The 71,795-nt window shown below is 36.7% G+C and overlaps 5 protein-coding genes and 3 pseudogenes across 6 annotated transcripts; 5 read left to right on the forward strand and 3 right to left on the reverse strand.

The window, feature by feature from the left end:
• Positions 1-11,150: 11,150 nt before the first annotated feature.
• LOC130723691 (WD repeat-containing protein 26 homolog) lies at positions 11,151-15,341 on the forward strand. Its single transcript, XM_057574801.1, is given in 2 exon segments — positions 11,151-14,363; positions 14,985-15,341. A coding segment is annotated over 1 exon segment (795 nt). The 5' UTR covers positions 11,151-11,522; the 3' UTR covers positions 12,318-14,363; positions 14,985-15,341.
• Positions 15,342-17,624: 2,283 nt separating this feature from the next.
• On the forward strand, positions 17,625-20,562 carry LOC130726765 (isoleucine N-monooxygenase 2-like). The gene is made up of 2 exons (XM_057578072.1): positions 17,625-18,603; positions 19,703-20,562. Exons 1-2 carry the CDS (start codon positions 17,659-17,661, stop codon positions 20,333-20,335), a joined length of 1,578 nt encoding a protein of 525 aa, XP_057434055.1. The 5' UTR covers positions 17,625-17,658; the 3' UTR covers positions 20,336-20,562.
• A 6,594-nt stretch (positions 20,563-27,156) lies between these two features.
• On the forward strand, positions 27,157-32,456 carry LOC130722817 (pentatricopeptide repeat-containing protein At5g27110-like). The gene is made up of 5 exons (XM_057573665.1): positions 27,157-29,565; positions 30,319-30,411; positions 30,661-30,776; positions 31,607-31,804; positions 31,960-32,456. The coding sequence occupies exon 1, from the start codon at positions 27,383-27,385 to the stop codon at positions 29,516-29,518; it is 2,136 nt and encodes a 711-aa protein (XP_057429648.1). The 5' UTR covers positions 27,157-27,382; the 3' UTR covers positions 29,519-29,565; positions 30,319-30,411; positions 30,661-30,776; positions 31,607-31,804; positions 31,960-32,456.
• Positions 32,449-43,250, forward strand: LOC130722819 (DExH-box ATP-dependent RNA helicase DExH6-like; annotated as a pseudogene).
• A 904-nt stretch (positions 43,251-44,154) lies between these two features.
• On the reverse strand, positions 44,155-47,184 carry LOC130725954 (membrin-11-like; annotated as a pseudogene).
• Positions 47,185-56,238: 9,054 nt separating this feature from the next.
• On the forward strand, positions 56,239-59,839 carry LOC130724036 (putative Myb family transcription factor At1g14600). The gene is made up of 4 exons (XM_057575196.1): positions 56,239-56,426; positions 56,819-56,898; positions 59,221-59,370; positions 59,497-59,839. The coding sequence occupies exons 1-4, from the start codon at positions 56,294-56,296 to the stop codon at positions 59,692-59,694; spliced, it is 561 nt and encodes a 186-aa protein (XP_057431179.1). The 5' UTR covers positions 56,239-56,293; the 3' UTR covers positions 59,695-59,839.
• A 2,580-nt stretch (positions 59,840-62,419) lies between these two features.
• Positions 62,420-67,246, reverse strand: LOC130726217 (uncharacterized). Its single transcript, XM_057577453.1, has 9 exons — positions 67,037-67,246; positions 65,753-65,972; positions 65,382-65,470; positions 65,157-65,295; positions 64,847-64,921; positions 64,575-64,696; positions 64,413-64,488; positions 64,233-64,292; positions 62,420-62,967 (listed from the first exon to the last, which is right to left on the reverse strand). The coding sequence occupies exons 2-9, from the start codon at positions 65,894-65,896 to the stop codon at positions 62,839-62,841; spliced, it is 834 nt and encodes a 277-aa protein (XP_057433436.1). The 5' UTR covers positions 65,897-65,972; positions 67,037-67,246; the 3' UTR covers positions 62,420-62,838.
• Positions 67,247-69,534: 2,288 nt separating this feature from the next.
• On the reverse strand, positions 69,535-71,130 carry LOC130726556 (uncharacterized; annotated as a pseudogene). The gene has a single exon (XR_009014893.1). The product of XR_009014893.1 is annotated as an uncharacterized LOC130726556 (transcript).
• Positions 71,131-71,795: the final 665 nt, after the last annotated feature.

Here is a 71,795-nt window from a genome sequence, read left to right on the forward strand (position 1 = left end):
CTCCCGATGTTCTTCAGCGGATCATGGACGATCTCAATGAACTTCGTCAACATAATCAACAGTTACAGAATCAACTTACTGATATCAATCAGACTCAGGGTTTACGAGAGGGCGATCGAAGAATGGCTGAGACGGTGGTGGACTTTCAACCTTTTACAGAGGAAATAGCGAACACTGCCGTCCCAGACAATTTAAAGACATTGAAACTTGACTCTTACTATGGCGATTCAGATCCAAAGGACCATTTAGTGTATTTCAACACGAAAATGGTCATTGTAGGCGCATCAGACGCGTTGAAGTGCAAAATGTTGCCATCAACTTTTAAGAAATCGGCGATGGTTTGGTTTACAACTCTACCGTCAAGGTCAATTGTCAATTTCACTGAATTATCTACAAAGTTCTTGTCTCAGTTTTCTACCAGTCGTGCACAAAAAGTAACTCCGGCGACACTATTTAATGTTCGTCAAGGACCAAATGAGACTTTGCAGTCTTACATGGGGCGTTTCAATCAATTATCTGTTCATTTGGAGGATAAAATGCCAGAAATTTGCATTGCAGCTTTTGAATTGGGCTTGAAGCCGGGTGGTTTGAACAGTAATTTGAGTAGAAAACCTGTGGAGACAATGGGGCATTTGCGCGAAAGGGTACAAGGATACATCAGGGAGGAGCAGAGTGATCGGATCAAGAACAATCGCCCGAATGCAGCAGTTCCAGGGCAGAAACAGCAGTTTGAGACGAAGAAGGGAGCGGTTGCGGATCAATATTCGAAGGGATGGACCGAACGTGGCAACGCAGGGTATAACAATCATAACCGTTATGACGGACGATTTGAGAATCGTTCTAATTTTAAAAATCGTGTTCAACCGTATGGAGTGCGTGGGCCAGGACATTCGATGACGTGGACTCGGAACCAAAATGACCGTGCAGTTCCATTGGCGGTTAATTTGACTGAAGCTTTGCACACGTGTCTGGAGGCGAATGTTATTCGTTTTCCGCGACAGCCAAAGCCGTCAACGGGTTATGTGGATAAGAAGAAGTGGTGTGAGTATCACAGGATTTCAGGACACAATACTGATGACTGTTTTACTTTGAAGAAGGAGATTGATAAATTGATAAAGGCTGGGTATATGAAGCAGCTTGAAGGGCGAAGCAATTCAGATGAAGCAGGAACTTCAATAAGACGAACCGAAGATGGAAAAGAGATTGAGGAAGATGGTCAAGATAGGCAGTCGGAGGGAAAAGCAAAGGGGCGAATTCATTCTATTTTTGGTGGATTTCGTGGCGGAGGAATGACTAACTCAGCTCGTAAGAGGTACGTTCATTCTATTAATGCTGTTTACTCTAATGATTGGGGAAGTTGGGCAACCAATCAACCCGATATTACGTTTACTGTGCGAGATTTTGAGGGAGTACAACCTCACGAAGATGATCCAATTGTTGTAATGCTGAGGATTGCGGATTATGAAATTGAGAGGGTACTTTTGGATCAAGGAAGCTCAGCGGATTTGATTTATGGTGACGCTTTTGAAAAGTTGGGGCTCAGTGAAGCTGATTCACCGCCTTCAACATGGAAAAAGTATTTGTTCGAGGATATGTGGAATTGAAGACTGTTTTTGGAGAAGGGAAGAGTGCGGAGGCATTTGCTATTAAGTTTTTGGTAGTAAAGTGTACTTCACCGTACAATGTACTTATTGGGAGGCCATCGCTAAACAGACTGGGGGCGATCATTTCTACAAGACATTTAACGGCGAAGTATCCATTGAGCAAAGGAGGAGTTGGAATTTTAAAGGCTGATCAAATGGTTGCTCGAAAGTGTTATTCAGAAAGCTTCAAGCAGTATGGGCACATGGGTAAGAAGGCAGTGAAAGAGGGGCATCGGGTCTATGAGGTGGATTTAGAACAGTCCGAAATTATTTTGGATCCTCGAGAGGGATTTAGTAAGCACAAGATGAAATCAGAAGAGGAAACTAAGGCGATCCAGATTGGGGAGAGAAACTTGAAAGTTGGTGTCAATTTGACTACAAGTCAGGAAAACAGGTTAGTGAAGTTATTGTCTGAGAATATGGATTTGTTTGCATGGAGTGCAAGGGATTTACCAGGAATCGATCCGGAATTTATATGTCACAAATTGGCTTTAAATCCCGGGGCGAAACCTATTGTTCAGTTTAAAAGAAAGATGGGCGAAGAAAAGGCAGAGGCTGTGAAGGTGGAAACAAATAAGTTACTGGAAGCTGGATTTATTAGGGAGGTAGAGTATCCAACTTGGTTGGCGAATGTTGTTATGGTGAAGAAGGCTAATGGAAAGTGGCGAATGTGCACGGATTATACAGATTTGAACAAACACTGTCCTAAGGATTCTTATCCTTTACCAAATATTGATAAGCTTGTTGATAGGGCATCAGGGTTCGGAATGCTTAGCCTCATGGATGCATATTCAGGGTATCACCAGATAAGAATGTACCAGCCCGATGAGGAGAAGACAGCTTTTATGACAAATCAGGCGAACTATTGTTATCAGACTATGCCGTTTGGGTTGAACAATGCGGGAGCAACATATCAAAGGTTGATGGATAAGGTGTTTGACAAGCAGGTGGGGCGGAACATGGAGATTTATGTAGACGACATGGTGGTCAAGTCAGAGGAAATGATGGCACATTGTTCTGATCTAGAAGAAGCTTTTGGCGAATTAAGAAAGCATAACATGAGACTTAATCCAGAAAAGTGTTCGTTTGGAATTCAAAGTGGAAAGTTTTTGGGTTTCATGATCACTAGGAGAGGAATTGAGGCGAATCCTGATAAGTGCAAGGCGATACTTGATATGCAGAGTCCAGCTTCAGTTAAAGATGTACAGAAATTAACAGGAAGAATAGCGGCTTTGTCCAGGTTTCTTCCGTGTTCTGGGGAAAAATCAGCACCATTTTTTCAATGCTTAAGGAAGAACAAAACTTTTCATTGGACTGAAGAATGTGAGAAGGCGTTCCAAAGTTTGAAGGATCATTTATCCAAGCCACCAATTTTAGCCAAACCAGTTCCAGGTATTTCATTATCAATGTTTATTTCCATTTCTGATAATGCAGTTAGTTCAGTTTTGTTGCAAGAAAGTAAAGATGATGTGAGGATCATATATTTTGTGAGTCATGCTCTTCAAGGAGCTGAAGTTAGATATCAAAAAATTGAAAAAGCTGCGTTAGCTTTAATCATCTCCGCCAGGAAATTAAGACCTTATTTTCAAGGCTTTCCAATTGTGGTAAAAACAGATTTGCCACTTCGTCAAGTTTTGCAAAAGCCTGATCTGGCTGGAAGAATGGTTTCCTGGGCTGTTGAGTTGTCGGAATTTGAAATCACGTTTGATAAGAAAGGTCTGGTTAAAGCACAAGTATTGGTGGATTTTGTCAATGAAATGTCTTCCTATGAGAAAAATATGGAAGTTGGTGAATGGAGTTTGTCTGTAGATGGTTCGTCTAACGTCAAGGGCAGTGGAGCTGGAATCATTTTAGAAGGGCCAGGTGGCGTGACAGTTGAGCAGTCACTCAAGTTTGACTTTAAAGCAAGCAATAATCAGGTAGAGTATGAAGCTATAATTGCAGGACTGAAGTTGGCGATCGAGATGGGAGTCAAGAGCATAATAATTAAAACAGATTCTCAGATAGTTTCCAGACAAATTCAGGGTGAATATCAGGCGAGGGACGCACAGCTGGCTAAGTATTTATTAAAAGCTCAAGGATTGATAAAGCAGATAGGCATAGTGCAGGTCAATTATGTTCCGCGCGAGGAGAATACAAGGGCAGATATTCTGTCAAAGTTAGCAAGCACCAAGAAGCCGGGAAACAATAAATCAGTCATCCAGGAAGTTTTAAACAGCCCAAGTATCGAAGAAGATGAGACAATGATGGTGTTAACTTTAGCGGATTCAGATTGGATAGGGCGTATCAAGAAGTGTTTGGAGGCAGAAGGTTCTGATGTGCTGACATTTTCTAAGGATCAAATTCGCGAGGCAAGTCATTACACATTGTTAGGCGGTCAATTGTACAGAAGAGGGATTGGAATACCTTTATTGAGATGTGTTTCCAAGGATGAGGCGGAAAGAATCATGTTTGAGGTTCACGAAGGTGTGTGCGCAAGTCATGTTGGGGGAAGATCTTTGGCGGCGAAAGTGCTCAGAGCAGGGTTCTATTGGCCAACTTTACGAGGGGATTGTATGGAGTATGTGAAGAAGTGTGGTAAGTGTCAAATTTATGCAGATTTACATAAGGCGCCGCCTGAGACTCTTAGCTCAATAAGTTCATCGTGGCCATTTGCAATGTGGGGAGTAGATATTCTGGGACCGTTCACTCCGGCAGGTTCTCAGATCAGGTTTATTTTGGTTGCGGTAGACTATTTTACTAAGTGGATTGAGGCGGAATCAATGGCGAAAATAACGGCAGAAAAAGTCAAAAAGTTTTATTGGAGAAAGTTGGTTTGCAGATTTGGCGTTCCAGCAACTATCGTCTCAGACAATGGGACACAGTTTACAAGCAGGAGTGTAAAGGATTTTTGTGCAGGAATGGGAATTGAGATGCGTTTCGCCTCAGTTGAGCACCCTCAGACAAATGGACAAGTGGAGTCAGCGAATAAGGTCATTCTCAATGGAATTAGAAAGCGTCTAGGCGAAGCTAAAGGATTATGGGCTGAAGAGTTGATCACAGTCATTTGGGCGTACAATACAACTCCTCAATCGACTACTGGCGAATCACCTTTTAAGTTGACTTATGGGGTAGATGCAATGATACCAGCAGAATTGCAGGATGTAACTTTCAGGGTGGCGACTTATAGTGAAGAGCAGAACGACATGAATAGATTGGTTGATCTCAATTTAGCAGAGGAAACGCAAGCAGAAGTTCGTTTGAGGCAGGCAATGGTAAAACAGAGGTCGGAAAGGCGATACAATTCTAGAGTGGTTCCGAGGCAAATGAAAGTTGGTGATTTGGTTCTGCGCAGGAAGGCGAAGGGGCCTGATGATTCGAAGTTATCACCTAATTGGGAAGGACCTTACAGGATTCTGCGAGAGCTTGGTCAAGGGGCGTATCATTTGGAGGAGTTATCTGGGCGAAGGGTCCCAAGGGCTTGGAACGCACAGCATCTCCGTTACTATTACAGTTGAAGTGCAGGGTGGTTCGTTCAGTCTGTTTTGTGTTGTACAGTCTGTTTCAGTGTATGTTCGTCCAAGACTATGTTTCGTTGTTTCAGTTTGTGTGTGTTGAAGTCTATGTTTGCTGGTTGTATTGTTTAAGACTATGTTTGTTGTGTAAGACTAAATTCGATGCACTCTTTTCTCTACCCCAGGCGGGAGAGTTTTTAACGAGGCATCAATTATTAATGAATAACAGGTATGCACTCTTTTCTCTACCCCAGGCGGGAGAGTTTTTAACGAGGCATAACCTTTTTAAAATGATCAAGGGCTTATCATTTTACTTATTTCTTTTACCCATAGCGGAAACTTATCAACTAAGGTCTATCAATTGGGCGACGTCAGACAATTGAGAAAAAAGTAAGTCTCTTAAAACAAGAGCATTCGGCCACGAATTCATAAGCACAGTCTTAAATTGGATTTAAGCTTGTCCAAACTAAGCACAAGTCTCCACGCGAGCATACTAATGAAATCAAATATGTTGACTTTGATTTCCATGAGTAACTATGTCAAAAATGAAAAATTTGACTAAGTTATGTACACAAAGGCCTTATGATTCCAAAGTAGTTGATTAAGTTTAAACTTCACAACATTTGACGAGATTCATTTAAGCATATTTCAATATGTACTGCAAAATGTGGGAATAATGTACTCAACTAAACGACGAAGGCGGATCAAATTTGGTGAAAGGTTAGTAAAAGTTATTCATGTTAAGTTATACTTTGAACGTACTGATTGAAAGGTTAGTAAAGCGCAGTATTATTAATTATATTGATTTGTCTGATTGATCTAGTTGTTATTGGATGAATCCTGTTATTGAGATTGAAGGAATTACTTAATGGTTTCTATGTTAAGTTAAGATGTGATGTCCTCATAGAATAGGAATAGGAACAGAAATATATTAAGTGTAGAAATAATTTAGACAGGAGGCAAAACCATTAGAATTATACAATTTGAGAGTTGATATATAGAAAACACATCATATTAATAGTGCTTGATAAACATTACATAAATACTTAGGATAAACTGTGGAGCTAATGGCTCAACACTTACAGAAATAAAGATAAAACATAGGCAGATTTAACTAACTTAGAAAATAAAAAAAAGACTAAGGGATAATTCATGCAGAACATATGCTTGAACAGGGGTGGAACTAGTGATTTTCTCCTTCGCCTTCGTTGTTGTTGGCGTTTCCATCCTCTTCATTTTTATCTGCTTCTTCTTCCTTTTCTTCTTCTTCTTCATCACCAGTGTCAGGGCTGATCAATTTGCCATCAACAATCCTTGCATAAGGATCAGAACCGGCACAGTTGATGGAAACTTGAGGATTTAGGAAAAGAATTTATTCTTTGGCTTTTGCGAATCCAGCTTCAAATTGGTCAAGGACAGAATTCTTCAGTTCAGAAATTTCTGAATACAACTTAGAATTTTCATTTTTCAATTCAGCATTGGCGGAATTGAGTTGTGTGATTTCGGCCTGAGATTTCACGAGTTCTTCTTCCTTGGCTTTCTGAGCGGTGTTTAAATCTTCAGCATGTTTCTTCAGGCGTTCATTTTCTAGGGCCAAATCTGTGGCTTTTTTCTCATTCATTTTGTTGGCAGAATCCAACAATTTCATTGTGGCTTTCATCTTCAGGATTTCTCTTTCTTTCTCTTCAAGTTGTTTGGCGGCATTAATCCCGTCAAAACCAGCGGTCTCCAGGTCGACCATTTTTGAAATAGCCGCGATTTCCAGTCCTTTTGTCATGATGGCTTGACAAGCTTCCTTTAGTCCAATCCTTTTGATCTTCTCCTGATCCGCCTTGAACACCAAATTGGTTTCCACCAATGCATTGAAGTCAATCTTTGAATCCCATAGCGAAGTTACCTCTTCAGAGGTAAGTTCTTCGAATTCCTTCAGCACGCTTTTCCATGTCGGAGGCGAAGCGCTTGAAGACCCACCTTGATGCACCAAACGTTGAGGGTTATTCTTCACCATAAATTTTTCCATTGAAGGTTGCGATGCGTCCTTCCCTTTGTTTGATTCAGGAGTGTCATTCCTCTTCTTTTTCTTTTGAGGACGATTGGATTCCGTGCCTGAGTGACTAGCATCGGCATCAAGTAGAGTCTTCGCCGGGTTCCTTTTTTCTCTTGCAGCCTGTTGTTCACGGCGGAATCGTAGGATATCATCATCAGAAAGGCGAGTCATTTTCGCTGAAACAGGAAAGAAAAGTTAGACACAGCAAACATTTGAAATACGAAGATACTGAAATTCAAGAGTCTTACCCACATATTCACCCAATCTGTTTTCATAATGGGCATCTAGAAATTCGGTGAGATTCAAGTCAATGCTAGATAGAAAGGTGCAATCCACCATTTCTTCAGGGGTGAGGGAATCATCAGGAAGTTTGATGATAGCCTCATAACGGGCGGTCCAGTAGAAAGGGAACTTTGGGCTTCCATCATTGAAATAAAATACATCCTTGCACTTTTCTGTTTCGTTTAGCCTAAAGAATCTCCCTTTAAACTGTTTGTAGTGGCTTCTAAATAAGGTAAATAGGCCTTTTCCCCTAGCGGCGGCTAGAGAAAGATATTCGCCTTTTATGCTTCTACCACTAGTTTCAAAGAAGTAAAAAAACTTACTGCTAGTGGGTTCGATACCTAACACTTGACACAAAAGTTCGAACGCCCTCAGGTATGCCCAGCTATTACAATGGAGTTGTGTTGGGGCAACATTCAGTAGGGTTAAAACGGAGCAAGTGAAATCTGACAGAGGGAGTTTATATTTTAGGTCAGTAAAAATGTTTTCAAAGAAATAGGTGTGATTTTTGCCGTTAGGGTCAGGAGCCCCAAAACAACAAGGTTCGGTAGGTAAACAGAGGACTATGTCAAGGTACACATCTTGGCCATCAGAGCGAAAAGTGTTTTCAGTAATTAAGTCCATTACAGTTTTAACATTGCAGAATTTAGTGAACCTAGTTTTAACTTTACTAGTGACCCATGTATCGACTGCAATGGAAGAAGTTTTAGAGGCTTTAGAGACTTTACGGGTGCGTTTTGCATCCATTTTGAAAAGAATTCCTGAAATTGTAAAGGATTCAGGAGTTATGACATGTAGTGGGGTAAAATTGGAGTTGCAGTTGTGAAGGAGATTAGTTTTTAAGAATGATTTCAGTAAAACAAGAAGATGAAGAGGGAAAGATTTTACAGGAAAGGTTTAGTGTAGAATGATGAAAAAATTGTACAAGCAGGTTGAGTGAGAAGTGCTTACCAGGGAAAGGATCTGATGAACTTGGCTAATTTGGGGGAGTTCTGGCAATGTCGGAGAACACTCGCAGGTCAATGCAGGAAACTCTACGAGTACACGAGGTTTGAAAAACTTTTGAAAGAGAAGAGTGAAGTAATTTGTAGTAAAAAATGACTGCTATATATAGAGAAACGGCGGAAGATGAAGAGATGAGTTAGAAAGGTATGGTTAAAGGCACTTAAGGTAAATGGTGAGCAAACGCGTGGTTTGTGTGAATCCACGCGTTCATTCAAGCCACACATTCAAACTCATTAAGGCGGTGAATCAGCGCGCCATTAAGAGACGACGTTTGGCAAAAAGGTAGCGATTGAATGAAGAGTGACGTCAGTTGGCAGGTGAATGTGTCGTTTCGAGGGAGTCGAGTCTTTTCAGAGAAGGGCTACTCCATGAGTGGATTTTAAATGCATTTCTTAATTAATGTGAGTAGCATAGCTTAGGTAGGCCTTATGCATTACAAGTTTCAAGATTTCTGTGTTATATTTGTGATGATTGCAGCAGGTACAAAATCCGGAAAGAGATTTGATTTGTGCATAGTGATTGAAGTGATGGGTGAAGTGTCATTTAGACTTCATACGCCACACAGACCGATTTAACTTTGTAATGATTAGCTTAACATTGTTTACATTATGGTTAGCCTTATTTTGTTGGAAGCCTGTGCGCTCATGAATTTATTCACATTGTATATGGGCGAACCAGACGTTGTGGGCCTAATTAAGACACTATCGTTTTAGTTCTAAAACATCAGTGTCTTGTGGGCCTGTGGACTGATATAGGCGAACCGGTCATTTATTTTGGGCTTATCACTATCATGTAACAAATGGGCCGGGCAACCCATGGTCCAGCCGGACCAAAACCCAAGTTATAAATAGAAGAGGACCGCCCAAGCGGCAGGGATCCTATCATTTTTACGCATTTTTACTTATCTTGTTTACTTGGTATTCGCTCTCTATTTCGATTAGCCCGCTCAGTGGTTCCATACCGGAACAAGTGTACATTTCGTTTTTCGCATTATGTTGAGGTTAAGAGGGCGACACAACAATTTCAGTCAATAATGTTGAGGTTCAGACGATATTGTAGCTCCTTCGTAGGTCATTTAGATTCTCATGTTCGAAAGCGTAGGGTTCAGGAACGATATTGGAGAAGAAAACATGTTTTTAGTAAACCAAATATCCCAAAAATATCATTTCAATTTAGGAATTAGGACAAAATCTATTTTCTCCCTGACTTGCAAAGTCAAGGATATACTAGTGATTCTACCGATTCCATTTGAGTTTGGTCGAGTTATGGAGAAACTAAAAGTGCGTGCGATTCAAGTGGATTTTGCTACCTAGACTTGCAAACTTGTACAAATCTACGAGTCGACTCGCAAGTTTAACAACAGGGATCTTCATAATCCTCTACTTTATTACGTGCTTTACTCTTTAATATCTTATGCCCTTTAAAAATGTTTTATTATATTCTCAAACATTTATTTTACTTTCTTCATTTGTAGAGTGAAAATGTACACGAAAATATATTGAGCCTTTTTTTTTTTTTAACTTGAAAATATATTGAGTCAACAGTGAATAATTGATGCACTTAATTTATTTGATACTTACCTTATATAGCAAATCTTATAAACCTTTTGTCGTGCACTCGTAATAATTCATTGATTAATTAGCATGTGGAGGCGGATTCAAGTACTACTTGTAAGAGTATGGAGAGGCAAATTCTTTTTACTCACAAATTAATGGATAAGCACACGCAATACAATGACTGAATTAATGGATAAGCACACGCAATACAATATTAGTGCAAAATACACCCCCCGATCACATATATAAGCAAAAATAACTTTTTAGGTTCATTCATTTAATGAATGTATTATTGATGAGTAGATACATTCATTTAATGAATGTATTAAGATCGTACCTCCAAGAGAATACCCAAGAAAGGGAAAAGATTGTATAAAAGTTTAAACAATCAGGATAATTGTTAAACTCTTTGTCCCAATGTTTCAGGAAAAGATTGTATCCCTCCAGAACTTCAGGGGGAAAGATTTCAGTAGTTGGACCAAAGAAGCTCCACCAAGAATGGAACCAAATTGGAAAGGAATATTTGTTGGTCCATTTGAAGTAAATGGACGCCACCACGGAGGGGCTTCTTGCAGAAAATTAAATTGCAGAAATTAAAAACAGGAATTAAAACAGGAGGCTCAGCCTTCCATAAACAGAAAAATAAAACTTGAACAAGATATATATTACATAAACATAGATTACAAAACTGAAACTTAAAAACTGAAAAACTGAAACTTAAAAACAGAAAAGATTGAAAGAAAGGAAAACTGAAGGAGAACTTACAGAAGGAATTCTCTCAGTGTTTCTCTCTCTAAACTCTCTATCTAAGCTCTACCAAACTCTGACTGAAACTTAATACATTTAATGAATGTATTATTGATGAGTAGATACATTCATTAAATGAATAGACATAAAAAAAGTTATTTTTGCTTATATATGTCACTGGAGATCGTAAACTTATACTATCATCATTATCATTATATGAGAGAATAAACCAAGGAGAAATGCAGTGGAATATTTCATGAAAACAGTGTGAAGCGCAAGAACAAAGGACCACAACTGCAATCGGTGGTGCTTCACCGGCGATCGTTCATCAAACTCCGGCGAACTTCAGATCGCTGCTCTTGCTTTTCCGGTAAGTCGGTGGATCATCGCCACCTCTTTCCTCTTCTGCTTCTACATTTACAGTAGTTCTTGGATCTGCAATTTCCGATGCCGATTGTTGTCTCGCATCTTCTTTTGGCTTTAATGTTCCTGATTTCATCACTTTTGGTGTCTGATACTGCTTGTTATTCTGGATTGTGTTTGTTCAAATTAGGAAGTCGGTTCCATTTGAGGAATTTGCTTTTTCCATTTTGATTTTGTGGTTCTTGCAATGATGAGTTTTATGGTGTTTGATTGCTTGTTGTTGCTATTTCTGTGACTGCACAAATTTCGGTTCCATTTCATTGCGGTACTGGTTTTTTTGCTCACTGCTGGAAAATTGTTATATATGGGCTGAGGTAAACTTTTCATGGGAGGTGTGGAGGATGAAGAACCTGACTTGAAATTGTCCTCTAAAGGATTAGTTGGACTCTCGAATAGTTCATCTTCTGCGGACGTTGTTGGTGGCTCTTCAAGTGACTTGATGGCTCGACCCCTATCGTCAGAAGGGGGCGAGGGCATTATTGGTTCCAAAGGGGTTATAAAAAAAGATGAATTTGTTAGGATAATCGCAAAGGCGTTGTATTCTCTTGGTTACGAAACGAGTGGGGCATACCTAGAGGAGGAGTCTGGCATACAATTGCATTCATATGTGGTAAATTTGTTTATGCAGCAGGTACTCGAGGGCAATTGGGATGAAAGCGTAGTCACAGTGAATAAAATTGGTCTAACAGATGAAAGTGTTGTTAGGGAAGCCTCAACTTTAATATTGGAGCATAAGTTTTTTGAGCTGCTTGATGGGGATAAGGTCATAGATGCATTGAATACATTGAGAAATGAGATTGCGCCTCTTTGCATTGATAGTAGTAGAATTCGTGAACTTTCTTCCTGCATGCTTTCTCTGTGTGGCCAAGTTGGTTCTTCTAAGCAAGTTTTCGTTAGGGTGAAGTCTCGGTCGAAATTGCTAGAGGAATTGCAAAAACTTATTCCCCCAACAGTAATGATACCTGAGAAGAGATTGGAACATCTAGTTGAACAAGCCCTTATCTTGTAATGATAGGCGTGCATGTTTAACAATTCATTGGATAAGGAGATGTCATTATATTCAGATCATCACTGTGGAAAAACTCAAATGCCTTCTAGGACATTACAGGTTAGAAAATGAGTGTCTAATGGATGTTACGAGGTTTATATGGGAATGTTTATATTCGACCTTTATACTTTAACTTCACTGTAATTGTCTGCAAAATCTTTATTATAAATTTGTTAGTTGATTGTGACAAAGTCATCCTTTGACTTGTTAGATGAAGGATCATGAATTGTTTTTATATCTAAAATTTCCCTCACATAAGAGTCCTTTGTGCTTTGGAGCATGACAACTAACAAGCTGACCATATCATATGCTACCCTTATTTAGAAGAATGAGGCAAGCAGTAATTAAACTATTGACCATTTGGTCAGAGGTTCTAATACCATTCACGATACAACACTCCAAAATGTTTGAGCTGTTAGGTGAAGACTTAAATGACTTTCATTTGTACCCCATACAATCAAAGATCCCTTATAATATTCTTAATTCATTTCTCATCATATTTGCAAAGATATAATGTAAGTTGTATGCATGTATGTTCGTTTTTGTGCGCATGATATGTATTTGTGTGTATATGCTTCTGTTCGATTCCTAACATCATACCCTCAATGGGGGGACAAATTTTTGTTTTGTTCTTGACACTTACACTGCCCTTTATTCTTTCTTCATCTATTAGCATAATCCCTAGTCCAATAATCCAACAATGTCCAATCCTATCTTACCCTATTCTTAGGTCTTGTTTTATTGAAAAATAGTAATTGAAGATTACCCTGACTCAAGGATGGTTCATATCTGTGAATTTGGCTCCTCTGTGTACCTTGTGTTAAGGATTTTGGTTCTTCATCTGTTGGGTGTATCTTTATGATTGTAATATATTAATTTTATGTTTTATTATGTTATGCATCTTACCCATGTCATGTCCTTTATTTTCAGAAATATGTCCTTCTTGAAACTATATATTCTGAATGGTTGATTGATAATTGATTGATTCAGAAAATACAATATTTATAGACTAGGTTTCCTAGTAAACTACAAAGTATAAGTAATAAATATGATCTCATCCTAATCAATCATTGCATAGCAATATATTCAATCTTTTCTTATCCCAATCTATCAAAATATACGAATATATCTTGTTCTAATCTATCATAACAGAACATATCTGAATAATCTCAACAGTCATCGCTTCATGTCTATGTTGTGTTGTATCCATGCTTCCTGGTGTGTATTGAATTAGATGATGAGGTAAAAAACGATGTGTGCAACCACCTACATTTTGATATTTATACTAACTACATTATTTATCACAAGAGGAGGTAATTGAGACAACTGTAAATTATGTATTCTAACAAATTCCCTCAGTAGGAAATATTTAGCTTTGACACAGCTAAACCTAACCACACAAAGCCCAAGAACTTGGTAATAAAAGTATGAGTAAGAACAAATAAACTAAATACAAGTCAAATGGCAGCAAATCCAAATAAAGTCTAAATTGCAGTGGATGCATAGTTAAGCAGTCCCTTTGATTGTGTAACTGACACTCTATTGAAGTTTTTGCTGTAAAAGGTTGTAGCATAAGCAAATGGACCATAAAAATGCTCAGTCTAAATAAAGAAAAAATAAATAAAACTGCTGATGCAGAAGTCCTAAGTGGTTACCGCTGTGTATGAGAATGGGGACAGCAGCAACAAGTTTTCAATTTAAATTTTTGGATATGGCGATTTTTAATTCTGTAAAACTTTGCCCTCCTTACTCCAGCCAAATCCTCTTCAAAGTTGATTGTATTGTGCCTCTGTGTAGATCACAATTTAGTCTGAAAAACTGGGTGACCAACTCATAGGAATTTTTTGAGTGCTTCATGTATGTCTGATGTATCCTAGTCCTGTAAAATATTTGTCAATGTACACAACATAAAATGCCACTTAATGCTATGATATTAGGCTTAACATTTTTGTTTTTTGAATTTCTTTCAATAAGTTGATATGAATGGTGCACTGTCTATGAAGCATAGATTATGAGGTCACTAGAAACTTGTTTCTTCTGTTTCATGGAGTTCCAATGACCAAAAGATCCTCACGTGTGGAGTGGAGGAGACCGTTAGGCGTTGGGATGTCTCTACAGGTAATTGCTTGCAATTTTATGAAAAGACTGGTCCTGGCTTGGTCTTCTATGCATGGTTCCCGAGTGGGAAACATATTCTTTATGACCTCGGTGACAAGAGCATTTGCATGTGAGACTTAGATGGGAAAGAAGAGGTGTCTTGGAAAGGACAAAGAACCCTTAAGATTTCTGATTTGGAAGTAATGAGCGACGAAGAATATATGCTCAGTATTTGTAAAGATTATGCAATACTAATCATCAACAAAGAAATGGAAGATGAGAAATTTATTGTTGAAGATCAGACAATATCTTCCTTCTCTTTGTCAAAGGATAGCAGATTCGTGTTGGTTAATCTTTTGAATCAAGAAATACATCTCTGGAATATAGAAGATTATCCTAAGCTTGTTGCCAAGTTCAGAAGTCATAAACGCTCCCGGTTTGTTATTATACCTTGTTTCGGTGGGCTTAAGCAATCTTTTATTTCTAGTGGAAGTAAGGATTCACAAGTATTAATCTTAAATTTGTAGTCTAAAACTAAAAGTACACCATTTTCGTTTTTGGTTTTGGTCGTCTTTGTTGGAGTTGATTGATTTTCCTTTTTCATAGTCATTTCTAGTAAATTCTATTCCTTCGTCTTTGTAGGTTTACATATGGCAAAGATGCTCAGGGGATCTAGTAGAGGCATTGCCCGGTCATTATGGAGCTGTCAACTCTGTGAGCTGGAATCCAGCTAACCCCCATATGTTAGCCTCAACCAGCGATGACTGAACAATTTGGACATGGGGCTTAAAATGTCTAGATGTTAAGTACGAAAATGCTTCCAGCAATGGCAACCATCATGCAATGGAGGGAAGCTTAGATGAAAGCAAACTGTTTCAATTTCATTTCTTCATCATTGTAATTCTGTAAATACCTTTACTATCACTACAGGTTGACATTCATACTAAACATGCTCGTGACTTCATCAATCTCAAAATAAAACCATGTTTCATTCAAGCATTTGATCTGTGTTATGTCTTTTTGGAGATTGATTAATTGATTCTCATATATGTGGTTTATATCTGGCTCATTCTGTTACTAGGGTATTACCAATTGTTTTATTTTTAATAAATTCTCTTTACTTGACAGCAGATGATAAAGTTTCTTATAGATTTCTCAGGCCTTCGTGTAACTATTTTTTCATGGATATTAAACATTGAATAGTTAAAAACGAAAGAGAACAGAAGAATTCATATTTCAAAATAAAAATGGGACAATAGAATGTAACATTTTACATAATAAAGTCATTGATATATAGTTTTATACTCTATGTTCTAAACTGTATTATGTTTATTGACGAAAATTTTGATTTTTTTTTGGGTATACCCAATATGAGATTAAAGGGTTTACTCAAAACAACATGAATAGAAAATGAATTACAACTAAAACATCCAAAGTCTTGCAAAGAACTCAAAGCAAAAGGGGTTTAGCCAAGCATGATTATGAAATCCATACAATAAAATAAAGATAGAACCTGGTACATAGGACTTGGAGAAAGCTCCTCAAGCTCCAGAACCAAAACCCTACCTCTAAACTTATTAAAATATGAGAAAATGACAAGAGCTCCCAATGAAAATGACTAAAATCCTATTTATAGGCAAAAGAGGCAAGTTTTATGCTGTGTCGGGCGCACATGGGCGCCTGAGCGCCCCAGCTCGCCTGAAAAACCTTTAATCTTCAATTTAACTCCACTTTAATGCCTCCTTCAAGTCTTTAAGCCCCTAAACCTCCATCTTCAGCTGATTCAACCTGAAAAACTTAATGCACAAGCTAGGAAATATCTAGAAACTTGAAGGTCAGTTTTGCACAAAGGCCCTCAAAACAAGTGAAACTTTCAATAAACTCTTAAACTAACCTAAAATGCAAATTAAGCCCTTATAAAACTAGGAAATTACCAAAACAAAGCAAAAACACAAATAAAGTTAAAAATGCATGAGAATGCATGAAACACTACATGAGACAAAAGAAAAATACTCAAAACTAACAAAGAAATGACCCTAAAAACAAGACTAAACGAGGGTCATCAGGACCCTTAGAGCATCTCCAATGTTAAGTTCTTAGTTCTTAGCACTATTGATTTGGGCCCGTACTGCCACATGTGCTTAAGCAACTCTTTGCAGATTTTGCTCCAACCATGAGTTTTTAGTTCTTAACACCATTCATCTGGTCCCACAATACCATTATATTAGTAATATTTTTTTTCATATAATTTTGATTTAAATTTAAATGATAATTCAATACTTAAATTAAATTAGTTGAGAGAAAAAAATAATTTTTTAAGCTAAGAACTCAAAAAGTAAAACTCCTTATATAAGAATTAGTTCTTACTTTTAAGAACTAAGAACTTAATGTCAGCCCCTTCCAATGGTTACGAACTCAGTTCTTAGTTCTTAGCTCATAAATAAAAATTAAGAACCTTGCATTTGAGATGTTGTTGCGTCCAAATTGGTACCCTTATTCATGACCGGCTGAAAAGGTCAACCCCACCCTGCCAAACCAGACCGTTAACCTCCTTTGTTGCCACCACCTCCTCAGCATTACCACATTTGCCATCTCTTAAATCCAATGTCTTGTTCAACCACGCTTTCCATTTCAAAGTCAGTAGCCGATGCTAATGGTCTTTTCCTCATGCCCCCATCGTGCCTCACCAACAGGTAATCTTGTAAACTCTACCATTCTCAAATAGTGTGGGGTGGATATTGGTTGTGTTATGTTCAATAATTCACGGTTTATTTTGACTTATCTTTGTTGTAAGTTTTGTAATTTTATGTTTCGTACCAAAATTAGTTTTCAATTTTATTTTCCGTCATAACTTATAATCAGCAAAACAATTGCCCTCCCTTAAAGTGTGTGGCCCCTAAACACCCTACCATAGACATCAAAATATCAATGAGATTAAGTTCACCCTACTTTGCACTTCCCTTTCTGTCTCCTTTCTATTGATACTGTAATGGGTTTTTAGCACCTCTTGTGCAATGTGTCTTAATGTTATTTGGCTTATAAAAAATTGATAAATGCAAATATAGATGTAATATATATATTTATTATGATCAGAAGTAATATGTGGCTCTGGGCTTTAGCCCTCCAAATTATCAAAAAGAAAAAGAAAAAGTAATATGTGGCTCAAAACTCGCTCGAATGGTGCAGGAGACAATTCGACAGTAGAGGATCCACATCTGCAATGATGATAGAAAGAGATGTGATAAGTAGTATATTATAGCTCCTTCCTATTTATATCCATTCACCTTTTTGTGTTGAGACCATTAATTTCAAAGCCATGAAACCTTTTCTTAATGTCTATCAAGTACTTTGGAGCCTCATCATACTGATCATGCTAGCTAGCTTTACACCCCTATTCAAATCCCTGAAACATAGTCACAACAAAAAACCAAGACTCCCTCCTGGTCCCACACCTTGGCCTATAGTTGGCAATCTTCCACAAATGCTAGCAAACAAGTCTGCATTCAGATACATACAACAAGTCATGAATGATCTCAACACTGAAATTGCATGCATCCGTTTGGGTAACATCCATGTCATCCCAGTGTCAAGTCCTGAAATTGCACGTGAGTTCTTGATAAAACAGGATTCTGTTTTTGCCTCAAGACCCTTGAACTGGTCCAGTGCGCATGTTTCACATGGATATCTAACCACAGCTCTTGTCCCCTTTGGAGAACAGTGGAAGAAAATGAAGAAAGTGATCACCAATGACTTGCTTTCACCCCTCAGGCATCAATGGCTTCATGACAAGAGGGTCCAAGAAGCTGATAACCTTGTCAGTTTTGTGTACAACCAATGCAGAAATGGTGGTGGACTAGTGAATGTGAGAGTTGCTGCACAACATTATTCTGGGAATGTGATAAGGAAGTTGGTTTTCAATAGAAGGTTCTTTGGAGAGGGTAGGGAAGATGGAGGACCTGGTGTTGAGGAAGTAGAGCATGTAGAAGCACTTTTCACTATGCTGAAGTACCTCTTTGCCTTCTCTATTTCTGATTACATGGCATGCTTCAGGGGACTTGACTTGGATGGTCATAAAGGGAACATAAAGAAGGCTTGTGAGGTTGTGAGAAAATATCATGATCCAATTATTGAAGACAGAATTGAGAAATGGAAGAATGAGAAAAATACAGATCAAGAAGGCTTGCTAGATGTTCTCATTTCACTCAAAGGAGCTCACAACAATCCACTTTTGACTGTGGAGGAAATTCGGTCTCAAATTATGGTGCCACTCTTGCTTCTTAATTTTTAGCTCCTTTTAGTCTTGAGTTGTTGTGATTGTGTTTGTTTGTTTTTTTATAAAGCAAAAGATATATAGATATAATAAATAGGGACAGCAAAAGAGGAACCACCTCATGCATGAAAGAGATATAGCTACTCACTCAGTCACTCTCTTCAAAAACAACAAAGGGATAAGAGATTAAGAACAACAACTTTAGCAAAAAAAAATTACTATACAACACCCTCACCAAAGGCACAAACTCCCTATATAACAAAATAACCTGTTAGAACAAACAATCCAAAAATTCCAGAAACAACAGCTAGACCCACAAAACCTCAAGAGACAATTTGTTTCAGTTTTTTTCTTGGAAAAAATCTCTTTTGTAATCAGAAAATCATTTTGCCAACCTTTTAGGTTTGTTTAAGACCATGTTTCAGTTTTTTATTCTAGAAATCACATTTTTTAATTAAAAACTCTTTTGTTTAGAGGTTCATTTCAGCTTTTAAAAAAATAGTTATTATTTTAAAAAAGTTGAATATTATTTAAAAAATATACTTTGATTAGCTCGGGAAAAGCTGTCATGACAGATGAGAGAAAAAACGAAAATAATTGTATATAGTTATTATTTAAAAAAAAACTTGGTCAAATTATTTTAAAATTTTACTTTTAATTATTTAATTAAGAAAAATAGTTGTAATAAAAGAGTAAAAGTTGAAGTAAAAATGTTTTTATGTATTCGTATAAACAAACACAAACGAGTTTATATTTTTGGCAAAAATCACCAAAAACACTCTATCTTTTAATGCAGCTAAAAATCATTTTTTAAAATATTAAACAAATGGATTCGAATATCTCCACATATGATTTTCATGTCTAATTATTAAAATTGAATACTATTATTAATAGTCATATGTAAAAAAAAAAAGTGCTAAAAAGCAAACTTAAATCTATATATTTTGTTTCTAATCGAAATCCGTTAAAACAGATTTTTTTTTTGTTTTAATAAAAATTTAAAATGAATGTAATTGTTCCTCCTACGAGTAAAACTTTGATTAGTTGGAGTGTAAAATTATTTTTTAAACTCTTTTAGGATATATTACAGGAAATAATGATCGCAACAGTTGATAATCCAACAAATGCACTTGAATGGGGACTTGCAGAATTGATAAATCAGACTGAGCTACTACGAAAGGCCACTGAGGAATTGGACAATGTGGTAGGTAGAGGAAGGCTAGTGCAAGAATCAGATTTCCCAAAGCTCAACTATGTGAAGGCTTGTGCAAGAGAAGCTTTTCGTCTTCACCCCATTACAGATTTTAACATTCCCCATGTTTCAATGGCTGACACAGTTGTTGCTAATTACTTGATCCCAAAGGGTAGCCATGTGTTGATAAGGAGACAAGGAATTGGCCACAATCCAAGAGTTTGGGAGGAACCACTCAAGTTCAAACCAGAACGTCATCTTGAGAGTGATGGGTCTAATTTGGTTTTAACAGAGCCAAGCTTGAAGTTGATAACATTCAGCACTGGAAGACGTGGTTGTCCAGGACTCATGCTTGGAACTTCAATGACTCTTATGCTATTTGCAAGGTTGCTTCATGGCTTCACTTGGAGTGTGCCACCTAATCAGTCTAGAATTGATCTCTCTGAATCTGATGGAGATACCACCAAAGCTAAGCCTCTTGTGGCCTTTGCAGAGCCAAGGTTATTGGCAGAGGCTTATCATGTATATTAAGCAAACTGTAGAAGCCATATATTGAAAGGAGTGACAATGATCTTAAACTTGAGTCTAGAACAAAAAACTTAGTTGAGCTCAGCCACCACCGATTGGTATGTTTGTTGACAGAAATTACAAAATTCCTTGAATAAAAATTTAAAATGTAGTTGTTTTGTTTCAAACACACGTAAAAGAGTAAGTGCACTCTACCACAAAAGTAATATAAGATCATGCACTTACTTTTATTTACTCTTTCATTAAGTAACGTGACATTTTCACCCGCCGTGGCTTGGTTTGTAATGTCTTTGTCTTTTATGCATTTCTTTTAAGTATATTTGGTGTTGCCGTTGATAACCTTTTTATTGCATCACCAACAGGTAAGTTATGTTTTAACGATTTCGTGTGATTTCAACTGAGACTAGGCTTGAATTAATTCGATCAAGGTTTGTCCTCACTTACGTGAGACTTTGTACTTCACAAAGAGTTCGCCTCATTTAGGGCTATGTTGCTTGGGGTCCAATGGCCATTTGGAGTTTCCCAAGGTTGTGCTCAATAAGATGCTCGCCCTTATTCCGGGGAGACTTTTGCAGGTAATTTCTACCCCACACATCGTCAACGATTCCAGCTGTTACGTCGGCTTTCCCGGGGTCAATTCTTGACACTTTGTCCTTTATCAAATTGCCTGCTTCGGAGAGATTTTCCCGCCCCGTAACAAGCCGTAACTTAACCATTTTGCAAGAAAATTCAATTTTCTATGAATTTTTATTCATTACTTTAATAGTAACTTTTACTCACATAACTTGGCGCCTCATTAAAAAAAAATCTTTTCAGAAAGGAAAAAAAGTGTGCTGTTATTTACATTTTGAATTTCCAGTTGCATCAACTGTAATAGTAGCGGAGATTGGCGGCGTTCCAAATTTTGGTACTCGCTGTCCATCCAGCTCTTCAAGGTGATAAGCTCCTTGCCCTAGGGCCTTCAAAATTCTGTATGGCCCCTCCTAGTTCGGGCTAAGCTTGTTCCCCTGTGACCTTGTTCGCCTTTTCAGCACCACATCTCCTTCCTGCATCTTTCTTGGCCTTACTTTGCATTCATACTTTTTGACAGCCCTTTGCTTCATGGCAAGCTCTATAATTTTTGCTTCATCTCTAGTCTCAGACAACAAGTCTAACTCAACAACCGCCATATTATGGTCATTTTCCTCCTCATGCATTGCTTTTTCTCACCAAGAAAAGTTGATAATTTCAACCGGGAGCATGGCGTCTACCCCATAAGTCAAATGCAAAGGAGTTTCCTTCGTACTAGATTGCGGCGTTGTGTTGTATGACCACAAGACCACTGGAAGTGCACAAAACTTTGGAACGTCGCCAAGTATGAGGCAGTCGACAAATTTTTGGGTATATACTTGTTACTTTTCTATATTGTCAATCAAACTTTAACTCGCCACCTTCTGACTCTTTACTTTCTTTTAAAACGGTGGTGGTCGTGACTCACGGTTGTGGAGAATAGGCAAACTTTGGGCGCCAAGTGGTGGCTGGTTGTGGCCGCCAGCCTTTGTGCTTACCCGTTGTTGCTGTGCCTCCTATGCTGTTCTAAAATTCTGAAATGCTTCTAATATAGGTTAGGGACTTAGGGTTTTATGTTTTATACAAAGTAAAGTAAACATCAGTTTTTTTTCTTAAAAATATAGTATATTATTATATTATATTATATTATATTTATTTATAATATTAATAAAAATAATAGATAAACAAGACGGCCTATCAAGCCAAATAGACTTTTATGATAGCTTGGACTTGACCTTTTTAGTTAATTAAGCCTTTTAAAAAGCCTAAGCCCATTTTTTTAATAAACGACCCAAGCCAAGGCAAGCCTCTGCCGAGCCAAGCCACAAGCCCCTGGTGGACCGCCTGGCTTATTTCCACCCCTAACGAGGAAGACAACCGCCAAGTCGCCTCGATGAAAATTTTGATTCCCTCAACTTCATGCTCCAGAATTTTAAGTTGGAAAACGTCGACGCCTATGTTGAGGAGAAGGGCATGAAGCACATGGGAATAGAAGCCCTCGTCGCTCTCCTATGTGAGACCCAAGTTTTTAAGCTTAGAAGGAATTAATTAAATTCATATTCACGATTAGGTTTCGATGTATCGTGAAGGAAACCTGAACAAGTGGTTATCAAATGGAATAAATTTATGAAGGAGAAAGTTCAGGAAAAGACTAAAAATAGTATTAAAGTCGATATAAGTTATAGCTCGAGTCTTATACGCTTACGCCTAGGGCAAGAGTGTTAGTAAACGATTAATTTACCCTTAAAGCACTATAGGAACTAATTCCAAAAATATTCAGAGAAATATAAGAATTTCTCTTATTCATTTCCATGACAAGCGTTTCGATACGAAACCCTGAGATATACGAACGTCCGATTCCAATTCTCGGAGGTTTGCCGAAACCAATTCCCTGATAGCTCAAGAAACCTAAAATAAACGGTCGATGAAGACTTTTTCTATTCGGAGCTTCAAACGAAGATTCCACACGCGTACACCCATTTCTTTCGATGTTTCCAATCTTTCTTCAGAGAGAAGTTTTCTCATCCGACATCAACTGCAAAAAGTAGTTTTTCGGGTAAAATCGATTTACACCGACTTTGGATCGTTTGCTTTAATTCCAAGAAACCTGTTTCGAGTTCTGGAATTCTGCCGCCAGAACCTATCTTAGAATTCACATAGGAATGCACAGGAAAAATCGGAATCGCGAAATAATCATTTTCCCTTTCCTATAAATAGGTGGAAAAATGAAAAAAAAAAAAACAAAAACCCACCCAAAAACCCCATGGGAGGCCGCGAGGAGAAGAGATTTTCGCCGTTTCTTACCTGATCGTCTCACTGAAAGTTGCTACGCGTAGACATCGAGGTATAGTTGCTATTCCATACTTCTGATCGTCAATTCCGTCGTTTTTCTCTATGTCTTTCTGTGCTCAAAATTTTGAGTTTTTTGTAAAACTGTCCAAATAACTCGATTTCTCTGTCTAAACTTATTCCCTGCATGCCCAAGAGCATGTTTAGCGGTTTACATTTTGCCGAATGTCGCCGAAATGCCGCCGAGTTTCAATTCTGCTTGAAAAACCCATTTTTGGCCAAAGTTTCATACTTTAGACTGAAAACTCTCGACTTAGCTTAGCGCTAGTAGGATTAGTTGTCATAAACGTCATTGGTGACGTCCCCATCCAATTTGTTTTTCGAAATTCCAATTTTAAAATTCCGAGCTAAAAATATTGACCAAAATAGCCCTGCGACAGTTTTCGATCCGATAATTTTTCCGAGCTTTGATTCGCCTTAGTTACGACTAATGATAGCCTAGGAACCAAGTTTGATCGAAGAAAAATCGGCGCACACAATTAGTGTGTGTGGCCGAGAGCACCTCCAAGGGGGGAGGAAAAATCTTTTTTTGAAAACTCGTCCTATCGCGTTAGATTATCGTACTTCGGAGTTTATGATGCTTCGTGTAACTTAAGTAATTGTTGTCTGCTGAGTTTCTGACTGATTGAGATTGAATTCCGTGGTTTTCGCTCAAAGGTTCAATTGTGGAAACTTTGGGGTTGACTGAACAAGCTTGTGAGGGAGACCTACACCGCGAGACTGGAACAGCTCGAGGTTAGGGCAACTTACTTACTAGCTATTTGTATTGTAGGCGTCGATAACTTCGACTTGAATATTGCTTGATATTGAGGATTGCATTGAATGTTGATTATCGCTTTGAACTGGAAAATGTTTTCTGGAGGCTTCGGCCGAGTGAACTTATATGAGACGTGTGTCTCCGTTTTCTGAGAGGCTTCGGCCGTTTACTGGGTTCTGTCTTATGATTCCCGCACCGTATTATTATTGCATCGCTCTTTAGAGCTGAATATCGTTGAATTGATATCGAATTGTGCGTGTTGACGCGATTGCGGAGCGTAGGACATTTGAGTTGATTTTGTTGATCTTTCGGGTTGAAAGAATAACCCTAGGCAGGTCCTGACCTGAGGTCTGAGATCTAACCCTCTTTGAACACTTAGACTTTTCCCGGGAATTATATTGGGGGATTTGGGAAACTTTGAATAGTTAGAATTTGGAACTCATGGAATTCGGATTTCGATAATAAACCTCATAACTTGATTAACTCAACTTGAAATGCTTTGATTAATTAACGAGACCTTTAAGAAAATTTAAGAGTTGGAAATGATTGTGAAAAACGGGAAATAGTCGAAAAGCCTAGAACCTGAGATAAATTGATGGTTGTCACGGGGGTGAACCATAGTGACTAGGGAAATGTCACTGAGTGCAATACGTACTCCGGCTTTTCACAGCCTAGTCGCAAAGACGACTTTGACCTTCAGGTACTTTTAAATTGAGATTTGTGGTTAAACACGTACGTGTGAGGACGATTCGATGTTTGGTTAACCATATTGCATTATGAATACATTTGGGGTTTGGGACGGTCAAAAGACCGGCCTTTATCGAAGAACACCTAGAGTGTATCTCCGACATTGCGGCGCGAATCCGTATGTCCAAACCAACCGGGTTGGACCGATTCGGCAATAATTGTTTGACACGCGCGAGTCCGTATATTCAATCCGATGGATTGGATCGATTCGGCGGTAGTCACTCAGGCACGCGTGAGTCCGTATGTTCAATCCGATGGATTGGATCGATTCAGCGATTGCCATCTTAACTCGCGTGAATCCGTATGTTCAATCCGAGGGATTGGATCGATTCAGCGATAACCTTCTAACTCGCGTGAATCCGTATGTTCAATCCGATGGATTGGATCGATTCAGCGATAACTTTTCGACATGCGCGAATCCGTATGTTCAATCCGATGGATTGGATCGATTCGGCGATAGTCATTGGACACGCGCAACGTCCGTATGTTCGACTCTTTTGAGTGAACCGACTTGGCGTTGTCATTTGTTGCATGTGCGAGTCCGTATGTTCAACCCAATGGGTTGGATCGACTTGACATGCCTATTGTTGGGATAATCTTCTGAATCGACATTGCATACATGCACCCTTATTGAATTGTTGAGCCATTGTTTATTGAACTGTTGAGATAGCAGATATCGAATTGTTTATTAGATCCTTGATAACATGTTATGTATTTACCTTAGGGTAGGCAATACATAAGTTAGAAGTATATATACAACATATATATATACCCCCTTTATTCTTCACATGTTGTTTGTATTATCTATTATATTCTGTGAGTTGACCCTAGCACCTTGGCTTTGTTTGTATGTCTGTGTTTGGGCGGTCGGCCTGCTGCCAGACGTTCGACAGCGGTTTCGTGATGATTCATCACTCGAGGAGGACCAGGAGCGTAATGATTATTACTGAAGCTTTCGACGAGGACCCGGACTGAATGCATGACCAGATGAGGGTCTATGATGGAAGTATAGGGTATGGGGGTTTAGAGTCTACTAAGGTTGGGTGTTAGTGTCATAGCTCTGATTTTCATTTCTTAATTTGGGGCAGGGTAGGTTCCCGACTATTAGCTTTTTGTGTGGTTCCCTTCCATGAGGATCACAGGGAGTTTGTCGGACGTAGGAGGTCTTTTGGAGGACAGTAATTATAAAACTTATGACTCTATCTATGGGTCGCACTTGTTTGCCGTTGGGCAACACTTTTAGTTACTTGATGTTACTTTCCGTCACTTGAGGACACTCGTGACGATGATTTTGGGTGCAGCGAGGGCTTTACTTATATTGTATGTTAGTCGCTGTTAATCGCGAATGGATTGAGTCTTTATTTCGACAAGTCATTTTATTTAAAAAGAAAACGAAAAAAAATACCTGATTTTCCGCTTTATTTTATCTTTGGTTACTAAAGTGACGCCACCGAAATCGGGGTGTTATATCATACATGCTACGAGCCTCTTTTCGTACTCCTTCGGTCGCCATGAGATCGTAGTGCACAAAGAGCAAGAGGCCATTGTGTTTGCCAATCGCGGTGACAAAGAATCTGAGCGATATCGCGAGATTGTTACCAAGATTGGCGCCAAGCTAACGGCCCTTGAAACCAAACTGAAGGATCAGAAGGAAAGTTATGATTAACAGGTGGCGCAACTGATTAAAGAAATAAGCGAGCTGAAGGTTGAGTTGAGCAACAAAGATGAGCAGCTCGCCTAACAAGAACAACTGATCTCCTCTAAAGATCAACACATTACTGCAAAAGTTAAGGCAATTGCTGAGTTTGAACAAGACGTCATTGAAGTGGAGGCTTAAACGGTCGCTCACCCTGGTGGGTGCTAAGCAGCGAAATGTTGGGTTCCGAAACGCCCAACAAGGTACCCTCCGCCATTGTAACGGGCTTTATCTCCCTTTATGGTTGTTCTCAAGTGGGTTGAGGTTGTTCTAACTTCAATTCCCTTTAAAAATAATCGTTTTAAACATTTAGTACGAGGAGTTTTTCGCCTTTAATGGTACTATTCAGCTAGAGTATAATTGCCTCCATACAAGACAAATGTGGTTTAAATAATTAAGAATTAGAGTTGTTAAGGTTTTGGCCTTTAAATAATTAAAAATTTGAGTTTCCGGACAGGACAGTCACTACGTTAGCGCGTTCGTTCGTTCAAAGGGGGATTTGGGTTTGGCACCCCACCTATTGGGTTTGGCACCCCATGTATTCAATACGGAAATTTAATTTCCGTTTTCAAAACGGAATTTAAAATTCCGATTTGTTTTTTATATGCAATGAACGGTTGAAAATGTGCCACATATGCTAAAATACATAACGGTTTTTTAATTTCCGTTTTTTTCGTATTAAAATCGGAATTTAAATTCCCGTTTTTAATAAAGTGGGGTGCCAAACCCAATAGGTGGGGTGCCAAACCAAATTCCCGTTCAAAGGTGCCAGGAATCTCCTTCATTGACGAACCCGCCACGATTCGCTTCGAAAATTTTCATGGCCTCCACCGATCAATGTCAACCGCAGTTTCATCATCTTCTCTGATTGTTCACAAGTTAGTTGTAACCCTTCCACCATTGATTCTACCTTCATAGCTATCTGCACTACACTGGTTTGGTTTCTATCTCAATGGACACAAGAAAACTGCTACCCCTTTTGAGAACCTGTGTGAATTCCAATTCACTGAAGCAAGGCAAGCAAATCCATCAAAGGGTTGTAACATTGGGCTTACAAAATGATATTTTCTTATGCAAGAACCTCATTGGTTTATACATTTCATGCCACTTGTTTGATTCTGCAAAGCATGTTTTTGATGCCATTGAAAACCCATCTGAGATTTCTCTGTGGAATGGCCTAATGGCTGGTTACACTAAGAATTACATGTATGTAGAAGCCCTTGAGCTTTTTCAGAAGCTGGTACATTACCCTTACTTAGAGCCTGGTAGTTATACTTACCCTAGTGTTCTTAAGGCCTGCGGCGGGCTGTGTAGGGCCGTCTTGGGAAGAATGATTCATACATGTTTGATAAAAACTGGGCTTGTGGCGGATGTTGTAGTTGCGAGCTCTCTTGCGGGTATGTATGCTAAATGCAGTGCACTTCAGCATGCTATACAGGTGTTTGATGAAATGCCTGAGAAGGATGTGGCGAGCTGGAATAATGTGATTTCTTGTTATTACCAAAGCGGGAGATTTGAAGAGGCTTTGCGGTATTTTGGCTTGATGAGAAGATCTGGATTTGAGCCTGATTCAACTACAATCACCGCCGCTATTTCCTCGTGTGCTAAACTTTTGGATTTGGACAGGGGAAGGGAAATTCATAAGGAGTTAGTTGATACTGGGTTTCCGATGGATAGTTTCGTTAGCTCTGCACTTGTTGGCATGTATGGTAGCTGCGGTGACCTAGAAATGGCCATAGAGGTTTTTGAGAAGATTCCTAAAAAGACTGTTGTTTCTTGGAATTCCATGATTACAGGATATCGGGTGAAAGGTGACAGCATTTCGTGCATTCAACTTTTTAAGAGGATGTACAATGAGGGGATCAAGCCAACTTTGACTACTTTAAGCACTATAATAATGGCTTGTTCACGATCAGCCCAATTATTAGAGGGGAAGTTTGTACACGGATATATAATACGAAACAGGATACAACCTGACGTATATATAAATAGCTCACTCATGGATCTATACTTCAAATGTGGAAAGGTAGGGTCAGCTGAAAACATATTTAAATTAATACCGAACACAACCGCTAATTTCTGGAATGTTATGATTTCCGGATATAAGGCTGAAGGCAATTTTTTTAAAGCCCTTGACCTCTTTAGTAAAATGAGAGAATCATATGTTGAACCAGATGCGATTACATTTACCAGTATTTTAGGAGCTTGTTCACAACTAGCAGCACTGGATAATGGTAAAGAGATTCACAAGCTTATTACTGAGAGAAATTTGGAAAACAATGAAGTGGTTATGACGGCTCTCTTTGATATGTATGCAAAGTGTGGCTCTATAGATGAAGCATTTTGTGTTTTTAAATGTTTGCCAGAAAGAGATCTGGTGTGCTGGACTTCCATGATTACTGCTTATGGGTCTCATGGTCGAGCCTCTGAAGCTTTAGAGCTTTTTGCTGAAATGCTGCAGACAAATGTAAAACCTGATAGAGTAACTTTTCTTGCAATATTATCTGCTTGTGGCCATGCTGGGTTGGTTGATGAGGGATGCTATCATTTTAATCAAATGATCAATATTTACGGTATTAAACCTGGAGTTGAACATTATTCATGCTTGATTGATCTTCTTGCGCGTGCTGGAAGGTTGCAGGAAGCATATCAGATTCTGCAAAAAAACCCTGAAATCAAGGATGATGTTGGATTGTTAAGCACATTATTTTCTGCATGTCGTTTGCACAGAAATCTTGATTTGGGGGTTGAAATTGCAAATGTACTTATTGACAAGGATCCTGATGATCAATCAACCTATATTATCTTATCAAACATGTATGCTTCTGCGCATAAATGGGATGAGGTCCGCATTGTGAGATCAAAGATGAAAGAGCTTGGATTAAAGAAGAACCCAGGGTGTAGTTGGATAGAGATTAACCAGAAGATCCATCCTTTCTTTGCTGAAGACAATTCACAGTATCATCTGGAATTGGTTAATATATGCCTTTCATATCTCACTGCTCACATGGAAGATGAGTCTAAACCATTTATGTATCATGTTGATATTAAAGCATGTGCCAGTCCTCAAATTAGCAAACAAGGATAAGCTTACCAGCTGGATATAATGAGGATCCTGAGACAATGATCTTTGGTGTAAGTAACTAATCTTTAAGTTTATCCTTTGAAAATCCAAAATGGACTGCAAAAATCACAAAAGAACTCTTGCATTGCCCTTTGCTTGATTTCAGATTTCACCTAGGGTTACCAAATCAATGGATGATGGAAGCTAGCATTCATAATATATTAATATATGGAAGGAAATGTACTTTATTCATATGCTCATTCATCATATAAAGAGCACATGCACACAGACACACATGTACACTAAAAAAAGAGCCCCACCCCTAGTCTCTCTCTCTCTCTCTCTCTCTTGTCAGACAACTTCAGGAACATGGTTGAATGTTTTTTTTTTAAACGAAAGAACATGGTTGAAGGAATGGTATTGTTTGGCGGGTTTCTTCCTGTTAGCTTAAGCGACAGATCTGGTCCTAGACTAGCATAAACTGAGCACTATGTGTGAGTGTGTGCTGTGAAAAAGTTGTGATAGAAGTTTTTCTCTTTACTCATATAACAAAACATGTTGATGCTTAGTGAAAGCTGATTTTAAGCTTACTTAGAAGCATTCCAAGTTCATATAAAAAGAAGTATTTATAATTCAGTATGAATATTTGATGCAAGACTATTCTGCTATGACAATTTACTTGTCACTTATTATTATTTGGATAAAGACTCAATGGACTAACGAAGGAAGAGAAGAAAATAGTACACTTTTGTGTGCTGCTTTTCAGAGATGTACAGAAAAGCAACCCTGATTGTTGTTCATTGCTTTATTTGTACAACCTACAGTAACCTCTGATGAAGCATTTAATGCCCAAGTCAACATATTCATCCCAACAAGGAGATGGGAAGAAGTACCAGCAACTAGAAGAAACTCCCTAGGTATTTAAGCATAAGGTTGAAGAATGAATAGAGATTCTTTCATTATTTTCCTTGTACATTTTTGAAAAGAACTTGCGCTAATTCTTTCATTCTTTGTAAAGTTTCCAAGTGCTCATATTCTTATTCTTTCAGAATTAGGAAACTTTATGAAACTACTCAAAGTTTAGTTTTAAAAAAGATTTTTCATTATTGAGTTGCAAGCTTGAGTTAGTTTAGAACTAATAGAAATTTGTATGAACACTCTTGCAGATTATCAGATAGCTTGAAGAGGCTATTGAAACAACTTTTGTGATACGTTTGAGAGGCTATTGAAATGACTACTCTGTTTAGCCTGAAGAGTCGGACGTACTTGTAACTTTACGAAGGTACTGTAAAATCTCTTAGTGTTAAAGAGAAGTGTTTAAGGTGAAGCAGGATAAATATCTATGTGATATTTTTATCTCATATCTTTGTTAATTTAGTTTATTGCTAACTTGGGGAATTGAATTAAGTTCTTAAAAGATCACTCTAAGTCATAAGAAGTTAAATTTGTTGCCTAACCTATTAAGGTTGCACTTTGGTGCTGATTGCTGAACCTAGTGATCACATGCTTACCTTTATGATTTGCTTTCAGCATATTCTAACACTCAACATTTGTTGAAGTTAATAGACAAAGTCTTAAATTCTTAAAGTTGTAAATGAATTTTATAAACACAATTCAACCATTCTTGTTTTATCTTTGTTTATTCAATTTCAGTAAACTTATCGATAGAAAATGTAATATATCACTCTATATTCTAAACTATAATATGATTATTAGCAAATTCTGAAGCTTTATGTGCTAGAGTGATCTGATCTAAATATTCCTGTGGAGCGGCATTCTTCCTTAGAGCGAATCACAAGAGCTCATAATCCAATATCTGGAGAGGTATCAGTGTTACATGGAATTCCTTTCTAAGATGTATCAGATAGAACATGGGAAATGCTAGGACTATATTTTGGAGATGGTTATTTTTTGGTATTGTTTTAGATTAGGTATTGACTTTGGATATCCCACTACACATATTAGATTCTTAATCTGTTCTGAATTCTATAATCCTGAAAGTGGATGATGCAGACCTCTCTTTGCTCAGTATATACCTGATTGTTTCCTACATGAAATCTTACAAATGCTCTTGACCTGAATTTTATCTTTGACCTGAATTCTATTGTCTAGGGAGATTTTCAGTCTGTATCATCAGAGGAGGGGTGGCTGAGACCTCACAAGAACTTTGTGAAGTTGAATGTGGATGGATCAATCTTCATTAACTATGATGCAGGTTGTAGGAGAGTGTTAAGGGATCGTTCTGGCAGATGGCTATTGGGGTTTTGCAAAAAATTGGGCACATCTTACATTTTGATGGCAGAACTTTGGGTAATTATATCAACTTTGGAGCTGATTGAGAAGGAGATATTTCCTACTGCCATTTTAGAGAGTGATTCTTTGGCCAAGTTCTCTCAAGACTTAGACTTTTTGGGACTCATGTCTTGCATCATCCTGATTTGGAATGTTGTGCTTTGTTGTTTCAGGACCTTTCTTGGGCTGCTTGCGTCTCAGAGTAGTTTAGATGATCCTCTTCAGCTTTCATTTGGGGTTTCCCCTCCTTCTTTACCCCCCAAAAAAAATAGTATTAAGGTTAAAAATTTATTTATTGGGATTTGGGACAATAAGTTTTCCACTAATTTACCACGTAACAAGTTTTTAAGTTTTATATGCATTCCACCTTTATGCTTTATTTGGATGTAGATGAAAAATGTGAGGAAAGAATATGGGATGAAGGAATACTATAGAAAAGAGTATAAAAGAAAAATTAAGTGATTTTTAAGGTGTTTAGACTGAGAGTGGAGAGGAAAAAAATGAAAGGAAAAATGATAGTAATGAAAATGAATGTGATAGATAATTACCATTTCATATCTCATTATTATAGATTATTGTATTTTATGATTTCTACATTAAATTTAAAAGTTAATAATATTACTATAGTTTTTTTAAAGTATCTCTAAAAATTTCGACATATCTCTGCAATTTCAGGTGTGCATATTTTGCAACCTTAATTCTAAAGTTTTCTGTTCATACCATATTAAATTATTTTCTCCTTCTTTGTGTCTAGTTTCTGAGAGAATCTCCTGTGAGAGGGGAGAGAGTATTGGACACAATGTTGGATACAAGGTAATTTCATTTATCTTTGTCAGCAAAGGTTTTGAGGTTCTTTTGCTCTGGATTTGATCCATCTGACAATTGAACATTGATACAGTCTGGATTGGACCATTATTTTGACTCATTATTAAATTAAGGAAATATCCCCCCCCCCCCTACTCGTTCCTGTTTGCTTTATGGTTTCCATTGATTATAACTGTGATTGACAACTTAGACCTGATTCTTCTTATTATTTTGGAACATGTTTGCCTGCTAATTTACCCTAAAAGAACAGTTGATTCTAAGCTTTAGAATCACTTCTGATTATGTTGCAAGTTTTTCTTGCTTTTAGTGCAACATTAAAATTATCTTTATCTAACACTGATTAATTCTTTTTATTTGTTTGGCCATATCTCTAACCAATGTGGGACTTCTAACACTTTTAACATCAATTATTTTTAAATAATTTTTTCATTATCTATTCTCTTAAAATCAATTCCATTTAAGTATTAACTAAATGAATCTTGATCAATGATTCAGAATGTTGTTTCTCGTACTCCTTATTTTTTATTTTTGTATGCAAATGATTCTTTCTTTATAGAACTTATGGCTTTTTATCAATAAATATTGAAAATTTAAACCACCTAAAGAGAATTCGGAGTGTTTGATGAGTTCTGTTAAGATTTTTCATTTAATTAATGGTAATACAGTGTTTGGTTGATTTATACTCAGGCTGAATTACATGGCCTGTAACTGACTCAGCTGAGTTGGTTACAGGTTGTTACAAATTCAATTAACAGTGTAACAGACTTAACAAACCTCCATGTTTTGAGGCTGCTCATAAGTCCTTAGTTTGCATATTGCATAAGGCTTTGTATGGGCTTAAGCAAGCCCCAAGGGCTTGGTATGACAGACTGCCCTCATACAGTTTGTTTTCATTCCTAGCAAGTGCTGTGACCCTTCTTTATTCACACTTCATCTTAAATCACTCTGTATTTACATTTTGGTGCATGTAGATGATATAATTATCATGGGGGGTCCTCTTACACTCATTCAGCAGCTTGTCGCTAAGCTGAACCCAGAATTTTCTCTCATGCTTTGGAAATAATGACTACTTTTTGGGGGTTGAATTTCACAGATTGAAGGATGGTTATTTGCTCCTTAATCAGTCAAAATGTGTTACTGATTTGCTGGAAAAAAGCTAATGTGCAGGATGCAAAGGGGATTTCATGTCCTATGGTCGGTGGCAGTAAAGTTAGCTAACACGGTTCAGGTTATTTTGAGAACCCTTCTGTCTTCAGATAAACTGTGGAGAACTCCAATATGCTACTCTCACTTGGCCAGAAATATCATTTGCAGTGAATAAAGTCTGCCAATTTATGGGCCAACCTTTTGAAGCCCACGGGAAGGTAGTTAAGAGAATATTGAGATATCTCAAGGGTACACTCCAATTGTCCTCGAGGGACTGTGTCATGAATTGGCAAACCTTGTTGACAGCAAAGCATATCTCCAGGACCAGGCGTGTAATGGTATCATACTCAAGTGCCCCCACAGTACATCGCTAAAGAGTGGGATCCTCAAGATAGTCAACCCCATGTTTGGTTAACTTGGTGCTAGAAACCATTGGAGTTGAGAGCCCCATGTTTTCATCCTCATATGAACCTTAGCAAGTGGGTCATGAATTTATTTTGATTTGAAAGAAGCATGGAACTGTCCTTGCGATGATGAACCCGCATACCAAGGAAGTTATAAGTTCCCAAGTTGCTTGAGAGAAAAGGTGGATTTATGTTTGGTGCTGAGCTGCTGGATTAAAGGGTGAGTCAGCAAAAATGATAATGTCATCCACATAAATGAGGATGAAAATACGGTACCCAAAACCATGGAAGGTAAAAAGGGAGGGATCACATCTGCTTGTTTGAGCCTATAGAGGACATTTTTGACTGTCCACACCAAAGATTTATCCACCGTGTATCTGGCAGAGGTGGCTTGGTCCTTGGAGGTCGCTTGAACCGCATGCAACTCCTAAGTCTTGGACATTCTTTGTCTCTACTCTATTGGCCTTCCCTCTTCTCATCCTGGGTTTCTCCGCCACCACAATAGCTCCTTTCTTCTTGATCTTCTTCCTCCACCCAAAGATTTTTTCGGGTTTTCCACTCATGTATTGCTTTCTTGTTCAAGATTTCTCATCCCCCTGTATCTTGTCTCTTTTCTGCACCAACTTCTGATTTGGTTACCCCAGTTCTACTCTTGCTCATAATTGAAATGAAGAATACCTCAACACCTAGATGATGCTCTGATACTAAATTGATAAGAACGGAAAGATGAAATATAATTTACTGGAAATTCGGGAGTCCAGGTCCCAAAATACCAATTTCTCAATAACTAACCTAAACATTCAGATCTGGTCCCTGCTTATAGATACACCATTACTACTCAGAACTAGTTGTTATTGTTCATCAAATGGTTGCGTCTGTTGGGGAACTGTTGTGTCCTTCCATCATGGTTGTGTCTATTGGCGAACAGATGTGCCTGTCGGGAGTCTAATTCCAACGACGGCGGTTGTACACATGTATGACCGGTGATCACTCCCTATCAGAGAAAGGGAAAACTGGCACAACAAAAAGCTTTGAGAAACAATCAGTCCGAGACTTGATTGTAAAGCACAGTTGGGGAAGGCGAAAAAGAAGTGTTCGATGTATTCTGAATAGAGTTTTCATTGAATGAATGGTAATACTGTGGTGGCTTGATTTATACTCGAGCTGAATCACATGCCCTGTAACGAACGGACTCAAAAGTGTTTTTAACAGTGTAACAGACTCATAAAACTGTTTTTAAAGATCCTGTACAACAGAAGCCACTAAAGCGTAGCTAGAACTGAGTGTATAAGTTATACTTCTAATATTGTTGAATACGCGAATTCATTTACAAGCACTAGTTATCTTTTTCTCAGTACATATTTTCTTGCATTGCTCATTTATTACACTTCACATCTCATATGCTTGGATACTGGCTTATATTTTAAACAATAATACAGATACCGTTAGAATGTAGAGGTGGAAGGCAATCATCAATCATCCTGTGTACTACTGAAGTTCTACTAAAGGTTTTGGTTTCTAAAGGTTCCTGTTGGTTAATGACACGGTCTGCGAAGGATGACATTTCTAGCATTACTCACATAATTATGGTATTTTTTCATGAACTGAAACACAGTTTTTTGGTACGTACTTGATTTTCTTGTTAGGATGACCATGAACTACTTATTATGTATGAATACTCCGAATGCCTTCATTAATCGAAACTTCAAACCTGGCTGGGTACACCTCCTAGTTTCTTAGACATTATTTAAAGAAATTATGCTCGAATAAATTGGCACAGATGTCTGATTTTTAGCAAGTTGGTTTGAAACAAGATCCTTTTTTCTCTATTTGTATTTTAGGAAAGTGACAACAGTAGAGCCTAAGATCGTCGCTGTCACTAAGATCATCGCTGTCACTATAATTACCATTATAAATTGCAAATTAGATGACTATCATTTATTTTTCAGGATGAAATTCATGAAAGGGACCGATACTCAGACCTCTTATTGGCAATCCTCAGGTACCAGTAAAAGGACCTTATCAACTTTTCATTTTGTTGGGTAGTTTCATTAAATACCAAAATATAACCCTATTACATAATCGGTTATAAAATTCACTGTAGGTTAGGGATCTCTAGTTCACAATAGATTAGATTTTGTTTTTTTGTTTACATATGCTAATTCTTTCTTCTCCCCTTATATTTCTGCATGCTTATAAACAATCTGTTCATCGAAAAAATTAATTGGCTCCTGTTTCTCTTTCATGAAAACTAATATTTTTTCAGAATTGTTTTCCTCTTTTCCTTTCACAGGTGTTTTTTAGACTTTTAGCTTGTATAAGATCACTCACTTAGGACGTTTCTCTGGTTTTTGGACTAATATCTCTGATTTTTTAAAATTGTATGCAGACAGATGCTCCCTTCAAATCCCCATCTACATCTGGTCAGTTCAATGTTTGATACTTGTAATTTTTTCTGTTTCTTTCTCATCCAACTTTTGTCTCTTGCTCGTCCAATCCTTTTTTTTATCTTTACTTCATATGCATATCGTCTTTCAATCTTCTGCTAATATTTGTAATTGTAACCCTTATCTTCCCTCCTTCTGTTTTTATATATGGTAGATACTAATGGGTGCAAGCCTTGATGCTGCTGCTGCTGCAAGATTTTCCCGATATTTTGGTGAATGCCCCATTATCCATGTTCCAGGGCTCACATATCCGGTACCCATACTGTTTTGTCGTGAGAATTAACTACCACTTTAGTCAAGCTTGACTGCAATGTCCACTTCTTCTGTCTTCAGGTCAAAAGTTACTAATTGGAGGATGTACTTTCCATTGTAAAACTCGGAGAAGATAATCATCTTGATAGTAACCATGAGCTAAGTCAGGAAGATAAGATTTCTCTAGATAAAGCTATTAATTTGGCCTGGTCTAATGATGACTGGGGCCCACTGTTAGAGTTTGTTTTTTCTGGAGGCCTGAATGTCTTCAATTATCAGCATTCGTTAACTGGCTTGAATCCTTTAATGGTGTTTGCCGGAAAAGGTAAAGTGGGTGATATGTGCATGCTCTTATCCATAGGGGCAAACTGCCATTTAAGGACCAAAGATGGAACAACTGCACTGGATATTGCTGTGAAAGAAAACCAGCAAGTAGCCGCTGAATTACTGAATAAGCACATAAATAATGATTTTTCCTATATGGAAGGGAATGAATTTCTTAAGAATCTGAAGACAGTCAGCCCTGAACTTCTTGATGTTGTTTTAACAACGCAGCTGATAAGAAAAATATGTATTGATTCAAAAGATGGAGGCATTCTTGTTTTTCTTCCTTGTTTGGATGTTATACATAAAACTCGTGAGAGATTGCTTCCATCCCCATTTTTCAATGATACTGAGAAGTTTATGGTCATATCTCTGCATTCAATGGTTCCGTACATCAAGCAAAAGGTTTTTATGTGCCCGCCTCATGGTTGCCGCAAAATTGTTCTCGCTACCAATATTGCGGAAACTTCTATCACCATTGATGATATAGTGTATGTTATAGACACTGGACGTGTGAAAGAAAAGAGTTATGATAAATTGATAATAATGCATTTACTCGTCATTCATCATGGGTTTCAAAAGCAAGTGCCAAGCAACGAGAGGGACATGCTGGCCGCTGTCAACCTGGAATTTGCTATCATCTGTATTCAAAGGTTCAAGCAGCTTTGTTGCCAGATTTTCTTGTTCCCGAAATTAAGAGAATGCCTATTGAGGATCTTTGTCTGCAGGTATTCCATCTTCCTTACTGGCAACTCAAAAGTCTTGGTGATTCTTCATGATTAAATGATAAAAAAATTATGCTATCCCACAAAAGTCTAATGATGCAAATGAATAAAATAAATAAACCTTTAATGCTACATCCTGGAATCTACGCTGATTCCATCATTTCCACAATTTTCCATTTAACTTAACTCTGAAGGTCTCTCTTTGTCTTCTAAAGATATTCACTGAAATAGGGAAAATAGTAAACTTGCCAATCCATGAAAGTGGTTCATTAGAATTTCTAAATTCTAAATTGCTGTTATGATGAATTCTGTGGTATGAGTGCTTTGTTTGGAAAGAAGCAAGCAGACTTGTTCGCTCACTCTTCTTGCCAAAGTGATTGATCTCTCTTTATTTTCGGACAAATTTTCCCTTGCATCTCGGTCACTTATATATAATATAACATTTGAATTTCTCTTACATTCCACGTTTCAAGGCACACTAGATATCACTTTTTTTTTGTCAATGACCATACTGATCCTTCTATTCTTTACTGATTTATAAGTAATCTTAGTCTTTTCTCCTTTTTTAATTACTGAAACAGAACTTGGATCAAACTTTATCTGAAGGGAATGACTAGCAAGAAATATTTTATTCCTTATTTACTGTTTATTAGAGTAATATAGTGACTGCTATATTAGTGTTACTGTTAAGTGTCATTAGGTAAATGCTGACTGTGTTCTGTTCAGTTAGTTGTGCCTAGCTGGCAGGTTTGTTAGAGTTAGTTACATGCTTAGCTGTCAAGGTTAGTTAGAGTTAGCTTCTTCTGCAAGCTAACAAATCTCATAGTATAAATACTGTAATCTCCCATGTATTCATCACCTTTTCAATCAATGAAATTCAGTTGATGATTTTCAACATGGTATCAAGAGCTGAGTACGATCCTTGAAGATCTCTCTCTCTAGGTTTTCGTTTTTCTTCTTTCTTCTTCATCACCATGGCTGATGAAGATCATGCACAAGAAACTGCAGTTCCTGAAACTCCAGTTCCTGTTCCAATTGCGGTTCTTCAACCACAATTGAGCTCTTCTTCTCTGGTTCACAAGCTCGTTCTGAAGCTTGATGATTCCAATTTTCTCTCATGGGAGCAGCATGTTGAAGGCATCGTTAGAACTCATCGACTGCAGAATTTTCTTGTTCATCCTGACATTCCTCCTCGATTTCTCAGTGAGGAGGATCGCGTGAATACAGTACAGAATCCTGCATATCAGGTATGGGATCAACAGGATTCTGCTTTGTTCACTTGGCTTCTCTCGTCTCTGTCTTCATCAGTGCTTCCAACTGTTGTCAACTGCACTCAGTCCTGGCAGATCTGGGAAGCTGTGCTTGTCTTTCAAGCACAATCGCTTGCACAATCGACGCAGCTGTGATCGGAATTGAGATCCATAACCAAGGTATCGAAGACTGCTTCTGAGTTCCTCAAGCGAATCAAGGCCATCGTCAATGCTCTGATCTTGATCGGAGATCCTGTATCGTTTCGCGAGCACCTTGAAGCGATTTTTGATGGTCTTCCCGATGAGTATAGTCATCTCATGACTATCATCTACAGTCGCGAGTTCCCTTGCACGATCTCGCAAGCTGAAGCTATGGTTATCGTTCATGAAGCGCGTCTTGAGCGTTCTCGCATGAGTCAGTTGAGTGCGAATCCTCCGTCAGCGCTCCTTTCTCAAGCTGCGCCACCGGCGACGCAACCTGCACCGGCAACGTCGTCGCCGGTGACCTCTGAGGCTAACTATGCTTCAGGTTCCTCTGAAAACTCCTACGATAATCGCGGCAGTTATGGTGGTTCTCGTGGCGGTTACGGTGGTCGCAACGGCAGTAACAACTCTCGCGGTGGAAGAGGAGGAAATCGAAGTGTTCAATGCCAGATTTGCAAGAAGTATGGGCATGATGCTAGTATTTGCTATCATCGTGGTTCATCATCTGGTTCTACTGGTTCTACTGGCATGTTTGGCATGCAGCCAACTGGTTTTGGTATGCCACTGCCTATGCCTTCTCAGATGATGCCTCAGTTTGGATTCTCTCCTTTTTGTGGTGTTCCACAATTTGGTGTACCTTCTCAGTTTGGTACATCACAGTATGGAGGCTTTCCAAACATGTTTGGTCAATTTCCTCAAGGTTTAGGCATGGGAAATTTTGCTCAGCAGTTTGGTTTCCAACCATCTGGAGGTTCACAGTGGAACTCTTCTCAGTTTTCTGGTGGATCAAGACCTGGAAATCCTCCGGTTAGAGCTCCACAAGCTATGCTTACTGGACCTAAAACCAAGTAGATGTGATCCATCTCTCTTCACTTTCTACACTCCAACTTGCTGCATCTACATACTAGTCTATGTAGATGATATTATCATTACAGGCAATTCCTTGCCTCTGGTTCAGAAAGTAGTACAGAACCTCAACTCTGAATTTTCCTTGAAGCAATTAGGCCAACTTGACTACTTTCTTGGTGTTCAAGTGCATCACCTTCAGGACAGGTCCTTGCTTTTGACACAAACTAAATATATAACTGACCTTCTTGAAAGGGCAGAAATGGGAGAGGCCAAGGGGATCTCTACTCCCATGGTTAGTGGAGCAAAACTCAGCAAATATGGAGCAGATTACTTTGCTGATCCAACTCTCTATAGATCAATAGTTGGTGCTCTCCAATATGCAACTTTAACAAGACCTGAGATCAGTTTTGCAGTTAACAAGGTCTGTCAGTTTCTAAGTCAGCCTCTAGAAGAGCATTGGAAGGCTGTTAAAAGGATCCTAAGATACCTTAAGGGTACTCTCTTTCATGGCCTGCACCTCAAGCCTTGTAGTTTGCACAATCCAGTCCCTCTTGTTGCCTTTTGTGATGCAGATTGGGGATCAGATCCTGATGACAGGAGATCCACCTCAGGCTCTTGTGTCTTTTTTGGTCCAACCGTCCAAACCTTGTCTCTTGGAGCTCAAAGAAGCAAACCCTGGTGGCTAGATCGAGTACTGAAGCAGAATACAGAAGCCTAGCTAATACCTCTGCTGAAGGGTTCAGTCCCTTTTGCAGGAGTTGCAGATTCCTTTTTCTCCTCCTAGGGTGTTTTGTGATAACATGGGTGCAGTGGCTTTGACTCATAACCCAGTTCTTCACACTCGCACTAAACATATGGAGCTTCACATCTTCTTTGTGAGAGAAAAAGTTCTCAACAAGTCTCTTTTTGTGCATCACATTCCTTCTGTTGATCAGCTGGCAGATTTGTTTACCAAGGCTCTATCACCACTTCGTTTTGAAACTCTTCGTGACAAACTCAATGTGATTGAGAAATCTCTTTCTCCCCCACCTTGAGTTTGAGGGGGCCTATTAGAGTAATATAGTTACTGCTATATTAGTGTTACTGTTAAGTGTCATTAGGTAAATGCTGACTGTGTTCTGTTCAGTTAGTTGTGCCTAGCTGGCAGGTTTGTTAGAGAGTTAGTTACATGCTTAGCTGTCAAGGTTAGTTAGAGTTAGCTTCTTCTGCAAGCTAACAAATCTCATAGTATAAATACTGTAATCTCTCATGTATTCATCACCTTTTCAATCAATGAAATTCAGTTGAAGATTTTCAACACTGTTTTATTTATGGTAGCTTTTATTTCAGATTAGCAATGTCATTTATAGGATTTTCTTTCCTTTTTACAATTTTAAATAGGAATACAGGACCAGTAGCCTAAAATGTTTTCTTTTCTTATCCTCAGCTGTTATATTACCCTATTTCAGTTTCTTATACTTCCCAGTCAAAAATCACTAGGGTGTTCTAATTGCATTGTAATAACATGCCTGAACCCTCACATGTTATTTGATTCTCTTTGTTCCTTCTTTACTGTGACAGGTAAAATTGCTTGATCCAAGCAGCAGAATTGAAGCATTTTTGAGTCAAACATTAGATCCTCCAGATTTGAAGTCTATAGAAAATGCTGTTGCAGTTCTTCAAAGAATTGGGGTGTTGTCAGAGTCTGAAAAATTAACTGAGCTAGGGAAGAAGCTTGGCTCTCTTCCTGTCCATCCATTAGCAGGCAGGATGCTTATTTTTTCCATATTGATGAATTGTCTTGATCCAGCTTTAACACTGGAATGTGCATCTGTATTTGACGACCCATTCACGCATCCAGTTTTACATGATGAAAAGAAGAGAGCCGCAGCTGCCAGATTTGAGCTTGCTTCGTTGTATGGGGGTTGTAGTGATCATTTGCCTATAATAGCGGTGTTTGAATGCTGGCAAAATTCAACCAGAATGGGTCTAGAAGAGCGCTTTTGTTCTCAATATTTTGTCTCTCAAAGCACTATGCATATGTTATCCAGCATGCGTACGGAATTAGCAACTGAACTTTTTCAAAATGGGCTTATTCATGATGATGTATCAAGTTATTGCTTGAATTCCCATGACCCTGGTATACTCAATGCGGTTCTGGTAGCAGGGATGTATCCAGTGCTTGGGAAATCTTTACCTAATGAAAGTGGAAAAAGGGTTTTTGTCAAAACTGAAACTTGTAATGAAGTTGGCTTGACTAGTCATTCCGTGAATTTTAAGCTGTTCTCTCAGAAAAATTTTGGTTGCTCTTTACTTGCATATGATGAGATTGCTCGTGATGACTGGGGTATGAGCATAAGTAACTGCAGTGTTGTTGGACCACTTCCATTATTACTGCTTTGCAAAGAGATTGCTGTTACATCAATCAAGGATTCTAAAGAAGGAGACAAGTCTTCTGATAATATAGTTAGAGTAATCGTTGACCGATGGCTCGATTTTCGGTCAAAAGCACTTGATATTTCTCACATGAACTACTTGAGAAACCAATTGTCAGCAGCAATTTTATTCAAAGTAACCTGATATTTCTTTTATTTCTCCCTACTGTTTCCGACTAGCTTTTAGCCACCTCATTCCTTTCTTTCAATCTGCTTTAACATATTTTTTCAATTTCAGGTGACACATTCAAAGTTTGTTCTTCCTCCCTTTCTAGGGGCTGCAATGAATGCCTTAGCTTGCATTCTATCTTGTGATGGACTCTCAGGCATACCACAGACATCAGATGGTGCTGACTCTCTGATTACCACCGTAAATGCAACCAATTTAGGCAAGCAAGTACCAGGGAAAGATAAATTGGTACATCGGAAAGATAAATTGTACTCGCTAGGAATTGATCCATAGACCTCTCCCTACTCAATTCATATGTGTCACAGCTCCTACCACTTACGAGGATAGCTGAAGAAACTTGTTGATTTAAGAACATGTCTAAACCCGGTAATGAAAACTGAGTTGAACTCGTTAAATTTCAATTTATTTATTTAAAAATCTTTTTTATCCCTTCATTATTTAGTTTTCGTCATATAAAATATAAGATAAAAACCTGTAGTAATTTAAAATTTTATTATTTTAAAATTTTCCTATAATATAGTAATATTATAAAGATATTTTTTAATTACTACTGGTTCATCAACAGGTTGACCATCGAAGTCGGCGCCTTGACCCATTCAATATTTGACGATTTTCTGAAGAACAATGGTTTCAACTCTTTAAAAAAATTGAAAACTGAGTAGATTTTTAACTATTTGATGAGTTAATTTTTTTTGTTACACTTGAAATAAAATTGACAATTTATTTGAATTAACTCTTAACAAAACGTTACATAATTTTGTAAAACAAAGTGTTTCATAATTGTGATAAAAAAGTAACTTATGTCGTATATAAAGTGTATGTTTAGGTAAACATCTAAGTCATTTCAAAAAAAAAGGTAAACATCTAAGCCATAGTCAAAATTCTTAATCTCATAATATAAAATTGATATTAACTTATCACTTCACAGTTAGTACATGTGTTCATGTTTTGGGAATAATAGTCACGTTTGAGGACCTAGGCAAGAATTGCATTAAAGATGTTACTTGCATTCGAGGAAAAATGGGAGGGTAAGTTGTTAAGATCCAACTGCAAGGTATGAGACTTGAGTAGCATTGGAAGTATGAAATTTTGATGTGAGGTTTATTTTATAAGACCTAGGTCCTCTAACCACAAGAACAGCAAGCTTTTGTGGTTGGTTCAACCAAAGTTTTTATCAGAAATCTCCCGTCCTCTTAATATCTTGCTTAAATCTCCAATTTTTTTGAATATTTCAGCCAGAAGATTTCTTATTTTGGTGAGCAAACAAGGAAATAAGATTCATCCAGATTACCCTTTGTGCATTCATTCTGCATAAGATAGCCGTAAGAAGAGGCTAGATAAGAAAACATTGTCTGAGTTTCACTCATCTGATTCTTCAAATTTGCATAATATTCATCAACATTTTCTCTCTACATGGAAAATAAAAGAAAGTTTACACAAAAATATACTCAGAATATACTTTTCCAGCTATGGACAATAATAAACATGAAGAGTGACCACTTCTGACTTCTGTATGCTATATAGAATGGTGCACAGGTTTTGCTTTGCTACTCGGCCATATTTTGTATCTCACTATCCTTTTCACAAAAATCTTCCGAAGCATGTTTTTCAACATCTGACTACAGTCAGTGTCTCCAGTAAACAAAGGCAAACAAGAAAAATAACAGTTAATAGCATCCCTGCATATTTGATCCACTGGTTGACACGGTTTCGTCTCTCAATTAGCCTCAGAACAGAGTTTGATATCCCCACTGTATTCAGGATGTCCAGTGCCTTCCGATGTGCACTCTGCACACCAAGGTATATATGAAGAAGATGTGTCAGCTGCAATACAACAGGATTAACAAAGCATCACCAATTATCACGAATGTGAGCATCCTTAGAAATTAAAAGTATGTCGAACTATAAAAAAGAGAAAATAATAATAATTTGGATCCAATATAAATTATAAGAGAGAAGAACACCAGAAAAATAAAACCTGCATTTTGTTTCCAACGAAAAAATATGAAAACTGCAATCAAAAGCATCGAAACCATAAAAGCTTGATGGAAATATTCAGCAAATGAAAATAAAAAGTTTAAAGAAATTATGTAATCCTTAAGAACACACTTCCTTGAGAAATTAGGTAACTACTCTATTTTGTGTGCCATGTAACATGTATTTCAAGAATTAACACTTGAAACAAATACAAGTGGCAAGAATTAGTTAAAATTTAGGAAAAAGAGACAGGAAAAGGTTAAATGTTTAAGAGGCAAACATTTCAAACAGAAAATAGAGTTAAAAGAACAAGAGAGAAATGGGGAGTAGAGAATTTTCAGAATAAAATGTAGCAACGGATGACCAGCTGGACAGCAGTAATTGAAGCAATTACTGGATACATTTGCTAGGAAAGGAAATGCATATCCACAACCAATAAGAGATGAATAAAAATAAACAGTAGCATAAAAGAGTATGTTGTCATATCCATATATGTCCATTAGATACCGCATTAATATCATTTGTTGACAAATTAAAGCAAAAGGTAAAATACCTTCAAGCGTTCCCTTTGGCCATGTATTGAAGAAAGAATGGCCTCCCCAATTGCATTAGCATTTTCCAGCTCCCGAGCAGAAGTACGAACTGACTGCATTGCTTGTGCTTCCTCATCGAAAATCCTCATAACGTGAGAATCCCCATTCTACCAATTTGAAATGATGACATTAATTAGCAAGAAGAAAAAAAGTGTGACCTTAAACCAAATCATGATAGAAATGACATACAGCTCGTCCTAGAAGCTCAGCTCTCTCTTTAGCTTCACTAATCCGTTTCTGATTCCTTAAGTTAAATTTATCCAAACTCTCTTTCAGTGATTCAGCCTCTTCCGCTATTTGTTCCACTTTTCTGTGCAACAAAACAAAACCTGTAATGAAGATACTATCAACTAGAACACTGAAAGTCAAATAACACCAGAAATATACATATAATTATAAAAATAACTGGAGAAGAAACAAGATATATATTTTTGTTCAATAGAAAGCAACAAATAACATAAGGTTTTCAATGTGTGAGCATTTTACAAGATATATAATGACATATCACTAATTTAGAGAACCTGCCCATCATGGTTTTATTTGGGACCTCAAAATTATGAAGCTGGTATAGATTAATATCTAATCTTATAGAATATTTCAATGGTAAAGTTCAAGTAAAAAATGGGAAATGAATTATAGTAAAAAATATTGAGTTTCTAATGGTGAGTGTAAATATTATAACATACACCTGTTTCATTTATTCAGATTACAGGAGACAAATGTTTAGAATAGCAACAAGAAGAAAAGCTAAATTATGCACATGATCTTATTGCTCATAAATACAGTTGAAACCTAATGAAGAAGCTGAGGCAAAAACTAAGAAACTACACACAGACTTCATTCAAGTTCCTATTATTATTATTTTTTTGGTTAAAGAAAGTTTGGGTGGGTTCAGCCCCAGTCACCACCACGGGTCAGGGCATGCCTCCATAACCAAAGGTCGCTTAGAAAGGTGCTTACAAAGGTATTCACAGATTGCCCATTGACAAAAAAAACAGATTGCCCACCAACACAACCTTATGGGAGAAATGACCCTTCTTTACCAACTGAGCCACAACATGTATTGGCCAAGTTCTTATTATGTAATCATTATAAAAAGACTAGTCTCAATTGCTGCATAAATCTGACTCAATATACAAACCAGGCCTGTTAATAGCGCGCAACGCAATAGCGCTATAGCGTAGCGCCCTGGTGGTTCACCGCTACTCCACTATTCACCACTATTTGCGCAATAGCCCTCGAAATAGCGTTTTTTGGGCTTGCCGCTAGGCTACGTTATCCGCCATTAACAACCCTGATACAAACTAATGGTTTCCCATTCTCAAAACGTAGTTGTCCTCCTAGTCAAGCAATGAAAAACGAGTTGATATCAAGATTCCTAATCACAGCTCTAGTAACATGATTCACAGTTCCAAAATTCGCAGAATTTCAACATTGTTACCACATTACAATTCATCAATAACCCACAATCCCTCACAATTTGCATAACAATCAACACACAATTCGAATGGATCGGGATCGGAATAACAGCAATTTCGATTCACTCACCTTCTCCACAGATCGCGCTGGGGTTTGCCACCGACGGATCCCCAGAGGCGGTCCATCTCGACGCAGAGGGATTGGACCTGAGCGATGTCCTTCTTCACGGCGAATGATAGCTCCGAGTCGACGCCGGCGGCAGAGTGCTCGAGCCGCTCGAGGCGTTCGAGACCGTCGCGGGACCTGAGCAAAAGCTTTTTGCTTTTTGGTGAACCTCGGAGAGCGTTCCTCCACCTCCTTCCATGGCGGCGACGGTGGCGTTGGTGGTTTTTGAGAGTTTCTCCGGCGACGGTAAGAGAGAGATTGAAGTGAGTGTTTGGATTAACGAACGCGTGAAAGTTGTAATGGTTTGAAGAAACCCGGAAAGGAAAACGGGGCTCCGATTCGATCACGTCGAACCCGTTTGTTGGGTTATTGGATCTTGGATAAAAGCCCAATACTACCCTTACATGAAGGGTATTACAAGTATCAAAAAAAAAAATGGAATGCACTTATAGACACTCAAAGGGATGAGAAGAGTCCACTCATTCTTAGCAAAAGAATCGGCAAGAACATTTGCTTCTTTATGGATATGCTTTAAAAGAACCTGACCAAATTGATTGAGCAAGCACTTGATCTCTCTAATTAAAGAAGCAGAAGGATTGGAATCTAGACCACCTTTTGTCAATTAACCTCATTGCAAGCTCTGAATCAGTCTCAATGCAAATTCTAGAGAAGCCTCTTGACGAAGCAAGCTTGAGCTCATGAAGAATACCCCCACAAGTTTTGCATGTATTATAGAACAAACCCCCAAGTGAAACTAGCTAGGAAAATACCATTATGGTTCCTATGACACCCTCACATGCAGCTTGATTGGTATGAGGAGAATAAGAACCATCAATATTAACTTTAATCTAATGCTCTCTAGGAGGACTCCATCTTATCAATCCAGCATACGATGTCCTATGATCTAGAGACTTAGCAGAGAAGTCCAATGCAGCAAAGCAGCTAATTCATGGAACATTTTAAGAATTCGATTGAAAATGACAAAAAGAGAGCTGCCCACTCGCTTAAAAACAAGTTCATTCCTTAACTTCCAGAGTTGGTCCAAGTCTTTACTCTAATTTCTTGTAAACAACTAAGAACTCAATGATCAATCTGAGGATTGGATTCGAGTCTTCTTGAGATTCTTTAATGAAAATCGTGCGGTGAACAAAATTGAGTGTTCTTGAATTTTGGACTGGAATAAGAAATTGAATTCAAAGTTGGAAGAAGAATTTGGAACCAGGTTGTTGGAATGGTAGATCAAAACTGATCGGTGTGACTGTCCAGCTCCACAAACCATATTATTGAAAATTTGGAAGTTGTCAAGGGCCGAACCAAGACTAAACTAGTGAGAGCATGCGATTGGGTGGAAGAAGAATCTGGAACTAGATTGTGGAATGGTAGATCAAAATGATAGGTGCGACCGTCTTACTCTATAAACCAGATTATTGATAATCTGGAACTTGTTAAGGACCTGACCAAAACTAAACTTGTGAGAGCATGCGATTGGGTTCCACCTTTAATGAATGTGTTAAAATTTAACATTGATGGAGCTTCAAACAGAAATATGGCCAAGAATGAAGACAATATATTGGCCTATGATGCTTTTTTTTCCATACTAAATGCTCTAATAAATTATGTAAGGAAATCAGTTTCAATAATGTTGTCATAGAAAGTGACTCATCACTTGTAATTGGCTGAATAAACCACTACATGAAAGTGCATCATCACTTTGCGTCGGACAATATGACGCTACCCTGCGTCAGAAAATTGATACTTAGCGTCGACGATGGTTGATGCGATATTCATCGAGAAACATAACTTCCACGTGCCCACATCTAGCAACAGCGCGTGTGCGACGCTAAATTTTTCGGTGGACATGACGCCGGTCGTGGTCGATGCAATGTTGGGTGTGTATGACCATTGCACGAGCCTTTGGATCGGCTCTGTTCGAAGCTAATGTGTCAGATTGTGGATAATTTACAAGACCTCTCTTTAGCCAGATCGACCCCAATTACCATATATTTATCCGCTCATACTTCCTTATAAGCTGGTCTCTCCAGATCGGCCCCATTTTCTCAGCATTTCCCTCTCCGGATGACTCATTCAATTCCCTCTACATGTTCCGACGTCGCCCAACCGTCATGTTTGCCACAACCTCGACTGCCGCTGCCACTTCAGCTATCGTTTGGCCATTGCAATAGCATACAGTGTCACGGTCTTTGCCGCTTTTGTTCCTCATCTGTGACGGTCCCTTATGCTGCCATGACTTTAGGTGACATATGGTTGTTACCATAATATCCGCCTCACCGTCATCGCTACCACGACCTCCACCTCTGTCATTTAGGTTCCGAGATTGTCGTTTTTGTTGTGATGATACTAACGTTTTTCTTCCATTTAACATCAACGACATGCTCAAAATGATTTGGCTAGGATACTATTAGACACTTGTCTTACAAATGTATTAATGTCAAATTTATATCTAGAAGACTAGAATATAGTTGAGATGTTGTTATAGGTTCAGCTGAGTGAATGTATGTTTTAAGTTTATTATTAAAGTTCATAAAAAAGTTATTAATGTATGATATTGATCGTAATATAAATTATGAGTTGTAAAATACGTGATTATAATATGAGTTATGAGTTGCAAAACTTATGAAATTACGATTCTTTGTATAGTGAAATAGATCAAATTAAGAACCTAACTGGAATGATCGATTCATTTGTTTCACTTTCTAGCCACTGTTATTTCCTTTTTTCAAATACCTTATTAGCGTCGGCCAAAATCGACGCTATTGTGGCATTTCTAGAGTCGGTCTATATGGTTGACACTAATGGGGCACAATTAGTGTCAGTTTGTTTCTCCGGCGAGTTGCGTCAGCTTGGAGACTCAGAGTTGCATCGGCACAATGTTAGGGTCGACTATAAATCAGCTTTTGTGTTAAATTTTGGTTTTTGAACTACCCTATTTCGCGTTTTTTAATAGTGAACAATAAGAAGAAGCAGCCATGGAAATGGATGAACATCTTAAGGCATATTGAGTTTCTAAAGATGGAAGCTTATTGTATTGTACATCATTCATGGTTTTAGGGAAAGCCAATTATATTGCAGACTCCTTAGCCAAATAAGGATGTGATAGAATTGATGTGCTGTCAAAAGCTTGTAATAGTTTATAATCTTTTTCTCATTCATCTATTTGAGAAGGGTGTTGAGTACATGTGTGTGGATTTTGAGATATTGAGTTTCGATTGGGGGTTAGATGCTGGCTTTCGGTTGTGGTTTGATTGGAAACATTGGAGTATAATTTTGATCTTGAAAGAGGTGTTTAGATTTTAGGGTGTAATTTTGTGGGTATGTCCTTCACTTTGGGGTAATTGTTTTTCTGAGACAGTTGTGTTCATCAATCATCTCTTTGATTATCAATAAATAAGTTTTTTTTTAATAAACAAGAGCAGAAGCAACTTTTATTTTATTATGAGCTCAAACGATGGATTCAACCCCTAAATAAAAAGTCTACCTAAGAACTAGTTAACCTTATATAAAAATGTCTCTAATGGATGGACATGCAATTTCTCAACATCCTACCTAAAACCTTGAGACGAAATACATGGATAGTTTATAGGTTACAACACATACCGTAGTTTGATCAATCACCCATTTTCATCCTCTATTCATATTGCTAAATGTTAACACTAAGCAATTTTCTGAACTCATATTTTAATTTCTTTCCTCACATCAAAATTAGTAAACTGGCGCAAAAAGTGGCTACTACTAATAATTAAACTGCTTTTAATAATTATTCATGAGAGTAGTTTGATAGTAGGTAAGTTGAAAAGTGGCTATATATATACATGGTGGGGTAGCAATAATATTGAGCATGTGGAAATAGAAACAATAGAAAAACAAAGAATACTCTCTTGAATTTCAAAATCAAAATTCCATTTGACCAACATAATAAAGGAAGAAAAACGCAGTTGTAATAGATAACCCTCAACAGTGCATATACACATTATTAACCTTGTCATTTAGCATCATAAAGTTGAAGATTTATTATCCCTATGTCACTTTCACCATGGAAAAAGAATTCACAAGGAACAATATTATCCGTTATTTTATCGCCTCACCTATGCTTGTCTAGCCTCATCAATCCTGCTAGTAAAAGAGAAACCCATATCAATATTCCTAACCCACTAAAGAAAAAATAGACCAAATTGGTGTGAAACTATGAATGAAGAAGCATGTTGCAATTTTGGCATAGCTATTGGTTTACGTGCATGGAAGTAGGACCTCCTCAAACGTGATGAATTAATTAATAGTCAAAGTCTTGTTTTGCTATTAAAGGGTGGCATATCAGTGGTGGTACATGATCTTCCATGGATAGTGAAGCATGGGAATATATATTGTACGTGAGTCAAACATATATAAATGAAACATTCAAGAAATTCTAAGATTGAGGTTCCTTTTTCGTTGGTGCTTGAATTTTGAGCATAGTTTAGTGTTGAACACGGCATGACAATGAGGAGTGTGATAAATGATAATGGGTCCAAAAGTAGGCACCGTCTTTTATTGAAATGAAATTGATTGGAATCGGAGAAAGGGAATGCAATTTGCTTTCTTCAATATACAACCTTGACCTAAACCAGCTATAGTTTTTATTTTATTTTTTTATTTAAAGAAAACCTATAAGATAGATGTGCCTAAGCTATTCACACTAGAGTACAAGACTAATTAATTCTCATTTTTAATATAGTCGTCCTTCAATTATTTTAACTTCATATAATTGTCAATAATTTTAGGCACGTAGTTGAGTTTGACAATCAATTACTTGAAAGATTTTCATTTTAAACTAATTTGATTGATGCATAAGATTTTTTTCTAAATTTATTTTAATTTATTTGCAATGTGTTGATATATTTGAGATTTTTTTAAATACACGGATGTGGTGAAGGTCAAATATCTCTCCAAGAGTGTGTCTCATAAAATTGAACTTTTAATAAGATGTTCAAACAACTACTTTTTACCACTACAATCGGTACTCATTTGACGATATGAGAAACTTCTTTTGAAAAAAATATCAAAAATATCTAATTATTTAAATTTTTAGCTAGATTTATTATTTTTTCAGAAAAAAGATTTATATTTGTAACTCATTAATTATTTGTGCCCAATGGGGTTCATCAGCACAAATACGCGTATTCAAAGCTGTATGTTATGTCATCAGTTTTTCCCTCGTGAGCTTTTAAATTTTACTCGTGGGATATCTTATTAATTAGTACTACTAACTAATCTAAAAATTACTCCCTCAGTTCCAAAACTATTGTAGTTTTAGTTTTTTTATTAAGTTTAAGAGTTCATTAATTGATGTTATAATTTGACTGAAACACCCTTATTTAATATGAGTTATATGAAAGAGAGAGAATGAAAATCATTGGTTAACTAATTGGTAAGAATTGTGATTGATGGAAATAAGAGGTGGTACTTGGGAGATACTCCCTCCGTCCCTAATTATAAGCTAAAGTTGTAAAAATCACACTTATTAAGAAAGCCTTAATTGATGCATTGGTTTTCAAAAAAAATGTACAACTTTCTATGTTTACCCCTATTTATGATAACACTTTTTCATCATTGTACTACTAATGGTGGTGCTCCACTACCAATAAATGCAAGGGTGAATATGGAAAGAAATATTAACTTTTGCAAGGTTAGCTTATATTTAGTGACAGAAAAAAAAGTCTTAATGTTAGCTTATAATTAGGGACGGAGGGAGTACAATATTAAATGAGGGCATGGCTGGAAGAGAATGAGATAAAATGTTTTGAAAATGTAAAACAACAATGATTTTGGAACAAAACAAAAAAGCTAAAACTACAATAGTTTTGGAACGGAGGGAGTATGTGTATAAATTGTAAACAATATGTTTGAGAGGTTGTGTGATGTGTTGATGAGCGATTTGTAAAAATGTTTACAAGCGACATATATTTTGGAGGCATGTTGTAACCCATGGACCATGGTGGCGATCAGAGTTAAAACTCACCCACAGTGACACATGTTTGATAATTAATTAAGTGTTTCTATAAACCCCGATTAAGTATTAAAATATTAATTCATGCATAGGATGAAATCATTTTTTTTAACATACAATTGAACTTTGAAGACGAGTTAATTAAGTGATTATGCTTGACTAAACTACTGATGATTGGCAAAGCAATCAGTTTTTGAAATTCAGCCATTGCTTTCTGATCAGTTAATTTGGATTAAACACATTAATTAATCATTGACATGAAGACTTGCAAAAACTAACTATTGGTCGTGTGCATTTTCTTTTCTCTATGAACAAAATAATAATATATAATTGAAGTAGCACTTTTATGTTTTTAAGATGTTAAAGACATGTATGCCATTTAATACTTCATTTATAAAGTTCAGAGTGCTAAACATTGGTCCAATAACACTTGAGAAGAAATCAAAAGTGAAACAAATTTATTGAAAAATCTTGAGATCAAGGTAATCAATGCATTAGATGCTGTAAATTTCAAGAAAAAAAACTCTAAATTCCTTAACCACAGGTAGTATCCTAGAAATAGTGAAATACTGTACTTAAAGAATGATTCCAGAATCCATTGCTCTTAATTTAATTTAGGGTATGTTCCAGTCAAACTCTATCCATATCATCGCAAACCAATCACCTTTTTTGGAAGGCGGAAATCTAGTTTTTTTTTATAGGCAATTTTATTAAGAGTAAATTACACTCACCCCCCTCAAGTTTTGTTAGAATAACACTCCACCCCATTCTTATCTAAAATCTACACCCCACCCCATTTTATATAGAGGCAAATTTAGTGACGAAAAATATTCTTCATTAATAATTAGTTATTATTTAAATTGTTAATCAATAATTTCAAAAAATATTTTCAATATAATCCAATAAATATAAAAATGAAAACATCACAGTCCTCCTCATTCTCTCAATCGCGTTCTTCCTCCGTAAATTCACAATGCAAATTCTGCAATAGCACACATGACCGGTTGACAAACCATATCTCGAACATAGTGAAACATGCTTGTGTTTTCATATTTGGTAATAATTCAATTTTAATCAAAATAATCTATTTATACGTCCAATTTTTAAAATTGGATTGTATCCGAATAACACTTGCATCCTCTGTCTTACCGCGGCTGCTGGCACAGAGTTAGCCGATGCTTATTCCCCGGATACCATCATTGCTTCTTCTCCTGGAAAAGAAGTTCACGACCCGTAGGCCCTCTACCTCCACGCGGCATTGTTCCGTCAGGCTTTCGCCCATTGCGGAAAATTCCCCACTGCTGCCTCCCGTTCCAAAAAGCAACACAAATGGGTGGTGAAGAAAATAGAGAAACAAAATTAAGAAATATGAAGTGGATCGGAGGTCATTAGAACCCAACGATGCGGTGGAGCACCGTTTTTAACAAAATCCACAACATCTTAAACCAACAAAGTGTTCGCTCACAACTTAAAGGGGTGAAGTTCACAACAAGTAGTTGAACAAGTGGCTTTGGGGATGTGCGATTCACGTTCTGGGGTTCAGGTCGCAACAAAACTTTGAGGCATGGTGGTGCCATGGGGTTTCACATTCTGGGATGGTTGTCGTCGTGTTAAAGGGAGCAAAGGTTTGGTGGTGACCGTTTGTGGTGAGAGATACGATTTGGAGATAGATGAGACGTGGACTTAACAGGCAGAGTGGATGGTTTTTTTAAATTTAATTCAGTAAAATTATTTTCATAAATTGATGTATGATAGTGTATATGCATTTAATTTATTTAAATTTTAACTAATTAGTAATTATTTTTTATTAGTGACGAATTTGTTTTCGTCACTAAATTTTGCCTTTATAAAAAATGGGGTGGAGTGTAGATTTTAAAAAACAATGGGGTGGCGTGTCATTCTTACAAACCTTGAGGGGGGTGAGTGTATTTTACTCTTTTATTAATTAGGGGGGTGGGTTACAGCGGTACAAGGTGGAATTCTAGTGTTTCTCAAAGCACACATTTCATTTATTTTGTATATCAATATTCCTTTTTATTCCAGAAAGTTTGTAATTTAAGATTGTGACACAAAAAGTAAGAAAACAATAAAATTATTGATAGTATAATTTGACTAGATACTCAATATTTAACTTTACTAGTATGATGTGCAACTATTAAATTATACTTAGATAGATAAGAATGTAATTAATAGAGAAGAGTTGTGGTTGGTTAATATGAAATGTGACAAGTAAGAGAAAATGTATTAAAAGAGGGTATAGGTGAAAAAAAAGTAGCAAAAAATGCATTGGCTTTCTAAAACAACAAACATTTTAGAATATTGAAAGAAGGTCCAAAATAATAAACTTCCTGTAACGGACGGAGTATTAAATTGAAGTGATGGGATTATAGCACCCCTTATGCTATTTTAATTCATCAATTTGGCTTTCCAAAAACAAAATTGAAGTGTACACTTACTTGAAGAAAGAAGAGATAGATTTTTTTACAAAATAGAAGAATTGATTGATAGATAATGATCGATGGTACAAATATCCATAACAATGTGAGCAAAAGTCCCTCAAATGCTAAAAAGCAAACCTATAAACGAGCTCGACCCATAAAACACTATAAAGTAGCACACTAACCCATAGACGCAACCATAAGGGCCTAACCCCAAATTAAGCATTAAACAACCAACGAAAGGAGGATTTTGTCAAGGGCCTAGATACGGCGAGAGGAAGCCTCGCAAACCCAACAAAAACAGAACCTCATCTCAGTATTGGGGAGATACGAATTAACACAAGAAATCGACCAAAGGCGGAACAAAACCGAACCATATATTTTTTGATTTTATATTTGATTTTTTATGGCTAATTTATATTTGTTTTTTAAGTTTTATCTTTTGCATGGATTAATGATCTGTGCACTTTCATATCCGTCAGCTTTTAATTACTATATGAATTATTTTTTCAGAACATGTGGTATATTTTTTTTTGGTTACAAAGGAAAAAGAATATGTGATATATGATGTGATTTAATTTGAAAAGATAGTTTAAAAAAAAAGAGATGTTCCAAAACGTATGTACTATCTGTACATGTATCATTATTGTAAATCAACCACACAGATAAGAGAAAGAAAAAATAATTTTCTCAATGAAGACATATTAATATATAAAATATGAAAAGTAAATGTTTTTAAATATCAATACGTCAGATAGTAGGAAACATTCCATGTTTGCTGCTGTATTTGTATTAGACGCAAAACGCCCACACTCTTATTTGACATTATATATATTAGTGGTTTTCCATCAAACTTCTCTGCTGCTGCTGCTTCATCTGAGAAAATGAAGAATTGTAGTACGAGAAATGGTGGCGACACAAGGAAATACCACAAATCGGAGCAACCACGCCTGAGGTGGACACTTGATCTCCATGAACACTTTGTTGAAGCTGTGGAAAGTCTAGGGGGAAAACAAAGTAAGATTTCCTTCATATATATATGTTCATGCTGATCTAGGGCTAGTACAATTTGATTTCTTTTGCCTTGCATATGTGTGAGTTCGATCCATTACTTCACAATTTCACTTTCTTTAATTTCTCTGTTTTTCTTCTATAATTTTCCTCCTTGTATTCTCCCACTAATTTTTTTGAAAAAAAGTAAAAAAGAAGCTAGAGAAAAATTCTATGACATGCCTAAGAATTGAGATCGGCAAGGAATTCTATAATTTTTTTATAAGCCAAAGATATATTGAATGAAGTACGTACAAAGGGTACTTTAATCCAATACAAATGAAGCAAACAGACGAAACATATATAAGGGAAAAGATATACGTATTAGCTAACTATTTTGTAAACTGGTTTTTATGCAGAGGCAACTCCAAAGCGCATTTTGCAGCTAATGAATAATGTCAAAGGACTCAGGATCTCTCACATTAAAAGCCATCTTCAGGTATATTTTATATGCATCTATACTTAATCCATGTCATGTGGTCCAAACTCCAATCCTTTACACATTGATTTTCTTGTTTATATTCTTTTACAAGTAAAAACATTAATTTTTATTAGGGGATCATGTTCTGTGATAAACACCAACATTTGAAAATTGCAACTTTTGTTTTCCTATTATTATGAGATATGTTAGCCCTGTATATAGTAGATTGTTACAGAAAAGAAGAAGATTTGTTCTCCTTTCCTTGCAAGTAAAATGTCATAGTGTCATATCTCTCTCTTTCTTAATTAAGTGCATGTTAACTGGAAAGCTCTTTACAAATTGTTTAAGAAGCTGATCATGTGAGTTGCTTGAGTTTTAAAATTAATTCTAATTAATAAAGAAAAATTGATCATCAAATTAAACATGTGTAGGGCCAAAAATTATGCTATATATTGTGGTCGAATCTTAATGTCTAAAGACAATTTAACCTCAAACACTAACATTTATAAACAATTGTTTTGCTCTTCAAGCCATGTGGGACTTGCTTCTTAAATTTCATCACCAGTCAAAGCATGAGGGGAAAAACGGTCTAGCCGTCTAGGAGATTTTAATTTGCAACACAGTGGCTACAATTATTGCTGAACACAGAACAAAAAGAAAAGACTGTAGTTCGTGGAAAGCAATAAGATTTATCACTTCACAATATCCACATCGATCTATATTACACATGCACCTCATTTATGATGATTATATATCTACTTTTACTTTTCACTTGATGACAAAGCTTCTTCAACATTGATCATCTGATCTGATATGATTCCATTATGAACCTCACTCGTTTGTGTTGTTACTTTACTTGCATTGGTAGCCTAAAAACTAATAGATAGCCATAGCTAGCATGTTGTTGGCTTTTTCATTCTATGAAAAAAATTAAGAAATATTGATCAATAATAACTCATTTGTACTTACCTTAAGATGATACTTCTTAGCTTCCTCATCAAAACTCAAAAGTATTAACAAATCAAGGATTATACTTTTGTATGCATTTTTTTTTTAAAAGAAAAAGTATTTTGTGCATGCGTTGCATATCAATGAGTATAAAACCATGTACTATCTAGGTCAATGATAGTATAAAACCATGTACTACTACTATCTAGGTTAGGTACATGTGCATATATATGGTTCACCAAAAAGTGAATATATATTAAAGACATAAAATTCTTCTTCTCTCCGTCTTCACTCTTTTAGCAGAATCTATAAAAACGAGTTTGTTTCATTGCATGTACATATAGCTTGCTTTTTGCCAAAAAAGTGCACAGCTTTAAAGAAAGAGATAATTACTGTTCTCCTTTAAGCCTTGAAAATAAGTACCACACTACACTTCTCTTCAACTTTCAAGGCCGTTGCTAGGCTTTAGCAAGATTACATGTATGTCGCCCTCTTTGCTTAAATGACTGTAATCATGATGATTCCAATCTCTAGTTGATAAATCCAAACAGCACTGGAGACAATTTTATTATATGATTACAAGCTTCAATGTATATCAAGAGAAAGCCTTCTTCTATGTAGGCAACACGTGGTTGTTCAAATGCCGTTATTCTCTATTAAATTAGTCTTCAACAAATCAGTTTAAATTTAATAATAGTTTGGTTCCAGGGTATAACTTGATTTCCCAAAAATTATGTCCCTGCTGTGAAAAGTATACATATGCCCCACCTAATTTTGCCCCACCAAATTTTGAATGTTGTCAGCTCGAATTAATTATTTACCTTTTGTGAAAAATACTTGTTTAAAAAAATAATCCACCTACATTCTAGCTAGGTATCAATCAAATATTTAAAGCTCACTTGAATTTTTGTTAATATCCTCAGTACTCTGGATGGCAAATAAATACTAATACACATCAAAATTAAACTAAATCAATAATTGAGGACAATTCCTGCTAGAATTCTCTTTCTCTCTTCCTGCTACCTCATAATTAATTTATTTGTATAATGTGATCATTGTGGTTTGCTAGGTGAAGGTACATAATAATCTTGAAGAGGCCAATAATAAATTAAGTGTTGTTCGTGTAGAATGAATTCAAGTCTCTTAAATATGTAATTTTTTTTTGGAAAGATGAATATGTATTTTTTTTACTAAGCAAAGTTGCATTAGAAACTAGTACAAGGGTGCTAGAACCCAAAATTCAAAGTTCAGCCCTTATAATTGAGTGGCAAATTATGTGTGTGCACATTAATTAATTTTCCTTTCTACTGATTAAAAAAAAAACAAATTTAAATAGTGAAGCCATCATGCATTTAATTTCCTTCCATCTTAAGAGAAATTTTGCTTTGTCAGATGTACAGAAACGTGAAGGGTCGACGACACACGATGTATGAGTTGCAGAAAGAAAATGCACAAGTTAGCGACCTTCCAATCTGCTCCAGATCATCACTAAGAACAAAATTAAGTGTATCAAAATATGAAACTGATTATGATCTGAATCAGGTATATAAACACTTGTCCTATTTGATAATTTAACTAAGTGTCTAGCTCTTAGTTCAATCAAGTAAAGTCATGCATGATAACATAATGAGGTACGAATAATATGTAAACTATTACTATATGTTGCAGGAGCCCGAGTCAAGTGCATGCTTACTTAGTGACATTTCAAATGATGAAGAAGAAAGTAGTCGGACAATGAAATTTCTAGATGAACGAATGATGCATAGTGATCATGAACGAATGCATACAGAAGATAACCATGTAGTTGATTCTAGTTCTGTACAAACTCATGGGAGCAATAGTATAAATTTAGACCTAGCAATTTGAATATTTAATGGGCATGTACATTTTGTGAACTAATTACACGCAATACTTGTCATCAATAGTTTCAGGTTTTTTGGGCAGAGATAATATTGTAATAGCTAATGTAATATTGTAATATATTATATCTTGAAGAAAAGATTTACGTACGTATCCTTCCATTTTAAGTTGCTTAATATCAATGTTTTAATTAGGTTTTAATTATTTTAACAATTTCTTGATTCAAATAATAACATATAAAGCAGGGACAGATCCATGTTCAGCAATGAGTAAGCATCAGCCCCCACGAGATTTTTGCAACGGAATAACAGGTTCAAACAGAGAGAGGTTATGAGAATTAGGATTGCTAATTATGGTAACACTCATATATCATTTACATATGTTTTGATTATCTTGAGGTTTACAATAAATAAAATTGCAAATTACTTTTATCTTGTTAGCTGTCAATGCAAATTTGGTGATAACCTATATCATTTGTTAGCAGTTTGAGGGTCCCTAATTTGACGGTCTTATGCAGGTCAAACAGGGCCTTGACTTTGAGATCCTATGAAGAGCAACTCCAAGTTAGAGATATTGTTTGGTCTGGCCGAGAGCGGTCAATTTAAGGGCGGTAAACTGTGAGCAAATCAGTGTTTTAAAACTCGACTCGGTCATCGACTCGGTCAGGGCACCGAGTCACTGAGTCACTGGTCGGACCAGTGAGTCACTGGTTCGATTGCTTGACTCGGTGTATTTTAAAAAAAAATTAAAAATTAATAATACTAACTAAGACTAATTAATCACTTCATACTCTAAATTTAAAATCATTACCATCATACAAATACCTAATTAAAATACCAACAAGAAATATTTTACTACAACAAAATATTACATATAAGTTTAAAATATCAATTCAAAGTAGGTTCTACATTTTATTTAAATAATAGTAAAAGCACACAAATAACTTATTTTAAATTATAGTTATTAAATACTTACATTAAAATAAATGACACAAGTAAATATGGTAACTTTTGGAATTGTGATTTTAGTTATTTTATGTGATAAACAATACTGATGTTCTATATTTGTCAAAAGATTTTAGTGTTATTGCTACTAATTTATTCATTGTTTGTTTATATATATAATAAATTGTAACTATTATACCAAAACAGCTGTGTAGCTTAGTGGTGAATTTCGTTGGTTTCTTCCTCTAGGGAATGGGTTCGAATCCTAGTCAGGTTAGAAGGTTGCTTTTTATTATTTTTGTGTAATAAATAGTTGTTGCAAAAAAAAAAATTGGTGACTCGCCGGTTCAATAAAAAACCGGCCGAGTCACCGGTTTAAGCATTAAACCGGCCGAGCCGTACCGATTCCCACCGGTTTGACTGCATAACCGATCCGTTAGGAGGCTCGGACCGGTCAGGTGACCGAGTTCCGGTTCAACCGGTCGGACCGGCCGGTCCGAGCCGAGTCTTAAAGCTATGGAGCAAATGGTTATAACTCATAATTAGTTTTGCATTGACAGTCAATGGTAGCATCAACCATGGTCGCCATGCACTAGCATTTTGATTTTCCATGTCATCTGTAGTGTCGATTAGACTAACGCTATTTAGAGTTGGTTTATACGATCGACGCGCTAAATTTTATGAAATCGTGCTGGTTGTTGTAGTTGATGCTAAACCATTAGCTTCATACCATTTAACTTGATATCGATGCTAAGTTGAGGCTAAATCGGTGTTGGCGTCGGGTTTTACTACTTAGCCTTAGCTTAGCGCTTTTTTTGTGGTGTTGGTGGCTAATATTTGGACAAACTGCATCTATTACGATGCAATTAACCTTGAACACATTAAAACTCATGCTATTGTCAAAGCTGCCATGGTCAGCAAATGAGATCTTCCGGGTGATTAAAATGTTAAATTTTATTTATGTGGATGGTGCTTCAAGAGGAAATCTGAGTGACAATGTGGTGGGCGGTGTGTTGCAAAATAGTAAGAAGGAAGTGTGTGTTAACTGGCTTTGGCTTATGAAGTTGATGTGTTAGCGATTTTGAATGTTTTGTTGTTCTGTAAACAATTTCAAATGTAATAATTGAAAATGACTCTACATCGACAGTTGAGTGGGTATACTAGAGAAACAGAAAGGCTTAATTGCACTTTTGAGATGGGAAATAAAATGCACTACAATTGTCCATGTTATTAGGAAGAAAAATCAGTTTGCCGATTAATTACCCGAGAAGGTGTGATAGGGAAGTAAATTTATGGGTGTTATCTGAAAATTCTACTAGTTTCTACTTCGGCAAGGTCATCTTAAAAAGGTTGTTCTTAATCTCTATTTGATGTTTTATTGAAATATAAGTCTCTGAATATTATAAGGTGAGCCATTTTAAAGTGGTCCACCGATGAACCATCATATCTAACTGTTAGATTGATTATTAAATAAATATTATTTTTATTTAATAGTATATTAAACGCTTTAATATAATGGTTCATTGATGAGCCAAAAATTGTTCCACCGTATAACAACCCATGTCTCTTTGCTTTTAAAAAATGTTCAAATAATCAATTTGTAAGTTGGAACTTGAACACGGTTCCCTTAATAATGTCACTCTTGCTAATTATACTTATTAAAACTTCACAATTACCGTGAAATAATCCCTATCATTGAATATGAAAATAATATATACTGTCCCAATTGGCAATTGATACTTAAAGATCATATTTGGCTTAAACGATATTCATGTTGTAATGAAGTATTGATACAAAAATTGAATGTTCTCATTTGCACACCTAACTTAATTTCAAGTTCACTTGCTTACAGGGTGCAGAGTAAATTGAATATTCTTCTTGTTTCTTTACACTGGGAAATAAAATTGATGTCATCTTTGTAGAAAATTACACATGAAAAATTGAATTGAATGAATAAATCTAGTACCCATGCGATGGACAGGTGTGAATGTGATGCTAGTTTAGTATAAAGTTAAAAACTGACTCTCGAAGTGGATTCCCTCTCATATTTAACAGATTTATACAGTATGTTCAGATCCTAAAGGGACCAGAACAATGTAAAATCATATAATGGAAACTATTGCATCTTTCAGTGCACCGCAAGTTGAGACTAATATCAACAGGGTTATCTACACATTTCCTTCAAAAAGTTGTACTGAGCAATCATTTACTGCCTCTTTGCCAACGTTTTCCTCAAGCCTTTGATGATCTTTGAAAACCAAACCAAGTTCATAACTGATAGCACCAATGGCACAACAATTACTAATATCCGCCCAAAGGTGTGCATCTGCTCAACCTGTTGAATAATTGAACAATACTATCTTGTTATCCTTATTACCAATTACACATTGTTTGAGCATAAATAGAAGATGAAAAGTAAGCCAATAATAGCTAAGATTACCACACAACAATATTGCAGTTACAACCATTTTAGAGAGTAAAAATTTCATCTCTCCCGAGTGACAAATAGTAACCCAGCAAGGTGTCAATAAAATGTAAATTCATTGGACCAAGTGTACTAATTTGGCCTTCGAAACACTACCACAGTAAACATAGATCCATTCTTACACACAACAACCCTCTTGCTCCCCACAAAGATAAGCATATCCTCTCTTTCTTTTCTATACCTACCCTCCAAAGCACTTCAATTCCCCATTCATCCGATGTGCTCCTAAATCTCATAATCTCGTTAAACAACTTAGTGAGATATGTAATGTCTATTTCTCCTAACCCCTTATATTATTAGTTCCAACTTCTTTACCATTATCCATTCTCTTTACAGCTCCTCTACCTCATATTCCTAAATTTATGAGATAATGATTAGTTTTGATCCTCCACTCTAGTATTTAGGTTGTCAAAGCTTAACAAAACCTATCCTTAAGTAACCGCTCAATCTTTCATTGACACCTTGTTCTATGAAGAAGAATTTTTCTTTCCTTTCACTTACAAAGCATTTTACTATGTTTAATTGCCTTGTCTTTCTTGGTCACCCTTTAGAAAGCCTGTAATACTTTCATTTTCAAGCTTTGGCAATTAAGGATTAGGATAACCCATCAAATGCTCTTACTCTCACTTTTCTTAAACTAATAATTATCCTAATCCTCAGCACAATTACACAAGAACCATATTTTATAACACTTCTTTGTAACCTTAACCTTATGTTGCAGGCTTGTATCACATGACCAAGAATCTTTACCCTTTGGTTCACAAGGACCATCATCATTGGTATTTCTGGGATCTCGTAAAGCCTTCCTCCAAAATCCTTCTCTAAAGGCTACTTTGTTTTAACCACTTTTGTACAAGATAATGCACCTACTGTTTACTCTTCGCTCTTGATACCCCTGTACTATGTCTATACCCCCCCCCTGAACACCCCATATCCTCTAAATGGGCTCCTCACATCATCATTTAGATCACCCCCTACTTGAATTTAAATGATAAATTCAAATATTTGGATATATTTCAAATTCTAAAAGGCCAAATATTGAATGTCAAGATCTGCAGTCTATAAAGCACCACACACCATATAATTTTCCAATTCGGTGTGCTAACAATTATTACCTGATCAAAGTGCAAGTAGACGTGGTAGAACATGTAAATGAACAGAAGTATTCTGGCAACCTGCATATAGACCATTGCATGAGGCAAGTCCAAACTCATCATGATATGATATCTCAACAATTCTTCAATAAACATGATAAGAGCTAGATAAATATATTTCTCTGCAACAATTTAACATACCAGCCAAGAAAGGAATATTACAACCCCATTGATGAGATAAGCTTTGGACCTTTTCATTCCTGCTACATCAAGATACCTTCACAAACACCAATATAATCATGAACAATGAAAATACATTACGTGACATATTAAAATTCAATTCAATTATAAGTACATAATTACCATCTCAAATTGATTCCTGGAGTAGTTGTCTCAGAGATCAGAACCATGTAGGTGTAAAGCTGTCCTTCCCCACTCAACATTGAATAAGCTACTGCTACTAAAGAAAACAGATGGTGAATCACCTGAACCAATATTAATATGAAGTCAGGTTAAGTCCCGACCATAATCATCTCCAGCTGGGTTCCTATCAAGTCAAATATCTTAAAATTGAATGAGTAATCAACTTAAAGACAGGTTGGCTACTATGCAAGTTAAAAAGATATTATCCTTACATACTCATATCCACCAAGAGAAGGAAAAAACCAAAATATCATCCCTAGATCAGCAATGAAGTAACCAACAGAAACCTGTCGCAATAAATATCAAAAATAAGAAATAAAAAATAGAAAATATCTTGTCACAATGGACTCAATACATACACATTAGAAAATCATGTAGTTAACTGATCCATATAAAAGCAAATATATAACAAGAACCTCATGTAAGAAATAATATTGAGAATACAGGCCTCATAGTTAATAATTGCAGGAACTCAAAGGATAAGAAAACACAAAAAGTATGAAAAAGCTAGACCATTCTTACCCCCAATGTAAACGTTGACAATGAAGAGTTTCGAAGTGTAATAAGTTCAGTAGACTGGTCGTCAGCAAATAGATCTGAGCAAAAAACGTAGTGTAATGCCATAGCTGTTATGAAAATGGCATGGATAGTTGATATAGCTCTGCAAAAGTAATAAGAGTCCATAAATAACTAATAACACAAACAACTAATGAAGAGATTTTTCACACAATGAAAACATCTAGTTACCGGTTATTCCACTCAATACGTTGGAGTTTTGCAAAGCTGGAATAGCTCTTAAAGTAATTAGTACCAATAACATGAATAAGATCGTAGACCTGAAAAGCAGGCAAGACCATGTTTAAAGATAGTGGCGGTAAATTTGATATCTCATACATAACATACTTTAAGAAAATAGAGAAGACAACATACTAAGAAGTAAAGAAAAAGCTCCACTAAAATGAGTTTGTTTGTAAAGTAGGAAAATAAGGATGTATCTGCTGTTGGATTTTTACATGTTAAGCTGATAATGTATATCAAATTAAATCAATGGTAGATATAACCTTACTTGCACACTTTACAAACATACTCTAGAGGAGACTTATCTAAATGTGAAATACCATTTTGCAAGCAAAAATGCCACCAATAACAGAAGTGTACGGAACCAGAGAGTCTGCTAGTATATACTCCTTCACGAAGATATTAGCCTGGTTCTGGTAAGATTTGAGATCCATAATTTCTTTAGAATCCAACATTGCAGCCATCCCTTGGATGCGAAATCTCTTGTAGATTATATTTTCTTTTTTGCTTTCCACCTCCAGCCAACTATTATGTGAACAACTACAGTTTGAAGACATGATATTAAAAACTTAAAACCGAAAAGATAAATCACAACATGGCTTATCTTTGAAAATGAGTTGAGTTAAAGATAACAAAAACCATTATAAAGAAACTAATTAAGTAATTAAATGTTCTTTTGGCCAAAACAAGTTTATTTTGGGAGGAAAGAAGATAAGCGAAGAAAATGCAGGAAAGTAACTCCATTATGAAAACAACACAGAAGATCATAACCCAAAAAATAAAGTACTAGTTTTAAAGAGCTTTCTAATATCTCAGCCTACTTAACAAGGTGATTCCTAGAAATAAACCACAAGAAGCACATTAGAGAGAAGCCATGAAAACTCTTGTCATAAACCAACCCTAAACAGGTAAAAACTTCCCATGGAAAGTCCAAGAATTCAGTTACAATCAGAGACATCATAGAATAGCATTTCCAAAACAAATCGTAATACGTTTTATCCTTGTTCCTGTCAAAACCTCTGAAATACTCAAACAGAAAATACTCCAAGCTTTATATGCGTACATTTCAATTTTCGCCCAAAATTGTGTTCTGATTTTCACACCTAGCTGCTCAGCAATGCACAATTAAGTAACAAATACAAAATGAAAAACAGTATCATAGACCCTCCAACCAACAGAAACAAAGGAAAATCATCAATTAGACAATCAATTATTCAACCTGAGAGGCTATGAGAAAAAGAAAAAAAAATTCTAATATGTTTCAATCTTAAAAACAGTTGATACATGATTTCCACTTATTGTAGATTATACTACATAAATTAAAGTCAAGCCAGACCAGTTACTCTTCTAAAATACTAATGACAAGTAAAGCATGGAAAACTGATTATTCTTAAAAAAAAAAAAAACTAGTTTTGATTCTATCTATAAAAGGATAAATAAAGAAATAGATCTTTGAAAATGCAAATGTGATTGCAAATGATCCTGTTCTGGTTTTCTGAAATCACCAGAACAGACCCATTTGTGCAAAGTTGAATAATTTAAAACAAAAAACAAAAAAAAAAGGAACATATTGATTCTCTGTTGAAAGGACCAAAACATCGTACCCTGTCGAAGATGCTGTAATGTGGGGATATTGGGGTTTGGCGAATCGAACTGCTATGGATGAGGAATCGAGATCTTATGCTGCGTCGTTTTGAGATGCATTCAGAAACGCATTGATTGATTTGGGGGAATTCTGAAAACCCTAGATGGATGGATGAAGATCATGAAAAGAGTACTGGATTGATGAGAACTCAACAACAGAATATTGTCCAATGTAACTACCAACCGTTATTTTTCTTTCACTTTTTCCTTTTCCTTTTTATTTTTCTTCTTTTTTTAACATTAAATTAAAAACATTTTTACTATTTCAGAGTAAAATGACATTTATTTTCCCATTAAAAAAATGGCATTTGTGGAACATTTTTATGAATACATTTGTGGAACATTAGTTGGCTTAACCTCAACTCAACGAGTGTCAGTCCGTCGCAGTGGTAAAAATTTAATTTATTGTTTGAATCTCTAAGTCAAGAGTTCAATTCCTAGTTTACACGGGAAGATATTTGACACTTACCACTGGATCGGAATTGCGAGACTACCATAAATCACAAAGCAAGGAAAACTTGAGTGAATATGGAAGATAAAATATTTATGATATGATTTTCATTGTTCTATAGAAGAATATGAATTAGTTTCCATGAATTGATTCAATTCAATTAGTTCAGTTTTTTTTTTTCCATTCCAAGGTCTATGTAGGTAATGTTACATTTCCATAAGGATGAAAACGCAATTGCAAACCTCAAGAAAGTTATATGTTGAGAGAATATATGTCTCACTATCCGAACGACATTATTCTTACCCTCACAAAAGGGATAGGGTCATCTAGGTCAAAGAAAAAAAAACTTCCAGTTTAGCAATTATACATTTGAAAGTTACTTTTATTTGCATAATTCAGCCAACTTTCATCTTATTAAAATCACTTTTGAAATAAAAATATCCAAACATAAATTAAATTACTACAATCCCACTTTTGACCAATGTCAAGTTCACAAAATTAAGTTTGCAAACTCTAATCAGATAAACACAAAATCTATTCAGATTCTCTTTACACATGTTTCTCCTCATTTTCTCCCAAATCTAAATAGAGCATTGACAAAAGATTCTACCACTACATAATAGCATATCTTCATCAAACAGGGCAAATGCAAACACTTTAAGGAGTCCAGCAGTATAAGACACTGGCACACTGCTACACAAGAAATGAGAACATGGACAAATTGATTGACAAATAGTATTCCATTATCTTCTGTGTAATACCACTATGAAGGTGAACATCTAAAGTCTACTCAAAATTATAGCAGAAATAAACTTTCAGCTTCCAACAGCCAATTGAGATCTATGGTTTTACAGAAGCAAACACATTCCTTTCCAAACATGCTAAACTGAAAGGGAAAAAGAAATGCTGGCAAAATAATCTGACCATAATACCTGGTTAGTTCATCTAAACTAGGAAAGCCACACAAAAGTATGATCAAATTAGCTAATTGAGAACATTAGTCTTATTTCACAAAAAAGAGCAAAAAATGTTTGAACTACTCCAGGAAAGTTATATGATCCTCCAAAGAGCCAGAATGCTTCTTAGATAGAAGCAAATAAAATGTAACTTGTAAAACTACGCCAAAGCTAGAGCATGAGCTAATAAGCCTCTCAGAGGAACAATAAATTGAATTCCTAAAATTTCCTACCTTATTGGTTAACATGGAATGATAAGGCCTAGTTAATCAACTTAGATTTGCACTTAGAATAAAATTCTCCAAATAAATGTAAGAGTCTAAAACAGCTGATGTAAACATGCACCCAAATTCTAGAGGATCCCCTAGCCTTATCTCATATAAATATACTAAAACTACAACTTAGATTGGCCAAGGGGTAATACATCACCAAGTAAAGGACACAAGCTGCCTCATCAGTTTACAGAACCAATATTTATAGTAACTTACATTGCGAAATAGCACTCCAGAAGGGCCAAAACATCAAATATACGAGAATCAAGGTTAGCATCTGCTCTCAATGTCGGTAGAATACAGCATTTAGATACCCATACCCCCATTAAACAAAAGATTGACTAAAAAAATGACCTTTATTTATCAAATGTATAGGAAAGAAAAAACCCACTTATGCTACAAATTAACTAACTCAACGGCTAAAATGACAATCTGACCACATAAAGATTAATATGATGTAGAAAATTTAGTGAAGTTCAAATCCAAATAGTATATCAGGTTAATGCTGACACTAAATGAAACAAAGAAAAATTCAGTTGAAGGGACTACATGGCAAACTTGTAGATCAATTATACCAGAAATTCTTGACTGGATAATGCTAAAATGAATTGAGACAGTCTCCCAAGAAGACATATACTTGGTTCCCAGTCTCCTCTGCCTACATAAAGATCTAGTCAGCTTCTGCTGAAAAGGTCTTTGAAGTTATACATGTCCTAAAAAAAATCCATGATAGTTAAAGTGAAGAGAGAAAAAACCAATTCAACAACATTACCCTTGGATGACAAAATGAAGTGAATGTTTATTGAATATGCTCTGCCAATCAAATCAAACAAAACAACCATGAGAGTAGAATTGAAGATAGTCTATCAGAGTATCAGTGGTGTAAGTTACATCCTAGTAAATGCGTATAGCTAAAAATCAGCAACACAAACCATCAAGCGAAGAATGAAAATTATAAATGAATAGTCAACTTCTACACTCAAGTACAGCCAATCAAAACTTTCAGCATGTAGACTATATCCAGATGATCAACCTGACTTCTGACCTTTAAATGCATCCAAAAGTTGCGGCACATCTTTCTTAAACCGGGTCACATATCTCTCCAAAAACATTTTCTCATTAATAGTTATATAGCTGCTTATGCGCAAATCACTCTTGACCAAACCCCTAGACTTCAAAATTTTAACAACTGCACATCTAGGAGCAAGTGTCTTCTCCAAGCTGCGGATCAGAATTCCAGGGCTTCTAGCAATATCTTCTGGGGCAAAACCTTCCTTCATCAAGAAGCTCATTATCTTCAAAATCTTCTTTTCTGACATCAACATATACTGAGGATACCTTTTGAAAGCCGATAGACAGATATCTGAGGACCAGCCCCAGCTCTCAAAAACCTTTAATTTCGACTTCCATGTTGCTTTATCAATCTTTGCAACTACTTCGAGCGCCAAAACAAAATTCGTCTTCAGAGGATCAAACCCAATTTCCTTCACTGTCTTAACAGCCTCAACAAATCTTGAATGCTTCGTGAAGGCTACACTCGGAAAATTGGTTACCAGCAGGGAAATGGAGCCTTGAGGCAGGCCAAGCTGCCTCAAAACCTCAATATTACGAACTGCATCATTCCTCACACTACCAATGTGGAAGCTCCACAACCCATTCTTCAAAGTTGAAATCGCCTCCTTATCGCTTCGAACAAGGCTCCTAATGATATTATACCGCGGGATAGTGTTCTTCTCCAAGCTAGTTGTCAAGAATGAGGTATTCCCAATGAGAATCTTGGGGAGGTCAGTGGTTGAAACCCCAATGGAAAGGAAGAAATTGAGTTTTGGCAAAAGGGTCTTCCCAGGTTTAGCTAAAAGCACTTTTGGGAGCTTCTTGACAAGGCTAGAAAGCTGGGTATCAGAGAAGCCATGATTCTTTAGAAGCTCAACCACAGCATTTGGCCCATCTGGGTATTTCACTTGCAGCCTCTTGGAGAGTTTGAGGGCTGTTTCTGGGGGCAACCCAGATGAGTTGATGAGGCTTGAAACCGTAAAGGTTCCACCACCTTTGCGGCGGTTTGTGGTGGATATAGATAATGCACGAGAAGTGAAGAAAAGTGGAAATGCATTGTGGCATGGAATACCAAAGTGGGGGATCGTGGAAGATAATCTAGCAATCAGAAAATGGTGCATTTGTGATGAATGTAGTGAATCACAGATTGATGATGATGATTATTACTCACCCAGTTTCAGTTTTCAGGATTGTGCTACCTTCCACGCTGTCTTTCACCGTTCGGAGTGATTCAACGTTGGAGGACACTGATTTTCACTGTGTTGACAAGGGTTTTTGTCTTTTGATTCGCAGGAAACAAAACGACGGCGTTCGAGTCGAGGTTTCTGGTTTTTTTTACTTTCAGGCTGAACAGAAAAGAAAAAAGTATTTTTTTTGGTCAATAAGTATTTTATTTTGTTGACACAATGTAAGTGAGAAAAATGCAATCACATTTTGTTAAAGTCATGAAGAAGAAAAAGAGAGAGGGAGAGAGATGGCAGTTAAATGTGGGACTCAAGATCTTTTCACTGTCTCACTCTTTGTTTTTCAAAGATTTTCAGCGGTAATTGCGCTAGAGTGTGTTTATCTTTCTATCAGCGCATAATCTAAGTCAGGTTAGATGTGTTTTTTACCAGTTCATGTCTCTTGTACTATTGGGATGAATGCGCTTTTAGCCGACTTGAATATAAATACAAAAACACACCTAGATTTCATTGACAACCAATAAAGTTTTATTCACAAACCATTTTCACCTCCAACGAGTAGAAATATGAAGAGAATAGAGAGAAATGAGAGAGATATGATGAGTGATATGATAGGAACAACAATAAGTGAAAATAATATGGAAAAGAAAGTGAAGTGTGAATGAATCACATTGGCAAGCATTCTTAGACATGGACAAAGTATTCCAAATCTCAAAGCTCAGAATCAAACATTTGAGTTGTTTGTAGTTTTTTTGTCTGGTTTCCTAAGCACACACAAAAAAAAATTGTGATTTTATCTAGAC

This window comes from Lotus japonicus, chromosome 6 (assembly GCF_012489685.1).
Source record: "Lotus japonicus ecotype B-129 chromosome 6, LjGifu_v1.2".
NCBI lineage: Eukaryota > Viridiplantae > Streptophyta > Magnoliopsida > Fabales > Fabaceae > Lotus > Lotus japonicus.

What these genes read in the sequence shown, in the direction of transcription:
- LOC130726217 (XM_057577453.1), bottom strand. Translation starts at nt 65,896, where the DNA reads ATGGCTGCAATGTTGGATTCTAAAGAAATTATGGATCTCAAATCTTAC. An exon ending in GCATTTTTGCTTGCAAAATG is followed by an intron (nt 65,471 to 65,752) that starts GTATTTCACATT and finishes CCTGCTTTTCAG; the next exon opens with GTCTACGATCTTATTCATGT. An exon ending in TAATATTCCTTTCTTGGCTG is followed by an intron (nt 64,293 to 64,412) that starts GTATGTTAAATT and finishes GTCTATATGCAG; the next exon opens with GTTGCCAGAATACTTCTGTT.
- LOC130722817 (XM_057573665.1), top strand. Translation starts at nt 27,383, where the DNA reads ATGGACACAAGAAAACTGCTACCCCTTTTGAGAACCTGTGTGAATTCC.
- LOC130726765 (XM_057578072.1), top strand. Translation starts at nt 17,659, where the DNA reads ATGAAACCTTTTCTTAATGTCTATCAAGTACTTTGGAGCCTCATCATA. An exon ending in AAATTCGGTCTCAAATTATG is followed by an intron (nt 18,604 to 19,702) that starts GTGCCACTCTTG and finishes GATATATTACAG; the next exon opens with GAAATAATGATCGCAACAGT.
- LOC130724036 (XM_057575196.1), top strand. Translation starts at nt 56,294, where the DNA reads ATGAAGAATTGTAGTACGAGAAATGGTGGCGACACAAGGAAATACCAC. An exon ending in AAGTCTAGGGGGAAAACAAA is followed by an intron (nt 56,427 to 56,818) that starts GTAAGATTTCCT and finishes GTTTTTATGCAG; the next exon opens with AGGCAACTCCAAAGCGCATT. An exon ending in ACATTAAAAGCCATCTTCAG is followed by an intron (nt 56,899 to 59,220) that starts GTATATTTTATA and finishes TTGCTTTGTCAG; the next exon opens with ATGTACAGAAACGTGAAGGG.